This window comes from Oncorhynchus mykiss, chromosome 4, assembly GCF_057628025.1.
Source record: "Oncorhynchus mykiss isolate SJ-2025 chromosome 4, ASM5762802v1, whole genome shotgun sequence".
Taxonomy (NCBI): domain Eukaryota; kingdom Metazoa; phylum Chordata; class Actinopteri; order Salmoniformes; family Salmonidae; genus Oncorhynchus; species Oncorhynchus mykiss.
This window is the reverse complement of record NC_143025.1, coordinates 9,721,205-9,793,293: the sequence shown is the minus strand read 5'-3', so window position 1 is coordinate 9,793,293 and position 72,089 is coordinate 9,721,205. Positions and strand designations below refer to the sequence as shown.

The following is a 72,089-nucleotide window of genomic DNA, read 5'->3' as shown; positions in this document are numbered from 1 at the left end:
GACAACTTCTGGAGGACGTCCTCCAACTTATCAGAGCTCTTGCACCATGAACTGACATGTTGTCCACCCAATCAAAGGATCATAAGCTACAGCTAGCTAGCACTGCAGTGCATAAAATGTGGTGAGTAGTTGACCATAGTTTTGAACAAAATAATTTCTTACAAAATCAGGAGAAGCAGCAGAGTGAGAGACCTGTCTATTTTTTTAGCTAGCTAATGCACCTAGCTAATTTAGCCGACTCAAATACCCGGCTCAAACAGAAAGGAATGCTATTTATGTTAGCTTGCTGGATATGGCTATCCAACACTGGAACTCATCCAAGTCATGGTAAGCTTTCAATTATATGATTTTTTTTCCACCGGTGCCCGCCATTTTAACTGCTAAACTGCTTGCTGTACACTGTATTTCATGATTGTAGCGGCTTTACTAACGTTTTAGTCCTAGTAGCTATGTTGATGATGTAGGCTCTGTGTAGTGGTTAGCTCCGAGACAGGATGGTGTCAAGGCACAGATCTGGGGAAGGGTACATTTCTGTCTCCAAGAACACAGTGGCCTCCATCATTATTAAATGGAAGAAGTTTGGAACCACCAAGACTCTTCCTAGAGCTGGCCGCCCAGCTAAAATCTGAGCAATCGGGGGAGAAGGACCTTGATCAGGGAGGGGACCAAATGTATTTAATCAATTTTAGAATAAATCTATAAAGTAAAAAATTGTGGAAAAAGTCAAAGAGTCTGTATACTTTCCGAAAACACTGTATGTCTTCCTCAACAAGGACTGGCCGCCCAGGTAAAATCTGAGCAATCGGGGGAGAAGGACCTTGGTCAGGGAGGGGACCAAGAACCCCATGGTCACTTCTGACAGAGCTCCAGAGTGCCTCGGTGGACATGTGCAAACCTTCCAGAAGGACAAGCATCTCTGCAGCACTCCACCAACCGGGCCTTTATGGTAGAGTGGCCAGATGGAAGCCACTCCTAAGTTACAGGCACATGACAGCCCGCTTGGAATTTGCCAAAGGCACCTAAAGGACTCTGAGACCATGAAAACATGATTCTCTGGTCTGATGAAACCAATATTGAACTCTTTGGCCTGAATGCCAAGCGTCACGTCTGGAGGAAACCTTGCACCATCCCTACGGTGAAGCATGGTGGTGGCAGCATCATGCTGTGACGATGTTTTTCAGTGGCAGGGACTGGGAAACTAGTCAGGGTTGAGGGAAAGATGAACAGAGCAAAGTACAGAAAGATCCAAAGCGCTCAGGACCTCAGACTGGGGCAAAGGTTCACCTTCCAACAGGACAATGACCCTAAGCACACAGCCAAGAAAACACAGGAGTCGTTTATGAATGTCCTTGAGTGGCCCAGCCAGAGCCTGGACTTGAACCCAATCAAACCTCTCTGGGTCTGAATACTTATGTAAATGTGATATTTCAGTTTTTTATTTTTAATACATTTGCAAAAATGTCATTATGGTGTGTGGTGTGTAAATTGATGAGGGAAAATGTTTTATTTAATACATTTTCGAATAAATCTATAAAAGTAAAATATTGTGGAAAAAGTCAAAGAGTCTGTATACTTTCCGAATACACTGTATGTCTTCCTCAACAAGGACTATCCGGAGGCTGTGTGCCAGAAGAGAAAATAACTTATCCCAGCTATGCAATCTGCCACAGCGCGTGGGGACATTGCTTACGGCCGCTATGACAGGCTCATTTTACACCCTCCCTCCCAAAAGCCTCGAAGGGATGAGAGAGCTAAGCCTATGGGTTCATAGATTCAACCCTGCAGCGCACGCACACACACACACACACACACACACACACACACACACACACACACACACACACACACACACACACACACACACCAATTGATTGATGGACTGCTGAATGTATATTTTTTTTTATCTTGCTTTGTTTGCTCTTTTATATATTATGTCTATATCTGATAAGCTATCCAGGAAAGGGCTGACAATAGCCCATATGTATATATGTAGCCTTAGGAATAAGGTTCATGAAATGAATAACTTGCTAACATCAGATAACATTCATATATTAGCCATTTCTGAGACTCACTTAGATAATTAATTTGATACAGCAGTAGCATCTATAGAAGAGACATGAATTATTATGGGGGAGGTGTTGCTGTATATATCCAGAGCCATATCCCTGTAATGCTTAGAGAAGAGCTTTAGTCAAGTGTTATTGTTGTGGTTGCAGTGTTGTGGTTGCAGGTTCCCTTGGCACATCTAAAGCCTTTTCTTTTGTTGTGTTGCTATAGGCCACCAAGTGCTAACAGTCTGTATCTAAATAATGTGTGAAATGTTTGATAGTGTATGTGATGTAAACAGAGGGGTCTACTTTCTTGGGGACCTGAATATTAATTGGTTTTCATCAAGCTGTCTGCTCAACAGGAAGCTTCTCACTGTAACCAGTGCCTGTAATCCGGTTCAGGTTATTTAAAAAATCCGACCAGGGTGTTTACAAACACTACAGGAACAAGATTGTCCGCATGTATTGGTCACATTTTTACTAATACTGTAGAATTTTGTTCTAAAGCAGTATCCTTACCCATTAGTTGCAGTGACCACAATATAGTGGCCATATCCAGGAAAGCCAAAGTTCCAACAGCTAGGCCTAAAATAGTGTATAAGTGATCATACAAAAGATTTTGCTGTGACTCATGTGATTGTAACGACGTGCGCTGAGAGTCGGGAAGCAAGTTCAGGGAGTGAGTGTTTTAATAAATACACGTAACATAGTACAAAACAAGAAACCACGAACGCACAGACGTGACACCGAAACAATGACGCCTGGGGAAAGAACCAAAGGGAGTGAAATATATAGGGAAGGTAATCAGGGAAGTGATGGAGTCCAGGTGAGTCTGTCGCCACGCAGGCGCGCGTAATGATGGTGACAGGTTTGCTCCAAAATGAGCAGCCTGGTGACCTAGAGGCAGGAGAGGGAGAACACGTGACAGTACTGCTCCAGCCGCAGCACGCCGATCAAAATGACGATCCCCTGCTGATGCGCTGGATGAGAGTCTGACCAACCGGCGGAGGCAGGAAAAAACAGAAAAAAAACACTCCATGATGCTTCCCTTAGGTGAGTGTTTTAATAAATAAACGTAACATAATACAAAACAAGAAACCATGAACAACACACAAACATGACACAGAAACAATGATGTCTGGGGAAAAAACCCAAAGAGAGTGACATATATAGGGAAGGTAATCAGGGAAGTGATGTAGTCCAGGTGAGTCTGACGACACGCAGGTGCGCGTAACGATGGTGACAGGTGTGCGGCATAATGAGTAGCCTGGTGACCTAGAGGCCAGAGAAGGAGCACATGTGATGTTAAAAATATATAAAGAATGATGGGAAAAAAAACTTTGGAGTACTTTAAATGAAATGATGGGCAGAAAGACTAATTCAACTCCATCTTCTGATGACTTATTCATTGCAAAACCATTTAATGATTCCAATTCTTTTAAACGATTATGTAATTTGCGAAGTGGCAAAAGTACGCAGGAAATGCCAACAATGAACAGTGAGCCACCGTACTTATGCATAAAAAACTAATAATGAAAAAAAGGCATTTCAAGTTTGAATTTTTGTAAAGTTAGTGTGGGAGAGGTGGAAAAATGATTGTTAGTAATGACAAGCCTCCTGGCATTGACAACTTAGATGGAAAGCTACTGAGGATGGTAGCTGACTCTATAGCCAGTGCTATCTGTCATATATTTAATTTGAGCCTAGAGGAAAGTCTTTGTCCTTAGGCATGGAGGGAAGCCAAAGTCTTGTCCCTACCCAAGAGTGTTAAAGCAGCCTTTATTGGTTCTAACAGCATACCTATAAGCTTGCTGCTGCCAGCTCTTAGCAAACTGTTAGAAAAAAATTGTGTTGGAACAAATACAATGCTATTTCTCTGTAAACCAATGAACAACAGACTTCCAGCATTCTTATAGAGAAGGACACTCAACATATACTTCACTGACACAAATGTCTGAGGATTGGTTGATAGAAATGTATAATAACAAGATTGTGGGAGCTATACTGTTAGATTTCAGTGCAGCCTTTGACATTATTGATCCTAACCTGTTGTTGAGAAAACGTATGTGTTATGGCTTTTCAAACTCTGCCATATCGTGGATTCAGAGCTATCAATCTAATAGAACTCATAGGGTTTTCTTTAATGGAAGCTTCTCTAATGTCAAAGATCTAAAGTGTGGTGTACCGCAGGGAAGCTCTCTAGGCCTTCTACTATTTTCTATTTGTAAGTCTATGTATGCTGATGATTCAACCATATACGCATCGCAACCACAGCTAATGTAGTCACTGAAAACCTTAAAGAGTTGCAGTCTGTATTGGAATGGGTGGCCAGTAATAAACTGGTCCTGAACATCTCTAAAACTAAGAGCATTGTATTTGGTACAAATCATTCCCGAAGTTCTAGACCTCGGCTGGATCTGGTAATGAATGGTGTGACTGTTGAACAAGTTGGGGAGACTCAATTACTTGGTGTTACCTTAGATTGTAAACTGTCATGGTCAAACATATAGATCCAATGGTTGTAAAGATGGGGAGAGGTCGGGCCGTAATAAAGACACCACACTCTAAGAAGCAACTCCTGCAGGCTCTAGTTTTGTCTTATCTTGATTATTATCCAGTTGTGTGGCCGAGTGCTGCAAGGAAAGACCTAGTTAAGCTTCAGCTGGCCCAGAACAGAGCTGCACGTCTTGCATTATAATCAGAGGGCTGATATAAACACTATTCATGCCAGTTTCTCTTGGCTAAGAGTTGAGGAAAGACTGACTCCGTCACTTCTTATTTTTATAAGAAATGTTAATGTGTTGAAAATCCCAAATTATTCGCATTGTCAACTTACACACACACACGTTTCACAGTCCCCAAATCCAGAACAAATTCAAGAAAGCGTACAGTATTATATAGAGCCATTATTGCATATTATATTGCACACATGAACAGCAAACCTGGTTTTAAAAAACAGATAAAGCAACACCACACGGCACAACGCCTCTCCCCTATTTGACCTAGATAGTTTGTGTGTATGTATTGATATGCAGACTACGTGTGCCATTTTTAAATGTCTGTAGTTCTTCTGTCCTTGAGCTGTTCTTGTCTATTAATGTTCTGTATTATGTCATGTTTCATGTGGACCCCAGGAAGAGTAGCTTTGTTTTTGCAACAGCTAATGGGGATCGTAATATAATTCCAAATACTGGGCTGGCGTGGTGACACGTAGTCTGCGGTTGTGAGGCCGGTTGGACGCACTGACAAATTCTCTAAAACAACATTGGAGGCGGCTTATGGTAGAGAAATAAAGATTCAATTCTCTGGCAACAACTCTGGCGGACATCCCTGCAGTCAGCATGCCAATTGTACCCTCCCTCAAATCTTGACATATGTGGCCTTTCATTGTCCCCAGGACAAGGTGCACCTGTGTAATGATCATGCTGTTTAATCATCTTCTTGATATTTAACACCTGTCAGGTGGATGGGTTATCTTGGCAAAGGAGGAATGCTCACTAACAAGGATGTAAACAAATTTGTCCACAAAATGCTAGAGAAAAAAGCTTTTCATGCAAATGAACAATTTTATTTCAACTCATGAAACATGGGACCAACATTTTACATGTTGCGTTTATATTTTTGTTCAGTATAAATATAATGTGGCTGTCCATGGTCCTGATTTCTGACCATAAGTCCAAATCCCCATCTCCATCCATTGTTTAGGAAAGGGACGATTTAGCAAGCTAGCAAGCTACTACAGGACATCAACACAAGCAGACCAGAAACATACACATTTTTCTGAAAATGATGTTTTTGATTAAGTGTTTTTAAAGGTTTTTTTTTACCCTTATATTACCAGGTAAGTTGACTGAGAACACATTTTCGTTTACAGCCACGACCTGGGGAATAGTTATATGGGAGTGCTGGGGGGATGAATGACCCAATTGATTGGTCTGAAGCCAAAACCTAACTGGCCTCCCTTGGGGGGCATTTTGCTGCACCAGGACAACCCACAGTTGAGCTCAGCTGAATGCTGATTGACCAAATGCTTGCTCTCATCAATCAATCAAATGCTGCGTGGCAGCATGTTATACACTTTTTGTCCAGACAGCATCACATACATGGGCTACACATACAGAGACAGAGGGGCGCTGTTTCCCTCCCTCTGATGATTTCTCCGGAGAGATTCAACCACATGCCAATTGATGGGAAATTATGAAAACACTGAGATAGATGAAAGATACATTATTTTATCATTGGTATTTTTTTTAATTGGTCAAATATTTGCTGAAGACTGGCTTCCCTTGGCATCCATGAATACACTCCACTGCAGACAGCAGATGTGTTGTGCACTGAAGTCCCCAAACGAAAGGAAAAGGTGAGAGGAGGTGCGAGCGTGTAGACACAAGAAGGAATTATACAATGAGCAAAGAGATGATGCTGTTTGTATGTGGCTGAACTTTGTTTTCATTCTGCCGATTCTGTTGAAAACCTTTTCTTAAAACAGAAGCAAACCTAAACTGGGAAAGACCTATCTGAATCTGTCCAATATAAACTCTCGTTTTGATTGTAAAACGCAACTGTTTGGACTAATGATTACATGCCTAGAAGAGATAGATGCAGGTATGAGTGTGCATTGAATGTATTACTTTCGGTCACCTTGGTTACTACAAATTATCTTGACCTATGAACCTACTTTCTAAAGTTTCATAGACTAGGTTGTAGTAGCAACAGACTAGGTTGTAGTAGCAACAGACTAGGTTGTAGTAGCAACAGACTAGGTTGTAGCGACAACAGACTAGGTTGTAGCGACAACAGACTAGGTTGTAGCGACAACAGACTAGGTTGTAGCGACAACAGACTAGGTTGTAGCGACAACAGACTAGGTTGTAGCGACAGACTAGGTTTTGTAGCGACAGACTAGGTTGTAGCGACAGACTAGGTTGTAGCGACAACAGACTAGGTTGTAGCGACAACAGACTAGGTTGTAGCGACAGACTAGGTTTTGTAGCGACAGACTAGGTTTTGTAGCGACAGACTAGGTTTTGTAGCGACAGACTAGGTTGTAGCGACAGACTAGGTTGTAGCGACAACAGACTAGGTTGTAGCGACAGACTAGGTTGTAGCGACAGACTAGGTTGTAGCGACAGACTAGGTTGTGTAGCGACAGACTAGGTTTTGTAGCGACAGACTAGGTTGTAGCGACAGACTAGGTTGTAGCGACAGACTAGGTTGTGTAGCGACAGACTAGGTTGTAGCGACAGACTAGGTTGTAGCGACAGACTAGGTTTTGTAGCGACAGACTAGGTTGTAGCGACAGACTAGGTTGTAGCGACAGACTAGGTTGTAGCGACAGACTAGGTTTTGTAGCGACAGACTAGGTTTTGTAGCGACAGACTAGGTTTTGTAGCGACAGACTAGGTTTTGTAGCGACAGACTAGGTTTTGTAGCGACAGACTAGGTTGTAGTGACAGACTAGGTTTTGTAGCGACAGACTAGGTTTTGTAGCGACAGACTAGGTTGTAGCGACAGACTAGGTTGTAGCGACAGACTAGGTTTTGTAGCGACAGACTAGGTTTTGTAGCGACAGACTAGGTTGTAGCGACAGACTAGGTTTTGTAGCGACAGACTAGGTTTTGTAGCGACAGACTAGGTTGTAGCGACAGACTAGGTTTTGTAGCGACAGACTAGGTTGTAGCGACAGACTAGGTTTTGTAGCGACAGACTAGGTTGTAGCGACAGACTAGGTTTTGTAACGACAGACTAGGTTGTAGCGACAGACTAGGTTTTGTAGCGACAGACTAGGTTTTGTAGCGACAGACTAGGTTGTAGCGACAGACTAGGTTTTGTAGCGACAGACTAGGTTGTAGCGACAGACTAGGTTGTAGCGAAAGACTAGGTTGTAGCGAAAGACTAGGTTGTAGCGACAGACTAGGTTTTGTAGCGACAGACTAGGTTGTAGCGACAGACTAGGTTGTAGCGACAGACTAGGTTGTAGCGACAGACTAGGTTGTAGCGACAGACTAGGTTTTGTAGCGACAGACTAGGTTGTAGCGACAGACTAGGTTTTGTAGCGACAGACTAGGTTGTAGCGACAGACTAGGTTGTAGCGACAGACTAGGTTTTGTAGCGACAGACTAGGTTGTAGCGACAGACTAGGTTTTGTAGCGACAGACTAGGTTGTAGCGACAACAGACTAGGTTGTAGTGACAGACTAGGTTGTAGCGACAGACTAGGTTTTGTAGCGACAGACTAGGTTGTAGCGACAACAGAGTAGGTTGTAGCGACAACAGACTAGGTTGTAGCGACAGACTAGGTTGTAGCGACAGACTAGTTTGTAGCGACAGACTAGGTTTTGTAGCGACAGACTAGGTTTTGTAGCGACAGACTAGGTTGTAGCGACAGACTAGGTTGTAGCGACAGACTAGGTTTTGTAGCGACAGACTAGGTTGTAGCGACAGACTAGGTTTTGTAGCGACAGACTAGGTTGTAGCGACAGACTAGGTTTTGTAGCGACAGACTAGGTTGTAGCAACCCCATGATGAGTACAGGGAACATTAGAGTATCATGCAGTAGACCAAACCTATCCATGTTACATTGAACTGGGGAATGGAATATCATTTATCATCTTAAACTACACCGACCGCCACTGATACTCCGTGTATATCAATGAATTGGGGAGGGCACTAGAACAGTCTGCAGCACCTGGCCTCACCCTACTGGACTTGGAAATCAAATGTCAAATTGCAGATTATCTGGTGCTCCTATACCCAATCAAGAAGGGCCTACAGCAGCACCTCAATCTTCTGCACAGATTCTGTCAGACTTGGGCCTTGACAGTAAATCTCTGTAAGACAAAAATAATGGTTTTCCAATAAAGGTCCAGTGGCCAGGACAACAAATGCAAATTCCATCTAGACACGGTTGCACTAGAGCACACAAAAAACTATATCTACAGTTGAAGTCAGAAGTTTACATACACCTTAGCCAAATACATTTTAACTCAGTTTTTTCACAATTCCTGACATTTAATCCTAGTAAAAGAAATCCCTGTCTTAGGTCAGTTAGGATCACCACTTTATTTTAAGAATGTGAAATGTCAGAATAATAGTAGAGAGAATGATTTATTTCAGTGAATCTCAGTAAGAGGAAAAATAATGGTGTTCCAAAAAAGGTCCAGAAGTGGACCGCCGAACACAGATCTCTTGCTGCCTCAGAGATCCTGCCTTCGTTGTATTTCTACTGGGTCTGTCAGACAAGCTTGGATGAATTCTAAACAAAAATGCAGAGGAAGCCTCTTAAGACATCATTATCAATGTTTAGCAATTTAATTATGTTAAAAGTAAAGACAAGCCTTAGTCATTGCAATAGGACTCCCACAACACTAATTAAATTAATTAGTCAGATAAAAAGTGTGATTTAGTTGCTAGATTTTTATTTAGATGGCTAAAATGTAGTGAAAACTATTTTTTATATTTAATATATAAAGGCACTATTTTAGGGACTTTTGATGTGTCTAAAATTAATTTGTAGCCCATTTCCCATTTGTTCAATGGACTAACCCAGGAATCTGCTACAGTGGAAGAGGATATTAATATGATCAGTGGAAAATGTCAAAGATATCAGTTGCTATTTCCCAATTCAGGCCCGTGCGGTGAGTTCAGTGCATAGACCAGTCTTCAAACTCTCTTTATTCTCTGTGACTGCCTAATTCAGCTTTTCTCCTCGTTGACTTTGACTTTTCTCCCAAATGGCACCCTATTCCCTATATAGTGCACTACTTTTGACCAGGCCACATAGGGAGTAGTGCACTTTGTAGAGAATAGGGTTCTATTTGGGACACTACCCTTGTGCCTGCGGTTCACACATCTAAATATATAGCAGAAGGTGTTCCATCAGAAACCATCACCACAGGACTTGATGATAACCTTTTCTGAAGGTTGATGCAATTGGGTTAAAAGGCTGGAGTTCCAATAGGCTATATTTTAGGTTATTTTGGAGGGAGGGAGGGAGACAGACAGACAGACAGACAGACAGGCAGGCAGGCAGACAGGCATTCATAGATAGTTCAGTTGAATAAATACACAAAGCAGTACATGTACAATATGGGCTGCAGGTTGGGGGAGACTGGGGATGGTTGTAACTTGGGATAGTTGGAATCTTTCAATTCCTCCAACCAGGAGCAAGGTAGAATCATGTAATTCACTTTGCACATGCTCAGTTTAGTCCTCAACCCTCATGTGTAGAAGCAAAACTGTTGAGCAAAATATGATTTTGAGGTAACATATTCTTTATTTTTTTATTTTTGGGAGGGGGAGATGATGGTATCACCTGCTTTGTAGTTAGATTCGCCAAACTTATATCAGGTTTCTAACCAATCTGTGTAGAAATATTTGATGTAATTTATCGATGTTTAAGTTTTAAAATTGAAGCTAGCTAATGGCTGCAAGGGTCAGGGTTAGTTGTAACAAGTCTAAGAAGGTCTAGGTGCAGTGCTGTGAATACCGATGGGCCCACCAAGCCTGTAAACCCAGGTCTACCGTGCCACTGTCACAACTGTGACTCTGGTTGAGCGTACATGTAACACACACACACACACACACACACACACACACACACACACACACACACACACACACACACACACTGTTTAGTTCAAATGTCGTTGAATAGTTGAGAAGGGCCTGTGGATTGAGTTCAACAATAAACAGTGTATAATTTGTAATATCATTTCTGCCACATGGCGATGTGAGTTCTCATGTTCTCAAGTATTTTTAACGTTTAGTTGATAAATCATGATTTTTTTCCCCCAACTGTTACATTTAACCTCAACAAGCAAACTGAGACAGACTATGGGATAAATTGTATTTAAAACAAAACCATGCATTTGCGGTTTGAGTGAGGTATATAATAACTTCACTAATTTGTAGAGGACAGATGTTATTTGTATTAAATTGTGTTACAACCATACCCAGTCTCCTCATATGATCCAAGCACCGAGCGGTGAGTCAGCTCTTCATTTCAGCATGTTCCAGAAACTCCAGCGTGCTGCCCCCTACTGGGGAAAAAAAACATTGACTCTCCTAGTTTAAAAATGAATATTCCCTGTCATTCATATCCCATTCATATCCCTGCAGTGCTGTTTGTTAATAATAAAACAATTAGGATAAGTCAAATCCCAAGTTTTTGTGAGAGCTATCAGCTTAGCTTCTTTATGGTAGGTGTTGCCATGCCAATTATGTAAATGTACAAGTTACTAACTCATGAAGAGCTGGAGTGACCTCTGCTGCTTGACCTCTCTGAACACACGTCCCTTTTCGAAGCATATTTTGTTTCCTTTTCTAAAATGTCACTTTCTCGTTCTGATACCAGTCAACCAACACCTCCAAAACTCTGTACATTCAGAATCTATCTATTTAACAAGATAGGCCTCGACTAGCCTGGTCCCAGATCTGTTTGTGCTGTCTTCCCAAACCCTATGGTGATTGATGGCCATCGATTACCTTATATGTCGACAAGACATGGGTCCAGGCTGACTGGGTCCAGGCCTGGACCCATGTCCAACAGATCTGGGTCCAGGCTATGACTCGAACATCCCACAGTTCCTGCAAAGAAAACCACAACAATCTGTTCCATTGGTTAGCTACATAGTACAACAGGTACAGCCTCCTCCTTGCCTCCCTCCAGTGTTCAAACTCTGACTGCTCCTCGCCTCGTCGACCTCGATTCCTTTGTTCGACTTATAAATAGCTGCCCTGCCGTGTAATGTACCTGTGAAGCGTCAGGAGAATTCCACTGGGTCGCTGTGTCTTACAGCCTGGGATCTGAATGAGTGGTGTGCAGGGTCAGGTGGTTGGCTGGGATGCCGTCTGGCCCATTTGTTGATAGCAGAGGTATGTGAGGAGGAAGAGGAGAGGGAGGAGGATGAAGAGGCGATGGTTGGCTGGGACGCTGTCTGGCCCATTTCATGAAGGTGGAGTAGGAGAGGGGGGAGGAGAAAGAGGAGGCGGAGGAGGCTTGGTTGTTATTCTGGCCTGCACCCTGGAGAGAGGAGAGCATCAGCTGCTGTTCTGTGTGTTCTTTATTGCAAAGTCACTGCAGCATCAGACAGTGTAGTGGTGGAGTGGGTCAAGGGTCAAGGTGGAGGAAATAAAAGGCTACAGTGCATTTCAATATTGGTCCCATTCCAATACTTCAGAATTGCATCCTTCCTTCCTAGTTTCCTAAAAGTAGGCTGCATCTCTAGTCAAAAAGGAGAGCACTTTGTAGGGAATTAGGGTGCCATTATCTCGGTACTGATATGACCGGAGTGGTGAAGGCAATGCAGCAGAAGCCTTGCTCTCACCTGTCCAATTAAAATGTTAGATTAGTGATCACTTCAAGGAAGGAAGAAACGGATTCATTCCCAAACCACACGTATGTTATGTTAACTTATCTTCCTTTAAAAACAACAATTGTATCAATTAAAGCAAACATTTTTTTATTAGAAAAATGCTACAAGTTTTTATAATTTGAATGTCAAAAAGGCCATATAAAATTCTCCACTCCTAAAACAATGCAGGTCAAAGGTTATATTCACACAGATATGAATTAAGAAAACAAAATCTATTTCAATATCAATAGTATTTTTATGATAAGTAACACTGATTTGAGATACATTAAAAAAAAAACTTTAGTAAACCAATAGATCAAATATTACATTCTTCATGATCGATTTGCTTTGTTGATTTTTTGATTTAAGTCTTACATTTAAACCGCCACTTATACAAATGTATACATACATTGCTCCTGTGAATGTGGCAAATCAAAATGATAAAATAGATTGTTTACATCAATCCAGTCACAAATCATTTAAGTACTTGATCTTTTGTCTAATCATTTGTGTTACAGTAAGAAAGACATCTCAAATAAGAGCATATATCTTATTGTTTGACCACTCAGCTCTACTTTGTCCAGCTCTAATTTTGAGTGACAAGCGCTTCCCGACCTGAGTTACCAAAACACTAATCAAAAGCAGAGCAAAGAGCTATTTCTCATTGTTCACATGATGAATCTGTTGGTGGCGTGAGTTTGTCAATCTAAATGATACCATTTTCACACTACTGAGCTGAGCTGAACAGAAGTCTACTGGCCTGGTTATTCATCCAGCATAGTTGCCTGAACCGTGCTGGAAAGGACAATGTGAAGAAAAAAAAAAAGTGTGTGTACAGCACGATTCAGGTCGACACGATAGTATGAACGATGAGCATGTGTCATACATTTTTTTTTTTTTTTTATATATAAAAAAATAGTTCTTTAATAACGGAATTTCTCCCACAATAAAAAAGAGCAAAATGGTTGGTTAACGTAGGAACCAATGGCTACAGCGACAAACTGGAGAGACACTGGTCAAGGCACACGTCAAGGTTTTGGTCAAAAGGTATAGTCCATTCCAAAAGCCAAGTTTACCAGGCAGGGGTATGAAAATGACAAACTTTGGTTCCGGGGTGAACTGTCCCTTTAAGTTGAATAGGACAGCCTATACTGACAATGGGGTGAACTGTCCCTTTAAGTTGAATAGGACAGCCTATACTGACAATGGGGTGAACTGTCCCTTTAAGTTGAATAGGACAGCCTATACTGACAATGGGGTGAACTGTCCCTTTAAGTTGAATAGGACAGCCTATACTGACAATGGGGTGAACTGTCCCTTTAAGTTGAATGGGACAGCCTATACTGACAAACCAACCTGCTGTTAAATATTCAAGCCATTCTTACACAACACCTGTCTCTCATTGCCAAAGCCAATACTCTACACATACAGCAGGACTATGTACAACATGAAGATATTGGAAACAAAGTACCTCATTTTGACGAAAACTATCTGAAAAGGCTAATGAAATGTTGTGGATCTGAAGGTGCGTTAGTTTGAGGTGATTTCTAAGTATAATGGAACATATGCATCTAATAATTACAGTAGCCCTGGTAACTAATAACCTAGGTGATTATCATAGTCTTATGAGACAGAGTACACACTTTAAACGTCATTATATTTTTCATTCAGGTTTCACCCTGCTAAAAGCAACACTCGTGGTCTTCATTTGTACATTGAAATTAAAGGATGCTGAAAAGACACCATTGTTGAGAGACTAAACCAGTGGTTCCTTTACAACAGAGTCTCAACGGGTGGAGAGTGAAGGGGGTATCTGGGGGTTGAGTTAGCCCGGCCTGGGTCTAGTTGTTCCCCTGGAAGGCAGTGGAGGCGGCTGCGGAGGTGGCAGCCGTCTGGAAGGTCTTGTTGGTGAGCACGCCCTGGGAGAACTCCTGCTGGGCCTTCTGGAAGCTGGCCCCGGTACGCCTGTACTGGCTGTGCACCTGGGGGAGGACACCACATCATTAGGGGTTATAGTATAGAATGTATAGCAGGGCTCTCCAACCCTGTCCCTGGAGAGTTACCGTCCTCTAGGTTCTCTCCAACCCTGTCCCTGGAGAGCTACCGTCCTCTAGGTTCTCTCCAACCCTGTCCCTGGAGAGCTACCGTCCTCTAGGTTCTCTCCAACCCTGTCCCTGGAGAGCTACCGTCCTCTAGGTTCTCTCCAACCCTGTCCCTGGAGAGCTACCGTCCTCTAGGTTCTCTCCAACCCTGTCCCTGGAGAGCTACCGTCCTCTAGGTTCTCTCCAACCCTGTCCCTGGAGAGCTACCGTCCTCTAGGTTCTCTCCAACCCTGTCCCTGGAGAGTTACCGTCCTCTAGGTTCTCTCCAACCCTGTCCCTGGAGAGCTACCGTCCTCTAGGTTCTCTCCAACCCTGTCCCTGGAGAGCTACCGTCCTCTAGGTTCTCTCCAACCCTGTCCCTGGAGAGCTACCGTCCTCTAGGTTCTCTCCAACCCTGTCCCTGGAGAGCTACCGTCCTCTAGGTTCTCTCCAACCCTGTCCCTGGAGAGCTACCGTCCTGTAAATTCACTCCAATCCTAATCTAGCACACCTGATTCTAATAATTAGATGGTTGATAAAATTAATCAGGTTAATTATAACTTAGCCGTAAGAAGCATCCTGATCTCACCAGCTTACATTCTGTTTAACTACATGGATACAGTCACTACACCGTGGTTAAATTCCTAAAATCAACTGGATGAGGTCAGAGGTTCCTCCCCTCTGACCTTCTCATCTGATGGGTTTTGATGAGGTGGTGAGGATGCGAGGAATCAAGGAAATGCAATAGAGATTCTCCCAGGGAGTTACGGTAACGCCACGTACCATCCACAGCAGGATGACTGACAGCACAGGCAGTGAAGAAGTAGGCCACCACCATCATGATGGCTCCCACCGCCTTGTTGGAGGCGAAGGCCAACAACGAGGTGATCCAACCACTGGAATCAAGAAGAAATCAATATACGGTAAATTGTTTAATTTAGTCGAACGCGGAAATGCATTTTCCTTTGAAATTGTTATAAAATATACATGTTAGTCACCATTGAACAATTATATGGTTTAAAGTCACAATATTTATAGAATGCACTATATATACAGTGGCAAGATAAAATGTTTGTGAACCCAACAAAGCATCTCAGAGTGCTGATCTAGGATCAGGTCCCTCATTGCCATTATACTCATATTTATTCTGACCTAAAAAGGGAAAACAGATCCTAGATCAGTACTCATAATCTTGGTCTGGTGTATATGGGCCCTGGTTGGACTGGTGAACACACACAGATTGAAGATAAAAAACAACATCAATTTGACATCCATAGCATCCCACTCACTCAGACCTGTTCCTCACACCCACCTGTTTCCCAATTTGGGGAAGCCCACAGACTGGATAATGAACACCACCACTTGGCAGAAGAACACAAAGAAGAAGAAGAAGTAACTGAAGGAGCAGTCCGACCTGCAGAGACCCAGGGTTTAGAGAACACAGAATTAAATAACACCATTTGGCAGTAAATTGGGAAATAAAAGCCTTATTTCTTTTTTTTTTTAAACACTTCACTGTTTCTCTGTGTTTGGACAGGATGCCAACAGTTAGAGCAGTAAAAAGGACATGTTTTGTCATACGGTCTGATATACCACGACTGTCAGCCAAATCAGCATTCAGGGCTCGAACCACCCAGTTTATAATATATAAATAATACTTTTACCTTGCTACAGCAATGTTTCAAATCAGTCCCTCCAGTATCTTGCAATTGCATACTTTTTTTTAGCTAAATCAACAGCTTACAAATGTGACCAATCACCATTAACCAATCAGCACTTTTACCGCATAAAATGGTTAAATCAAGCCACACTTAAACAAACCTTTCATCCCGGCAGTGCATTTTTTTGTATTTTTTTATTATTATTTAAAAAAAAATGTTTTACCCCTTTTTCTCCCCAATTTCGTGGTATCCAATTGTTTTAGTAGCTACTATCTTGTCTCATCGCTACAACTCCCATACGGGCTCGGGAGAGACGAAGGTCGAAAGTCATGCGTCCTCCGATACACAACCCAACCAAGCCGCACTGCTTCTTAACACAGCGCACAGCCAACCCGGAAGCCAGCCGCACCAATGTGTCGGAGGAAACACCGTGCACCTGGCAACCTTGGTTAGCGCGCACTGCGCCCAGCCCGCCACAGGAGTTGCTGGTGCGCGATGACACAAGGATATTCCTACCGACCAACCCCTCCCTAACCCGGACGACGCTAGGCCAATTGTGCGTCGCCCCACGGACCTCCCGGTCGCGGCCGGTTACGACAGAGCCTGGGCGCGAACCCAGAGTCTCTGATGGCACAGCTGGCGCTGCAGTACAGCGCCCTTAACCACTGCGCCACCCGGGAGGCCCTGTCAGTGCATTTGTGACAAATTTGAAAATGAACTATTCTGCATGCAAATATCACACACAAAACACACTGAAATCCTGGGATGGACTTTAAAATGCTCTTTGTGATCCACCAGATAAACAAGGCCTTGTTGTCAGCCGAAGCACAGTGGCATGCAAACCAATTGGATGCACAAATTAGCTATATGCAAACATGAAAGATTATAGAATCTCTTATTAATTAAATAACTTCTTGTGAAGATCAGTAGGTCCTGGTAAACTCAGTAGGTCCTGGTAAACTCAGTAGGTCCTGGTAAACTCAGTAGGTCCTGGTAAACTCAGTAGGTCCTGGTAAACTCAGTAGGTCCTGGTAAACTCACTAGGTCCTGGTAAACTCACTAGGTCCTGGTAAACTCACTAGGTCCTGGTAAACTCACTAGGTCCTGGTAAACTCACTAGGTCCTGGTAAACTCACTAGGTCCTGGTAAACTCACTAGGTCCTGGTAAACTCACTAGGTCCTGGTAAACTCACTAGGTCCTGGTAAACTCAGTAGTTCCTGGTAAACTCACTAGGTCCTGGTAAACTCAGTAGTTCCTGGTAAACTCACTAGGTCCTGGTAAACTCAGTAGGTCCTGGTAAACTCACTAGGTCCTGGTAAACTCAGTAGTTCCTGGTAAACTCAGTAGGTCCTGGTAAACTCAGTAGGTCCTGGTAGGTCCTGGTAAACTCAGTAGGTCCTGGTAGGTCCTGGTAAACTCAGTAGGTCCTGGTAAACTCAGTAGGTCCTGGTAGGTCCTGGTAAACTCAGTAGGTCCTGGTAAACTCGGTACGTCCTGGTAAACTCAGTAGGTCCTGGTAAACTCAGTAGGTCCTGGTAGGTCCTGGTAAACTCAGTAGGTCCTGGTAAACTCGGTAGGTCCTGGTAAACTCGGTACGTCCTGGTAAACTCAGTAGGTCCTGGTAAACTCAGTAGGTCCTGGTAAACTCGGTAGGTCCTGGTAAACTCGGTACGTCCTGGTAAACTCAGTAGGTCCTGGTAAACTCAGTAGGTCCTGGTAAACTTGTAGCGGTATTTATTAGAGAGGGGTAAAGAAAGCTTTTGTTCGGGCGCCAGGCAGGTATTAACCATGCCGAAAGGAAAAGAGTAGAATAGAAAGAACCACTACCAGACCCACACACATCAGCAGAAGAGACTGCCTAGAGTGTAGCCTGTTTACCAGATAGCCAGTGGAGAGAAAAGAGAATACACACCATATAAAACCCACATCACAGCACAGGGGTAACCCAAACAAGAATACCTCATACAATAATACTAATACTAATAATGGCAGAGCAATTCAACAGCAACTTCATACAAGAACGAACCCAGTCATCAACATAGGATTTGCAATAATCTGTATTATTTTCTAGTAGATGAGTGCAGAGGGTATGAATGTGGGGGGTGTTCATCGACACAACAAAGGCCTTAAAAATGTCCAGTCTTCTCAGCCACATGTCATTAGTACATCTCAATACAGTTCACATAACAATACACAATTGGCAAGCAACCTCCCTTTTAACTAAAATGTCCAAATACTTCAGGCAGGGCAATAATAGTCCAGCTCTAATGCACTTCAATGGGAAGTGCATTGGAAAAATAGAGAGTCTGTTTCAGGGTAAAGCACTGGAACGATAGAGGGAAGAGAAAAAGAGAAAGAGAACAAGAGAGGTCTTAGCTGTGGTCTTCAGGCGTGCAGGTGTACTGTCTGACTGTCCGATGGTTTGTATGTTAACGCTTCGCAACAATGTTGCTACTAATCCATGCGATCCATAACGGGCGTGGTCCCAAACAAAAACAACCACGACCTAGAGCGATTACACCGATGATTGAGTTAAATAATCTATAAACTACACACGCTGAAAACAAACAAAACTTCTGCAGCACAGCACACACAATCAAACTGTCGCGCCACCAAAGAGCCCCTCCCCAAAGAGCTGAACGAGCTCTCTTTATATTCTTCTTCCTTACTGCTCATGCGCTCTTAAAGTGGCAGTGCACGGTGAAGGCTCTGTGCAGATTTCGCCACACTCCTCCCCCCATGAAAAAACAATGCCTGTAGAAACAGAGAGGATGCAGGCTTTGACAGGTTCATGTTCCTGCTACACAAAACCAGGGAAGTCCTCCTCATCAGAGTCCTCCACGAAGAGGTCCTGCAGGTGTTGCTTTTGCCTGCGATCCAGCTCTTCTGCCGTAGGGTAGCAGGGCTTTAGGTCAACAACATGCACTGTCCTGACATCTTCCCCAGTGTCCTCCAAACAGACCAAGTAGTTCACTGGTCCCAACTGCTGCACTACACGGTATGGACCTTTCCATCTCGAAGCTAGCTTGGCAGTGAACTTCTTAGATGCCTTTGACAGATGATGTGAACGTACCCAGACACGAGACTGGGGTGGAAAACACACGTCTCGTCTATGTTTGTCATAGTTTCTCAGCTGTCGTTGTTTGGCTTTGGTTTTGCTGGCCTCCACTCTGGCTAGCAAGGTGTGGTGGTGTTGTACGGCATCAAACGCTGGGCAGTCAGGTGAAACATTCGAACTTTGCAAGACCCTGTCCATCGGTCCTTTTAGTGGTCTTCCCAGGTGGAGTTCGGCGGGAGTGACCCCAGAAGTCTCCTGCACGGCAGAGTTCAGTGCAAAGCGAAATTCTGGAAGATGCTGATCCCACCTTGTGTGCTGATCCCCCACGAATGAAGCAATCATCCCCTTCAGGGTTCGGTTTACCCTCTCGGTCAGGTTGGTCTGAGGATGGTAGGCTGTGGTCAGCTTGGCAATTACACCCCAGTAGGTACAGAGCTCTTTGTATATTCCTGATATGAACTGCGGACCTCGGTCAGAGAGGATTTGGTCCGGAATTCCGAATCTGGTAAAAACCTCCCTTCGCAGAATTAGAGCAATGGCTGATGCAGTGGCTTTGCGGAGGGGAAACAACTCCACCCAGTGTGTGTAGTAGTCCACTACCACCAATAAAAATTCATTCCGTGTCCCCCGGCTGGGAGGAAAAGGTCCCATGAGGTCAATTCCCAACATTTCATTTGGATGGTTCACCACGGTCTGCTGCATTTTCCCGGCAGGTCTGCCAATGTCTGGTTTGTATTTCTGGCAGACTTCACACTGCTGTACAAACTTCCGGGTATCAACCCACATGCCTGGCCAGTAAACCACATCTTGTAGTCTTCGATAAGTTTTAAAAACTCCAAGATGGCCACTCATGGGATTGGCATGATAAGCTTGGATTATCTGGTCACACAATGTAGAGGGAATGAAGACGCGATAATGGGTGCTGTGTATTCCATCCCCTCTTGGAGTTTTCCGATACACTTTATCCTGAATTATGCTATACTTATCATTGAAGCGACTCTTGGAGTCTTCTTCAGACAGACTCTTGTGGATCGCCATGATGGCAGCATCCTTCTGCTGTGCTCTCCATACACTCTCATCATCCAGAGGAAAGGAATCATCCAGACATTTAGCGGTAGTATAGGTACTGCACAAGGGAGGACAAACATTGGCAGTCTCTGTAATCCGAGAAAGGGCATCTGGTACAACGTTCAGTTTTCCTTTGCGATACTCAATGATGAAGTCAAACTTCTGCAGTCTGATAGACCAGCGAATAAGACGGCTGTTGGTCTTGCCTGATGCCAGAACCCACTGCAGAGCAGCGTGGTCTGTGACAACGGTGAAGATCTTTGCCTCCAAGTAGTAGCTCCATTTCTCCAAAGCCCAGACCACAGCGAGGCATTCCCTTTCAGTCGTTGAATAATTCCTCTCGGCTGAATTAAGGGTGCGACTTGCATAGGCAAGAACTTCTTCTGTTCCAAGTCCTGTTTGTTGAGCCAAGACTGCTCCAAGTCCTGTTTGACTTGCATCCGTGTACACAATGAAATGAGCATTCAGGTTAGGATGTCCAAGCACTGGAGGAGTAATTAGACTGTTTTTGAGTGCTTCAAATGCACCTTGGCATGCAGGGGTCCATTGGAATTTCACACCTTTCTTCTTAAGGTGATTGAGGGGTTCGGCTACCTTTGAAAAGTCAGGCACAAACCTGTGGTACCATCCAGCCATACCCAGAAACCGCTGAACAGCCTTGATGGATGTGGGAATTGGGAATTCCTGCACGGCTGCAACTTTGGCTGGATCTGCATGGATACCTTCAGCATTAACCACATGACCAAGGAACTTGAGTTCTGGCAGACAGAAACGACACTTCTTCAAGTTCAAGGTCAAACCTGCAGCCTTTAGTCTGTCGAAGACGGACTGAATGTCTTGCAGATGATCCGCAACAGAGGAGGAGTAGATTATGATGTCATCCAGATACACAAGACAATTTCTACCCCTCAGATCTCCCAGGACAGTCTCCATCAATCTTTGGAAGGTTGCTGGAGCATTCTTCAAACCAAAAGGCATGACTTTGAAGGAGTACAAACCAGCAGGGGTGACAAAGGCAGTCTTGTCCTGACTAGCGGGATCCATTGACACCTGCCAATAGCCACTGTTCAGATCCAGATTACTAAAGATGGATGCTCCTGCCAGAGATTCCAGTATGTCATTTATGTTTGGTAGAGGGTAGGCATCACTTTCTGTTATGGCATTCGGCTTCCTGTAGTCCACACAGAATCGATATCCACCATCTTTCTTAGGAATCAGGACAACCGGAGAAGCCCATCCGGAAAAAGAAGGTTCCACAATTCCATTCTCCAACATGCTTTTGAGCTGTTCATTGAGAATGGCCAGTTTGGCGGGGGACAGCCTGTAGGGACGCTGCTTAATAGGGACCTCATGCCGGGTATAGATTTTATGTTTGAAGACGGTTGTACGGCCGAGTGTAAGAGTACAGACCTCACTGTTCACGTCCAACATCTGGGATAGCTGCCACCTTTCATCATCCGACACACATGCCTGTTCCACCGCTTGTTTGATGTAGAAATCAGCATCAGGTTTGCTTTTGCTCTCGGATAGAAGGGGGGGTACGGCGGTAATCAGGGTGATAGTTGGGTTCTCAGACTTCACTGGTGGAACATGTTTTTGTCTTTGTCTCTTTATATTTTCTCTGTCTCTGACTTGACCTTGTCCGGACTCTGCATAATGTAGCAGGCTCCAACCTGAAATCAGTGCATTACCAGGTTGAAATGGATGAGGCTGAGAATAGTCAGAGTGCAGCCGATAGGAGGGTTCGGACATCGAGATGGTCAGTCCACTGAAGAACAGGAAGTCTAGGCCAAGGACTACAGCAAATGCAAGGCTTGAATCTGCAAGAATTGCCACAGGAAGGTTAATAGTCTCACCATGCAGTTGTATTATTATACTAATCCAGCCCAAGGGAGTGGTAGGTTCTCCATTGGCCAAGTACAATGGTCCCTCCTCCCATGTTCGTAGCTCCTCATGAGGTAATGCCATGTTCTGCCACAGGGCCTCTTGCATCAGGGTGTAAGATGCCCCTGTGTCGATTATGGCCTTCCCTCTCCAGTTCCTAACAGTCAGAGGAACCAATAGTTGTTGCGGAATAGGAATAAGACCGCTAGCTGTGCTGTCTAAAGGCTTCACGGTGGGCATTAAGGCTGACCCAATTGTATGCAAGCCACCACGCCTGTCTAGACTTTCAGTCTTCGGTCCTTTCCGACCTTTTCCTGAATCCTGACGCTGGACATAGAGCGGGCAAGAATCTGGAGGATGTTGGACTTTACACCTCCAACACATAACTGGACTTTTGTCCTGGATCTTGGGTACAAATATCTGAGACGGTTTAGCCCCAGGAGAGTTATTGGTATACTGGGATGAGGGAACCGGGTTTTTAGTTTGGAGGTGGCGCTTCCAGTCCTTCTCAAACTGAGTCCCAAGCCGCACCAGATCATCCACATTTTGCACACGTTCTCGAAGTTGACTAGCAAGGCGGGGAACCATGTTCTTAAGAAGGAGTTTGACCATCTCCTGCTCAGTAATGTCAGCCTTCCATCTTCTACATAGAACTCGATAGGAGAAGGCAAAGTCCCGTATTGGCTCTGCTTCACCCTGGACTCTGTTACGAACACGTTCCGCCAGTTCATCCCCATAGTCCTCTGAGAGGAAGGCTAAGAGGAATATTTTTTGAAACTCCTCCCAGGTTGACACATGTTCACGGGCTATCTCCCACCAGTCTCTTGCTGTACCATGGAGAACACTGCGGAGGGTGGCCAGAACCTCCAAGTCAGTAAGGGGCCGGATAGAAAGAAAATCATTACACTTAGATAAGAAAAACAGTGGATCAACATCATCTTCTGGGCTGCCAAAAGTGGGGAAAAGTAGTTTGATAGGGAGGGAGCGCTCTAGAGGAGGCATGACAGTGGCAGCGGGAGTTCTGTTGTTTAACAGTATCTTCAGAGGGGTTTTTGTAGTACTACCTGTTCCTATTACCTTACTGGCCAAGCCAGTGGCAGAGGTAAAACCTGAGGGCGGTGCAGAAGATTTGTCCAGAAGGGAAAAGCACTGCATTACCTCCTGGTGCAGCCCTTCCAGTTGAAGGTCTGTGGCCTTCTGTGCTTTTTCCATCTCATTAACGGTGTCCTTTTGAGTCTGTTCAATCAAAAATCGTAGTTCCCCTGTGAGAGAGTTCTTCATGTCCTCCATAACTTCCTTCAGATAAGAACACACTCCCTTCACAACAGAGGCTGACTCCTCTGCTCTCCGTTTTTGTTCGTCCTCAAGAAAGAGTATGACTTGATGATGGTTAGTTTCCATTTGTGTTTTGAACCGGTGCAGTTTTCCTTGAATATCCTGCTTCAGAGAATCTTGTAAATATTTCTGTCTCTGAACAATTTGTTGTTGGTTTTCCTCCATTTGACAGGGAAGGTAATCCAACCTCCTCTGCATATCTGTCTGATGAGCCTCCACACATTCACTGAGTTTGCGAATGGCATTCTCCTGCATTGTCAAACTATGATTGGTGTGTGTCCATTGATGTTCCAGTTGTCCAGGGATCACAGAGACACCTCTCCCAGTCTCTCTGGACAGGGTAACCGGAAGGGTTTGAGGGGAGGGTAATGGTGGAGATGTTATAGGTGAGCCAGAAACCTGGGGATTAGGGTCAGTGCTATCCAACTCCATTAGTTCATTAAGTCCTTCCACAATGAAAGAATCCCGAACATGATTACCATCAGGTGTGTCCACATTGACACAGTATGGGGTTCCAACAAAAGACATGATTCAACCTTGTGTGGATGGTGTCATGGGTGTTTCTCTTCAAGTCCCTGTTCGGGCGCCAATTCTGTAGCGGTATTTATTAGAGAGGGGTAAAGAAAGCTTTTGTTCGGGCGCCAGGCAGGTATTAACCATGCCGAAAGGAAAAGAGTAGAATAGAAAGAACCACTACCAGACCCACACACATCAGCAGAAGAGACTGCCTAGAGTGTAGCCTGTTTACCAGATAGCCAGTGGAGAGAAAAGAGAATACACACCATATAAAACCCACATCACAGCACAGGGGTAACCCAAACAAGAATACCTCATACAATAATACTAATACTAATAATGGCAGAGCAATTCAACAGCAACTTCATACAAGAACGAACCCAGTCATCAACATAGGATTTGCAATAATCTGTATTATTTTCTAGTAGATGAGTGCAGAGGGTATGAATGTGGGGGGTGTTCATCGACACAACAAAGGCCTTAAAAATGTCCAGTCTTCTCAGCCACATGTCATTAGTACATCTCAATACAGTTCACATAACAATACACAATTGGCAAGCAACCTCCCTTTTAACTAAAATGTCCAAATACTTCAGGCAGGGCAATAATAGTCCAGCTCTAATGCACTTCAATGGGAAGTGCATTGGAAAAATAGAGAGTCTGTTTCAGGGTAAAGCACTGGAACGATAGAGGGAAGAGAAAAAGAGAAAGAGAACAAGAGAGGTCTTAGCTGTGGTCTTCAGGCGTGCAGGTGTACTGTCTGACTGTCCGATGGTTTGTATGTTAACGCTTCGCAACAATGTTGCTACTAATCCATGCGATCCATAACGGGCGTGGTCCCAAACAAAAACAACCACGACCTAGAGCGATTACACCGATGATTGAGTTAAATAATCTATAAACTACACACGCTGAAAACAAACAAAACTTCTGCAGCACAGCACACACAATCAAACTGTCGCGCCACCAAAGAGCCCCTCCCCAAAGAGCTGAACGAGCTCTCTTTATATTCTTCTTCCTTACTGCTCATGCGCTCTTAAAGTGGCAGTGCACGGTGAAGGCTCTGTGCAGATTTCGCCACAAACTCAGTAGGTCCTGGTAAACTCACTAGGTCCTGGTAAACTCACTAGGTCCTGGTAAACTCAGTAGGTCCTGGTAAACTCAGTAGGTCCTGGTAAACTCAGTAGGTCCTGGTAAACTCAGTAGGTCCTGGTAAACTCACTAGGTCCTGGTAAACTCAGTAGGTCCTGGTAAACTCAGTAGGTCCTGGTAAACTCAGTAGGTCCTGGTAAACTCACTAGGTCCTGGTAAACTCAGTAGGTCCTGGTAAACTCAGTAGGTCCTGGTAAACTCACTAGGTCCTGGTAAACTCAGTAGGTCCTGGTAAACTCACTAGGTCCTGGTAAACTCACTAGGTCCTGGTAAACTCACTAGGTCCTGGTAAACTCGGTAGGTCCTGGTAGGTCCTGGTAAACTCAGTAGGTCCTGGTAAACTCAGTAGGTCCTGGTAAACTCAGTAGGTCCTGGTAAACTCAGTAGGTCCTGGTAAACTCACTAGGTCCTGGTAAACTCACTAGGTCCTGGTAAACTCACTAGGTCCTGGTAAACTCGGTAGGTCCTGGTAAACTCGGTACGTCCTGGTAAACTCAGTAGGTCCTGGTAAACTCAGTAGGTCCTGGTAAACTCAGTAGGTCCTGGTAAACTCGGTAGGTCCTGGTAAACTCACTAGGTCCTGGTAAACTCGGTACGTCCTGGTAAACTCGGTAGGTCCTGGTAAACTCAGTAGGTCCTGGTAAACTCAGTAGGTCCTGGTAAACTCACTAGGTCCTGGTAAACTCAGTAGGTCCTGGTAAACTCACTAGGTCCTGGTAAACTCACTTGAAGGCCTTGTAGGCAGGTCTGTACCAACAGAGGAAGGAGCAGGGGGCAAACAGGATGAGCCAAAGAATGGACAGGCCAAAGTTCACACCAAAGGACGTTTCCACGGTGAAGTAGAGCAGACAGGCCAGCAGGTTGAGGAACAGAGTCACACAGTGGACTGGAGGGAGGGAGAAAAGGGGGGGGGGGGGGGGGGGTTGTGTTCATTAGGTACCAAACGGAAGAAAACTGACTGGAACAGGGTTAAGGCAACCTGGACTCATTTTTGTTTCACGTTGCAAAATGCTTTCAATGTGAACACGCCCTTAATGAATGCACCCCTAATGATACAATGGTTATGAGGTTATAGTGACAGACTGTAAGCTTTCATTTAAGGGTATTTTCATCCATATCAGGTGAACCATTTTTAAATCACAGCACTTTTTGTACATACTCCCATTTTAGGGGACCAAAAGTATTGGGGCAAATTCACTTATGTGTATTAAAGTTGTCAAAAGTTTAGTCTTTGGTCCCATATTCCCAGCACAGAATGATAACATCAAGCTTGTGACTCTAACTTGTTGTATGCATTTGCTGTTTGTTTTGGTTGCGTTTCAGATTATTTTGTGCCCAATAGAAATGAATAGTAAATAATGTAGTGTAATTTTGGAGTCACTTTTGCTGTAAATAAGAATATAATATGATTCTAAACACTTCTACATTAATGAGGACGCTACCATGATTAGACAGTCCTGAATGAATCGTGAATAATGATGAGTGAGAAAGTTACAGACGCACAAATATCATGCACACAAGACAGTTTGCACTGTTCTGTGAAGGGAGGAGTACACAGCGTTGTACGAGATCTTCAGTTTCTTGGCAATTTCTCATATGGAATAGCCTTCATTCATTTCTCAGAACAAGAATAAACTGACGAGTTTCAGAAGAAAGACTGTTTCTGGCCATTTTGTAATCGAACCCACAAATGCTGCTCCAGGTACTCCACTAATCTAAAGAAAGACAGTTTTATTGCTTCTTTAGCTGTGCTAACATAGCTGTAAAAGGGTTTTCTAATGATCAATTAGCCTTTTAAAATGATAAACTTGGATTAGCTAACACAACGTGCCATTGGAACACAGGAGTGATGGTTGCTGATAATGGGCCTCTGTATGCCTATGTAGATATTCCATTAAAAATCAGCCGTTTCCAGCTACAATAGTTATTTACAACATTAACAATGTCTGCACTGTATTTCTGATCAATTTGATGTTATTTTAAAAGGACAAAAAAAATAGCTTTCCTTTCAAAAACCTGGACATTTCTAAGTGACCCCAAACTTTTGAACGGTAGTGTATATAGAGAGGCATAGATAGGTATAGATATAGATAGATGGGTACAGGTACAGATATAGATGGGTATAGGTATAGATGGTACAAGTACAAATATAGATGGGTACAGATATAGATGGGGACAGATATAGATGGGGACAGATACAGATATAGATGGGTACAGATATAGATGGATACAGATATAGATGGATACAGATATAGATGGGTACAGATACAGATATAGATGGGGACAGATGATGTTTCCACCCCCATGCTTCACAGTAGGTATGGTGTTCTTTGGATGCAACTCAGCATTCTTTGTCCTCCAAACACGACGAGTTGAGTTTTTACCAAAAAGTTATATTTTGGTTTCATCTGACCATATGACATTCTCCCAATCTTCTTCTGGATCATCCAAATGCTCTCTAGCAAACTTCAGACGGGCCTGGACATGTACTGGCTTAAGCAGGGGGACACGTCTGGCACTGCAGGATTTGAGTCCCTGGCGTCGTAGTGTGTTACTGATGGTAGGCTTTGTTACTTTCGTCCCAGCTCTCTGCAGGTCATTCACTAGGTCCCCCCGTGTGGTTCTGGGATTTTTGCTCACCGGGATTTTTGCTCATGACTTGTTGTCATTGCGTGGAGCCCCAGATCGAGGGAGATTATCAGTGGTCTTGTATGTCTTCCATTTCCTAATAAATGCTCCCACAGTTGATTTCTTCAAACCAAGCTGCTTACCTATTGCAGATTCAGTCTTCCCAGCCTGGTGCAGGTCTACAATTTTGTTTCTGGTGTCCTTTGACAGCTCTTTGGTCTTGGCCATAGTGGAGTTTGGAGTGTGACTGTTTGAGGTTGTGGACAGGTGTCTTTTATACTGATAACAAGTTCAAACAGGTTCCATTAATACAGGTAACGAGTGGAGGACAGAAGAGCTTCTTAAAGAAGAAGATACAGGTCTGTGAGAGCCAGAAATCTTGCTTGTTTGTAGCTAACCAAATACTTATTTTCCACCATAATTTGCAAATAAATTCATAAAAAATCCTACAATGTGATTTTCTGGATTTTTTTTCTCATTTTGTCTGTCATAGTTGAAGTGTACCTATGATGAAAATTACAGGCCTCTCATCTTTTTAAGTGGGAGAACTTGCACAATTGGTGGCTGACTAAATACTTTTTTGCCCCACTGTATGTACAGATGTACAGGTGTAGATATAGGTGTTACAGGTATAAATGTGTACAGATATAGATGGGTACAGATATAGATGTGTACAGATATAGATGGGGACAGATGCAGATATAGATGGGGACAGATATAGATGGGGACAGATGCAGATATAGATGGGGACAGATATAGATGGGGACAGATATACATACCTGTATAGATGGTACAGGTATAGATATCGATGGGTACATGTATAGATGGTACATGTATAGATAGGTATGTATGTATGTATAGATATAGATGGTACATGTATAGATAGGTACGTATGTATAGATATAGATGGTACATGTATAGATACGTATGTATGTATGCATGTATGTATATATATATATATATATATATATATATATATTTATATATATATACATACATACATACACATATATATATATATATATATCTATATATACACAGTGCCTTGCGAAAGTATTCGGCCCCTTTGAACTTTGCGACCTTTTGCCACATTTCAGGCTTCAAACATAAAGATATAAAACTGTATTTTTTTGTGAAGAATCAACAACAAGTGGGACACAATCATGAAGTGGAACGACATTTATTGGATATTTCAAACTTTTTTAACAAATCAAAAACTGAAAAATTGTGCGTGCAAAATTATTCAGCCCCCTTAAGTTAATACTTTGTAGCGCCACCTTTTGCTGCGATTACAGCTGTAAGTCGCTTGGGGTATGTCTCTATCAGTTTTGCACATCGAGAGACTGAATTTTTTTCCCATTCCTCCTTGCAAAACAGCTCGAGCTCAGTGAGGTTGGATGGAGAGCATTTGTGAACAGCAGTTTTCAGTTCTTTCCACAGATTCTCGATTGGATTCAGGTCTGGACTTTGACTTGGCCATTCTAACACCTGGATATGTTTATTTTTGAACCATTCCATTGTAGATTTTGCTTTATGTTTTGGATCATTGTCTTGTTGGAAGACAAATCTCCGTCCCAGTCTCAGGTCTTTTGCAGACTCCATCAGGTTTTCTTCCAGAATGGTCCTGTATTTGGCTCCATCCATCTTCCCATCAATTTTAACCATCTTCCCTGTCCCTGCTGAAGAAAAGCAGGCCCAAACCATGATGCTGCCACCACCATGTTTGACAGTGGGGATGGTGTGTTCAGGGTGATGAGCTGTGTTGCTTTTACGCCAAACATAACGTTTTGCATTGTTGCCAAAAAGTTCAATTTTGGTTTCATCTGACCAGAGCACCTTCTTCCACATGTTTGGTGTGTCTCCCAGGTGGCTTGTGGCAAACTTTAACCAACACTTTTTATGGATATCTTTAAGAAATGGCTTTCTTCTTGCCACTCTTCCATAAAGGCCAGATTTGTGCAATATACGACTGATTGTTTTCCTATGGACAGAGTCTCCCACCTCAGCTGTAGATCTCTGCAGTTCATCCAGAGTGATCATGAGCCTCTTGGCTGCATCTCTGATCAGTCTTCTCCTTGTATGAGCTGAAAGTTTAGAGGGACGGCCAGGTCTTGGTAGATTTGCAGTGGTCTGATACTCCTTCCATTTCAATATTATCGCTTGCACAGTGCTCCTTGGGATGTTTAAAGCTTGGGAAATCTTTTTGTATCCAAATCCGGCTTTAAACTTCTTCACAACAGTATCTCGGACCTGCCTGGTGTGTTCCTTGTTCTTCATGATGCTCTCTGCGCTTTTAACGGACCTCTGAGACTATCACAGTGCAGGTGCATTTATACAGAGACTTGATTACACACAGGTGGATTGTATTTATCATCATTAGTCATTTAGGTCAACATTGGATCATTCAGAGATCCTCACTGAACTTCTGGAGAGAGTTTGCTGCACTGAAAGTAAAGGGGCTGAATAATTTTGCACTGCCAATTTTTCAGTTTTTGATTTGTTTAAAAAGTTTGAAATATCCAATAAATGTTGTTCCACTTCATGATTGTGTCCCACTTGTTGTTGATTCTTCACAAAAAAATACAATTTTATATCTTTATGTTTGAAGCCTGAAATGTGGCAAAAGGTTGCAAAGTTCAAGGGGGCCGAATACTTTCGCAAGGCACTGTAGATGGTACATGTATAGATAGGTACGTATGTATGTATAGATGGCACATGTATAGGGATGTACAACAATTAGCCCTGTTCTCCTGCCATGCAGACAGAGCAGTGCCTGACATTACAATATACCGTGAGGTAACATCTTTGCTGTATTTAACAAAAGCAACTAACCAGTCTAACCAGTAGTGCCACACACACACACACACACAGTGTACTTACGCATCCACAGATAGTACAACATCTGGCAGACCCTCCGGTGCTCCATGGGAATCTCCACCGAGAAGTCCTGGTAGAAGCAAGGATTTATGGGAAAAGCCTTGGGAAAAGGTGGCCAGTTGTTGTCCTTGCCTAATTGAAATAAAAATGGATTGATTAATATGTCATCATTCACTTTTTTCCCCAACAGCTCTATTGTAAGAATCATCTTTTTCCCCTTATCCGTGCTAGATTACGGAGACGTAATTTATAGATCGGCAGGTAAGGGTGCTCTCAAGCGGCTAGATGTTCTTTACCATTCGGCCATCAGATTTTCCACCAATGCTCCTTATAGGACACATCACTGCACTCTATACTCCTCTGTAAACTGGTCATCTCTGCATACCCGTCGCAAGACCCACTGGTTGATGCTCATTTATAAAACCCTCTTAGGCCTCACTCCCCCCTATCTGAGATATCTACTGTAGCCCTCATCCTCCACTTACAACACCTGTTCTGCCAGTCACATTCTGTTAAAGGTCCAAAAAGCACACACATCCTTGGGTCGCTTGTCTTTTCAGTTCGCTGCAGCTAGCGACTGGAACAAACTGCAACAAACACTCAAACTGGACAATTTGATCTCCATCTCTTCATTCAAAGACTCAATCATGGACACTGACAGTTATGTTTGCTTTGTGTGACGTATTGTTGTCTCTACCTTCTTGCCCTTTGCGCTGTTGTATGTGCCCAATAATGTTTGTACCATGTTTTGTGCTGCTACCATGTTGTTGCTATGTTGTGTTACTACCATGCTGTGTTGTCATGTGTTGCTGCCTTGCTATGTTGTCGTCTTAAGTCTCTCTTTATGTAGTGTTGTCCCTCACCGTGATGTGTGTTTTGTCACACACACACACTCTTTTTTTCTGCCTTTTGGTAAATTCCTCATAGGAATTTCAGTTTACTTCCTGATTTGAATTGATACGGGTTGATCCAAACCTACTAAGAGGCTACTGTGAGGAGAAGGAGAGGGTAGGATATGTTCAGAGGTCTATGGTGTGGGGAGAAGGAGAGGGTAGGATATGTTCAGAGGTACAGTTGAAGTTTGAAGTTTGCATGCACTTAGGTTGTAGTCATTAAAACTTGTTTTTCAACCACTCCACAAGTTTCTTGTTAACAAACTATAGTTTTGGCAAGTCGGTTAGGACATCTACTTTGTGCATGACAAGTAATTTTTCCAACAATTGTTTACAGACAGATTATTTCACTTATAATTCACTGCATCATAATTCCAGTGGGTCAGAAGTTTACATACACAAAGTTGACTGTGCCTTTAAACAGCTTGGAGAATTCCAGAAAATGATGCCATGGCTTTAGAAGCTTCTGATAGGCTAATTAACATCATTTGAGTTAATTGGAGGTGTACCTGTGGATGTATTTCAAGGCCTACCTTCAAACTCAGTGCCTCTTTGCTTGACATCATGGGAAAATCAAGAGAAATCAGCCAAGACCTCACAAAAAAAACTGGAGACCTCCACAAGTCTGGTTGTGTCTTGGGATTTTCAATTTCCAAATGCCTGAAGGTACCACGTTCATCTGTACAAATAATAGTACGCAAGTATAAACACCATGGGATCATGCAGCCGTCATACTGCTCAGGAAGGAGACGCGTTCTGTCTCCTAGAGATTAACGTACTTGGGTGCGAAAAGTGCAAATCAATCCCAGAACAACAGCAAAGGGCCTTGTGAAGATGCTGGAGGAAACAGGTACAAAAGTATCTATATCCACAGTAAAACGAGTCGTATATCGACATAACCTGAAAGGCCATTCAGTAAGGAAGAAGCCACTGCTCCAAAACCACCATAAAAAAGACAGACTACGGTTTGCAACTGCACATGGGGACAAAGATCATACTTTTTGGAGGAATGTCCTCTGGTCTGATGAAACAAAAATAGAACTGTTTGGCCATAATGACCATCATTATGTTTGGAGGAAAAAGGGGGAGGATTGCAGGCCCGAAGAACACCATCCCAACCGTGAAGCACGGGGGTGGCAGCATCATGTCGTGGGGGTGCTTTGCTGCAGGAGGGACTGGTGCACTTCACAAAATAGATGGAATCATGAGGCAGGAAAATTATGTGGACATATTTTAGCAACATCTAAAGACATCAGTCAAGGAGTTAAAGCTTGGTCGCAAATGGGTCTTCCAAATGGACAATGACCCCAAGCATACTTCCAAAGTTGTAGCAAAATGGCTTAAGGAGAACAAAGTCAAGGTATTGGAGTGGCCATCACAAAGCCCTGACCTCAATCCTATAGAAAATGTGTGGGCAGAACTGAAAAAGCGTGTGAGGCTAAGGTAGGATATGTTCAGAGGTATATGGTGTGAGGAGAGGAGAGGAAGGATCGAGGTATATGGTGTGGGGAGAGGAAGGATAGAGGTATATGGTGTGGGGAGAGGAAGGATAGAGGTATATGGTGTGGGGAGAGGAAGGATAGAGGTATATGGTGTGGGGAGAGGAAGGATAGAGGTATATGGTGTGGGGAGAGGAGAGGAAGGATAGAGGTATATGGTGTGGGGAGAGGAGAGGAAGGATAGAGGTATATGGTGTGAGGAGAGGAAGGATAGAGGTATATGGTGTGAGGAGAGGAAGGAGAGAGGTATATGGTGTGGGGAGAGGAAGGATAGAGGTATATGGTGTGGGGAGAGGAAGGATAGAGGTATATGGTGTGAGGAGAGGAAGGATAGAGGTATATGGTGTGGGGAGAGGAAGGATAGAGGTATATGGTGTGGGGAGAGGAGAGGAGAGGAAGGATAGAGGTGTATGGTGTGGGGAGAGGAAGGATAGAGGTATATAGTGTGGGGAGAGGAGAGGAAGGGTAGAGGTATATGGTGTGGGGAGAGGAGAGGAAGGATAGAGGTATATGGTGTGGGGAGAGGAAGGATAGAGGTATATGGTGTGAGGAGAGGAGAGGAAGGATAGAGGTATATGGTGTGAGGAGAGGAGAGGAAGGATAGAGGTATATGGTGTGAGGAGAGGAGAGGAAGGATAGAGGTATATGGTGTGGGGAGAGGAAGGATAGAGGTATATGGTGTGGGGAGAGGAAGGATAGAGGTATATGGTGTGGGGAGAGGAAGGATAGAGGTATATGGTGTGGGGAGAGGAGAGGAAGGATAGAGGTATATGGTGTGGGGAGAGGAGAGGAAGGATAGAGGTATATGGTGTGAGGAGAGGAAGGATAGAGGTATATGGTGTGAGGAGAGGAAGGAGAGAGGTATATGGTGTGGGGAGAGGAAGGATAGAGGTATATGGTGTGGGGAGAGGAAGGATAGAGGTATATGGTGTGAGGAGAGGAAGGATAGAGGTATATGGTGTGGGGAGAGGAAGGATAGAGGTATATGGTGTGGGGAGAGGAGAGGAGAGGAAGGATAGAGGTGTATGGTGTGGGGAGAGGAAGGATAGAGGTATATAGTGTGGGGAGAGGAGAGGAAGGATAGAGGTATATGGTGTGGGGAGAGGAGAGGAAGGATAGAGGTATATGGTGTGGGGAGAGGAAGGATAGAGGTATATGGTGTGAGGAGAGGAGAGGAAGGATAGAGGTATATGGTGTGAGGAGAGGAGAGGAAGGATAGAGGTATATGGTGTGAGGAGAGGAGAGGAAGGATAGAGGTATATGGTGTGAGGAGAAGGGAGTGAGTGACCTGTTGAGGTTCCCCTGTTCTGCAACTCCTTCTCACTGTGCTCCAGGTCTGCAGCCTTCCGCTCCAGCTCCTCCTGCTGCCTCAGCAGGCTAGCCTGGCGTGCAGCCTCCGTCACCTGGAGGGACAGGAAGAGAGAGAGGACAGGTGTCATTTTGGCTTGAATGTTGGCTGTATTGTTCACATACATACGTGATATAACATTAGGCTATTCCATTTCTCATCACATGTAACCACATAAATAGTTTGAGGTAAACAATATATACTTTTGCTCATGGGTGTGGAGAGGTGTGTCCCTTTCTGGCCAATCAGCTCGTTTATGGACCATATATTGGTCCATTTTAAAAGGGAGCTTGATTTGGCGAACCCTAACCCCCAGAAGCAAAATCTTCCATATATCTTCTTTAAAATCAGTATTGGACAAGTAGACAGTCAAATATGGAAAAGGAAAAAGTTCATATTTTCATTCTTATGTGAAGACATTGATGGCTTATGGTTCCATTGTAAACTAGTGACCAGCATCATCCGGCGTCATCACTGACCTGTGGGCCGGGCTCTGTTGACGGCTGCAGCACGGCAGGCTGGGAAGGGATCCTGGAGGCCGGCATGGTGGGCCCTGATAGGCTAACCTGAAACAGGAAATACACATGGCAGACTGAGAAAAAGCAGGGCAAAAAAACACACAATACAGTAATCTGTGATCAAATGGGGCATCAGTCTATTCAATGTCAGTTCCTGTAGTTTTGATCAGTGTGTGTGTGTGCGCGCATGCAGGGGTAAAAAGCAAGTGATCTTACCGTCTGATGGTCTGGGAAAGGGTTAAATTGATCAATGTGGTCTACGTCAGAGTTGGTCACTTGTGTAACCGAGGGATCCTGAAACAAAACAACACGTTTCCTCTTCAGTATATGCAACAATCAGCTCATTCTCATTAGCATTACGTTCAACGTAATTATAGTCTCATTTAATAGGCCTATCAATCCATTGCAGAAAGAAGGTGTGATGCAACAATGGCGGCCTTCACATGTGACGTTCGTAGCCTTCAATAACAGAACTCATATAAAAAGAGATTGCTTATGAATTATTGTGATATTTCGGAGGCCGAATAGCTCAAGAAGCTTATTTTCCTGAAGTAAAAAAAAGTGTATGGAACGTCAGTCACGGACAACCGCACTCAACCCAGAGTCCAGTTGATATGTCAACCCAGAGTCCAGTTGATATGTCAACCCAGAGTCCAGTTGATATGTCAACCCAGAGTCCAGTTGATATGTCAACCCAGAGTCCAGTTGATATGTCAACCCAGAGTCCAGTTGATATGTCAACCCAGAGTCCAGTTGATATGTCAACCCAGAGTCCAGTTGATATGTCAACCCAGAGCCCAGTTGATATGTCAACCCAGAGTCCAGTTGATATGTCAACCCAGAGTCCAGTTTGTCTTGATATGTCAACCCAGAGTCCAGTTGATATGTCAACCCAGAGTCCAGTTTGTCTTGATATGTCAACCCAGAGTCCAGTTTGTCTTGATATGTCAACCCAGAGTCCAGTTGATATGTCAACCCAGAGTCCAGTTTGTCTTGATATGTCAACCCAGAGTCCAGTTGATATGTCAACCCAGAGTCCAGTTTGTCTTGCTATGTCAACCCAGAGTCCAGTTTGTCTTGATATGTCAACCCAGAGTCCAGTCTGTCTTGATATGTCAACCCAGAGTCCAGTTTGTCTTGATATGTCAACCCAGAGTCCAGTTGATATGTCAACCCAGAGTCCAGTTGATATGTCAACACAGAGTCCAGTTTGTCTTGATATGTCAACCCAGAGTCCAGTTTGTCTTGATATGTCAACCCAGAGTCCAGTTGATATGTCAACCCAGAGTCCAGTTGATATGTCAACCCAGAGTCCAGTTGATATGTCAACCCAGAGTCCAGTTGATATGTCAACCCAGAGTCCAGTTGATATGTCAACCCAGAGTCCAGTTGATATGTCAACCCAGAGCCCAGTTGATATGTCAACCCAGAGTCCAGTTGATATGTCAACCCAGAGTCCAGTTTGTCTTGATATGTCAACCCAGAGTCAAGTTGATATGTCAACCCAGAGTCCAGTTTGTCTTGATATGTCAACCCAGAGTCCAGTTTGTCTTGATATGTCAACCCAGAGTCCAGTTGATATGTCAACCCAGAGTCCAGTTTGTCTTGATATGTCAACCCAGAGTCCAGTTGATATGTCAACCCAGAGTCCAGTTTGTCTTGATATGTCAACCCAGAGTCCAGTTGATATGTCAACCCAGAGTCCAGTTTGTCTTGATATGTCAACCCAGAGTCCAGTTGATATGTCAACCCAGAGTCCAGTTTGTCTTGCTATGTCAACCCAGAGTCCAGTTTGTCTTGATATGTCAACCCAGAGTCCAGTCTGTCTTGATATGTCAACCCAGAGTCCAGTTTGTCTTGATATGTCAACCCAGAGTCCAGTTTGTCTTGATATGTCAACCCAGAGTCCAGTTGATATGTCAACCCAGAGTCCAGTTTGTCTTGATATGTCAACCCAGAGTCCAGTTTGTCTTGATATGTCAACCCAGAGTCCAGTCTGTCTTGATATGTCAACCCAGAGTCCAGTTTGTCTTGATATGTCAACCCAGAGTCCAGTTGATATGTCAACCCAGAGTCCAATTTGTCTTGATATGCCAACCCAGAGTCCAGTTTGTCTTGATATGTCAACCCAGAGTCCAGTTTGTCTTGATATGTCAACCCAGAGTCCAGTTTGTCTTGATATGTCAACCCAGAGTCCAGTTTGTCTTGATATGTCAACCCAGAGTCCAGTTTGTCTTGACGTGTCAACCCAGAGTCCAGTTTGTCTTGATATGTCAACCCAGAGTCCAGTTTGTCTTGACGTGTCAACCCAGAGTCCAGTTCGACTTGATGTGTCAACCCAGAGTCCAGTTGATATGTCAACCCAGAGTCCAGTTTGACTTGATATTTCAACCCAGAGTCGTTTGACTTGATATGTCAACCCGGAGTCGTTTGACTTGATATGTCAACCCAGAGTCCAGTTGATATGTCAACCCAGAGTCCAGTTTGACTTTATGTCAACCCAGATTCCAGTTTAACTTGATATGTCAACCCAGAGTCCAGTTGATATGTCAACCCAGAGTCCAGTTGATATGTCAACCCAGAGTCCAGTTTGACTTGATATGTCAACCCAGAGTCCAGTTGATATGTCAACCCAGAGTCCAGTTGATATGTCAACCCAGAGTCCAGTTGATATGTCAACCTAGAGTCCAGTTGATATTTCAACACAGAGTCCAGTTTGTCTTGATATGTCAACCCAGAGTCCAGTTGATATGTCAACCCAGAGTCCAGTTTGTCTTGATATGTCAACCCAGAGTCCAGTTGATATGTCAACCCAGAGTCCAGTTTGTCTTGATATGTCAACCCAGAGTCCAGTTGATATGTCAACTCATAGTCCAGTTTGTCTTGACGTGTCAACCCAGAGTCCAGTTCGACTTGATGTGTCAACCCAGAGTCCAGTTGATATGTCAACCCAGAGTCCAGTTTGACTTGATATTTCAACCCAGAGTCGTTTGACTTGATATGTCAACCCGGAGTCGTTTGACTTGATATGTCAACCCAGAGTCCAGTTGATATGTCAACCCAGAGTCCAGTTTGACTTGATATGTCAACCCAGAGTCCAGTTGATATGTCAACCCAGAGTCCAGTTGATATGTCAACCCAGAGTCCAGTTTGACTTGATATGTCAACCCAGAGTCCAGTTGATATGTCAACCCAGAGTCCAGTTGATCTTGATATATCAACCCAGCGTCCAGTTGATACGTCAACCCAGAGTCCAGTTTGTCTTGATATGTCAACCCAGAGTCCAGTTGATATGTCAACCCAGAGTCCAGTTGATATGTCAACCCAGAGTCCAGTTGATCTTGATATATCAACCCAGAGTCCAGTTGATATGTCAACCCAGAGTCCAGTTTGTCTTGATATGTCAACCCAGAGTCCAGTTGATATGTCAACCCAGAGTCCAGTTGATATGTCAACCCAGAGGCCAGTTTGTCTTGATATGTCAACCCAGAGTCCAGTTTGTCTTGATATGTCAACCCAGAGTCCAGTTTGTCTTAACGTGTCAACCCAGAGTCCAGTTTGTCTTGACGTGTCAACCCAGAGTCCAGTTTGTCTTGACGTGTCAACCCAGAGTCCAGTTCGACTTGATATGTCAACCCAGAGTCCAGTTGATATGTCAACCCAGAGTCCAGTTTGACTTGATATGTCAACCCAGAGTCCAGTTTATATGTCAACCCAGAGTCCAGTTTGTCTTGATATGTCAACCCAGAGTCCAGTTTGTCTTGATATGTCAACCCAGAGTCCAGTTTGTCTTGATATGTCAACCCAGAGTCCAGTTTGTCTTGATATGTCAACCCAGAGTCCAGTTTGTCTTGATATGTCAACCCAGAGTCCAGTTTGTCTTGATATGTCAACCCAGAGTCCAGTTTGTCTTGATATGTCAACCCAGGGTCCAGTTTGACTTGATATGTCAACCCAGAGTCCAGTTTGACTTGATATGTCAACCCAGAGTCCAGTTGATATGTCAACCCAGAGTCCAGTTGATCTTGATATGTCAACCCAGAGTCCAGTTGATATGTCAACCCAGAGTCCAGTTGATATGTCAACCCAGAGTCCAGTTGATATGTCAACCAAGAGTCCAGTTGATATGTCAACCAAGAGTCCAGTTGATATGTCAACCCAGAGTCCAGTTGATATGTCAACCCAGAGTCCAGTTGATATGTCAACCCAGAGTCCAGTTGATATGTCAACCCAGAGTCCAGTTTGTCTTGATATGTCAACCCAGAGTCCAGTTTGTCTTGATATGTCAACCCAGAGTCCAGTTTGTCTTGATATGTCAACCCAGAGTCCAGTTTGTCTTGATATCCTCTCAAGCTGTCAGGTTGGGTGGGGAGTGTGGCAGCACAGCTATTTTCAGGTCTCTCCAGAGATGGCTCGATCAGGTTCAAGTCTGGCCTCTGACTGAGCCACTCAAGGACATTTAGAGACTTGTCCCGAAGCCACTCCTGTGTTGTCTTGGCTGTGCGCTTAGGGTTGTTGTCCTGTTGGAAGGTGAGCCTTCACCCCAGTCTGAGGTCCTGAGCGCTCTGGAGCAGATTTTCATCAAGGATCTCTGTACTTTGCTCCGTTCAGCTTTGCCTTGATCCTGACTAGTCTCCCAGTCCCTGCTTCTGAAAAACATCCCCAAATCATGATGTTGCCACCACCACGCTTTTTACCATAAGGATGGCGCCAGGTTTTCTCCAGACGTGACTCTTGGCATTCAAGCCAAAGAGTTCAATCTTGTTTTTTTCATGGTCTGAGAGTCCTCTAGGTGCCCTTTGGCAAACTCCAAGCGGGCTGTCATGTGCCTTTTACTGAGGAGTGGCTTCCGTCTGGCCACTCTATCATAAAGGCCTGATTGGTGGAGTGCTGCAGAGATGCTTGTCCTTCTGGAAGGTTCTCCAATCTCCAGAGGAATTCTGGAGCTCTGTCATAGTGGCCATTGGCTTCTTGGTCACCTCCCTGATCAAGGCCCTTCTCTCCCGATTGCTCAGTTTGACCGGGAGGCCAGCTCAAGGAAGAGTCTTGGTGGTTCCAAACTTCTTCCATTTAAGAATTATGGAGGCGACTGTGTTCTTGGGGACCTTCAATGCTGCAGATTTTTTTTGGTATCCTTCACCAGATCTGTGCCTCGACACAATCCTGTCTCGGAGCTCTACAGACAATTTGGTCGACCTCATGGCTTGGTTTTTGCTCTGATATGCACTTTCAACTGTGGGACCTAATATAGACAGGTGTGTGACTTTCCAAATCATGTCCAATCAATTGAATTTACCACAGGTGGACTCTAATCAAGTTGTGGAAACATCTCAAGGATGACCAATGGAAACAGGATGCATCCGAGCTCAATTTTGAGGATCTGAATATTTATGTAAAGAAGGTATTTCTGTTTTTTTTATTTTGAATAAATTAGAAAAAATGTCTAAACCTGTTTTTGCTTTGCTATTATGGGGTATTGTGTGTAGATTGATGAGGGGAAAAAAATAAATAATGTTTAACCCATTTTAGAATAAGGCTGTAACATAACAAAATGTGGAAAATGTCAAAGGGTCTGAATACTTTCCAAAGGCACTATAGGCCTATAGGCCTATCCAAATTTGACGTGGTTACACCAAAGGCACTGTATCTCATACAGGCCAGGCCTATAGGCCTATAGGCCTATCCAGATTTGACTTGGTTACAGCAGTAACAATACCGTTTCACTGTACAAGTAGCAAACAGTCCTGTGTGTTGTCTGTAAGTTTTAATTGAAACAGATGTTGAATTCTGTCAACAAAAGTACTGAAAATTGGTAAATTATTGTTTCATACTAATGGAGCTGTGTCGCTAGTCAATAAAGCAGTATGCGCTAAAGTATTCACAGGAAACATTTCCCAGTTTGAAACTGCCAAGAAGCCATACATTCTGAGTGAGAGTCACGCAGAGTGTAACAGTTTAACTTTTGTCCGTTCTACAAGCTCGCCCCGACCGGGCTCGAACCAGGGACGTAGTTACAAAGAGTTGATGATGTGTGCAGAGTGTTATGCTCATGTAATCATGAGCATAACACTCTGCACACATCATCAACAACTGACACCCACGAAGCATCGTTACCCATCGCGCCACAGAAGCCGCAGCCCTTACAGAGCAAGGGGAACTACGTCTAGGTCTCAGAGCGAGTGACGTCACCGATCGAACCGCTATTTGCGTGCACCACCGCTAACTAGCTAGCCATTTCACATCGGTTACATGAGCATAACACTGATAATTGATATTCATGTCTATCCCGTGTATACCATCTTTACTGATGTGCAATAAAGTTTGTCCAGACTCTCTCTCTCACACTTCCTAGATGGCCAGTGTGGCCCCAGGCTTTATCCCTATCTCTGCTTGGTAGTTTTATTCCTCAGATAAATCAGACACATGGTTAGAGGCTACGCTTTTGTTCCGTTACATTTCACACCCACATTCTGTGTTTGGAGTGAAGTGACTTTGTAGCCTTAATTGGTGTTTTGAGATTCCATTTTGCTGAGTTCTATTGGGAGATATTGTAAAAGGTGCAACTGAACGGTAGTAGGCGTCCTGGAGGCTGTGACGTTTGTTCACATCTAAAGCTAAACCGCATTGTGTAGGTTCATGGGGAAAAAAAGATGCATTCACTGACAGTGCGCTCATAACGTAGCCTATAGGGCCTACTTTGTAACTATTTAGCATTCTTTGCTGAGAAAGCGTAGTAGACTAACGGTCTTATTTATCAGTTTGTACGCTATTTCCTTTATCAAATGTACACCGTTACTTTTGCAACTTCTTGTATCTGAGGGAGATGGGGAAAACCCAACCTGAACTGGAGACAAATGAGTGGCTAAACCCTTGTCAATCATGCTACACACCCAGATACACCCAACACGTTTCCTGTGTGTTACTTTGAAGCAAGACTTGGTGAAAAGTTAGCGCCAACTTTGTATCAACACTTGTTAAAAAAAAAATTATAATAAAAGCGTATTACCTGAAAAGGGTTGATGTCGTACGATTCTGCAAATGGGTTATCTTCAAATTCCGACATTTTAATAGCGTTTTTATAATATCTTCTCAAAGTAGAAACAATAGAGTCCTCCTATCGCTTGATCAGCTCCTCTTTCTTTCATTGGTTACTTCCTGAAATTGAGTTTAGTGCGCAGAGGTAGGCTACATACGAGAATGACAGTTACGTTTTTTGGATAGTCAAGTACAGTGCGCCATTTGTAGATAAAAAAACAAACATGTATTGAACCTTTATTTATCTAAAAATATATGTTTTGGGACACAGACGTCTCAGATTTATTTAATACATATATACATGTTTTCAATACCAAATTGAGGACACAATTCAATGTGTATTAATGGCACTAGCTAGGCCAATAATTAAAAGCACAATCATTTGGAAACATTCCCTAAACTAATGTAGACTAGGTCAAAGTTTGATTAGAAAAAACTATTTTCATTTGAAAGTGATGGTTTGTAAGTGATAAGATTGAGCCCATAGAATGACATCAGAACTACTGTGAACGCTGACGTTCCAGCGATGGAGGAAGTAAGAGATGAGACATATTTATCCCATTTTGTCTCTCCCCTGATCATTGTTACTGTTTCTTTTTTTCTCCTTTCTGGATGTTGGGCAGGTAGCCTAGCGGTTAGAGTATTTTGCTGGTAACCAAAAGGTTGCTTGTTCGAATCCCCGAGACGACAAGGTGTAAAATATGCCTGTGATGTGACCCCACTCTGAAGGTGGAATGAGATATGCAATAAGTAGTGGTTTTCTCCAGACAATGTATTATTCCTGTCCTGCAGATTGGTTTTCACGGATTGGTCCCTTCAGGACTTTGGCTGAGCGGCCGTAGCGGTCTAAGGCATGGCAGTGCTAGAGGCGTCACTACATACAACCGGCATTGATCGGTAGTCCCATAGGGCGGCACACATTTGGCCAAGTGTAGTCCGGGTTAGGGGAGAGTTTGGCCGGAGTGGGCCGTCATTATAAATAAGAATTTGTTCTTAACCGACTTGCCTAGTTACTTAACTAAAGGTTAAATAAACAAATAAAGCTCCTTCAATGCCTGTCATTTTCACAAGTCATTATTTATTTAGCTACAGCGTCCTAAAGGTCAATAGTTTGGGAGTGGTGACATTTTATCAGTGGGAAACACAAAGTCCAACGCAGTGGTGAATGGGCAGATTTTATTTTCACATTTTATTTCCTTTCCCCATTGGTCCACACATCAGGAGTTGCCTGGATGGCTCCATGCCCAGTTTCCAGAGCATTACCATGACAACAACCACAAGCCTGAGATGGCCATCGCACTTACTCAATTTGAAGGCCTCTGTGGCTTCAGACCCGTGGAAGAGATCATTGGCTTTCTCAAATGTGAGTGGCATACATGGCATGAAAATGAACATTCGTCGAATGCGGGTAGCTTTAGTTATTGGCGGGTAAGAATATCTGTTTCACCAGTCACGTTGTCGGGTGGTCAATTTGCAATGATCTACAGTGCGGAGCGTCACATTCACAAATAGTCAAAAGTAAAGTATGAGTACATGTCGACTTGAGATTTATAGAAGACAAATGCAGCAGTAGCTGTTTTGTTTTGTTTCTTAACCGCTAATCGCACAAAGAAATAGGAATCCTATATCCCACCCCGGGCAAACACACTGCCTGGTGGGGAGCTGAATGAGTGAAGTGCTGATAGTTTCATTGTTGGTCTTATTTACTCTAAAGACGACAAAGTGAGACTTTGTCAGCGTGTTTTTTTTTTTTTTGGGGGGGGGGGCTATTTACATTGGTTTTGTTCACAAGCTCTGTTGTTTTTCCAACGTTAGTTTGAGTCTGCTGCTGCAATTTATAGCGAAAAAGACACCCTAGTCAGATTACAAATCTCACAGACACACCTGACACAACTGGAGTGGCCCCGTTGCCACGGTAACCTCCCACAGCTGAACATTTTGTCTTCTCAACTGATATTTTGGTTTAAAGACTCCGGTCACAAAAAATGAAATGAAATTGAGCAATATACCACATTACTTCTTACTAATACATTTCTTGTTTTGGAAACATTACAAAACATGGTCATTTGTTATTTTTGTGTTTTTTTTTTTATGTAATTATGGCGTAAAAAATATTTTGGCTGATAAGAAATCTAGTATATCTTTCAGATTGTCCATTATCATTGTTTTATATTCCATGTTTTAAAATGTATTCAACCTCTCAGTTCAGTGATTTCCTTCACTTCAAGATAAATAAAGTGGAGATCAATGATACTCGTTAATGGCCTTTAAAGGATACATGTGTGTTACTATTGTCTGTCTGTGTGTCCATCCCAGCTATCCCAGAGTTTCACACCCTTGTCGGAAAGGAGGCGGCGGAGGAACGGCAGAGCAGTATCGGGGAGGATCTCCGCATCTCGCTGGCCCTCAAGAAGTGCTTCGCCTGCATGATGAACTGTGAGAAAAAGGTGTTTGTGGACCAACTCGACATGCTGGTGAAAAGAGTCACTGAGGATGGTGAGAGCATTATACAACAAGTATTTTATTTTTGTGACACCTTTACACTTCCTCATATAGCTAGACCCCAACTAGCCTGGTCCCAGATCTGTTTGTGCTGTATAGCCGCCAAATATGTCATGTTTGGCATGACAACGACCATAGCAGAAAAGCACAAACAGATCTAGGATCAAGCTAGGCCTGTCCGTTGAAGTTCACAAAGGATACTGTATGGCTCAAACAGTCATGCAACAATTTCAACGGTTTTACTGAGTTACAGTTCACATAAGGAAATCAGTCAATTTAAACAAATTCATTAGGCCCTAATCTATGGATGTCACATGACTGGGAATACATATATGCATCTGTTGGTCACAGATACCTCCTTAAGGATCGGACCCTTTAAAAAAAATCTTGCCTAAATTGACATACCCAAATCTAACTGCCTGTAGCTCTGGACCTGAAGCAAGGATATACATATTCTTGATACCATTTGAAACCAAACACTTTGAAGTTTGTGGAAATGTAAAAGTAATGTAACACATTCAATAATGTTTTATCTTCTTAGAAATGCAGGAGAAAGGCCACAATGTATTATTGCAGTTTAGGAGCAATTTAGATTTTGGCCACTAGATGGAAGCAGTGTGTTTGCAATGTTTTATACTGATCCAATGAACCATTGCATTACTGGTCCAAATGTTGTATCAAGTCTGCCCAAATGTTCCTAATTGGTTTTAGTTACATTTTCAAGTACATAACTGTGCACTGTCAAACAATAGCATGGTATTATGTCAATGTAATAGCTACTGTAAATTGGACAGTGCAGTTAGAGTAACAAGAATTTAAACTTTCTGCCCATATAAGACATCTCTATGTCCGGGGAATTTGTCTTGTTCCTTACAATGTCATGCTAACCAAATTAGCGCACGTTAGCTCAAAAGTCCCACAGGGGGGACACCAATCCCGTAGAGGTAAATAAAAAGGTAGGGGCGTGGATCAGAAAATCAGTCAGTATTTGGTGTGATCACCATTTGCTTCATACAGTGCCATCCTTTGCATTAAGTTGATCAGGCTGTTGATTGTGGTCTGTGGAATGTTCTCCCACTCCCCTTCAATGGCTGTGCGAAGTTGCTCGATATTGGTGGGAACGCGCACACGCTGTAGTCCACATTGATCCAGAGCATCCCAAACATGCTCAATGAGTGACATGTCTTGTGAGTATGTAGGCCATGGAAGTACTGGGACATTTTCAGCTTCCATGAATTGTGTATAGTTTATTATACACTGCTCAGAAAAATAAAGGGAACACTAAAATAACACATCCTAGATCTGAATGAATGAAATATTCTTATTAAATACTTTTTTCTTTACATAGTTGAATGTGCTGACAACAAAATCACACAAAAATGATCAACGGAAATCAAATGTATCAACCCATGGAGCTCTGGATTTGGAGTCACACTCAAAATTAAAGTGGAAAACCACACTACAGGCTGATCCAACTTTGATGTAATGTCCTTAAAAAAACAAGTCAAAATTAGGCTCAGTAGTGTGTGTGGCCTCCACGTGCCTGTATGACCTCCCTACAACGCCTGGGCATGCTCCTGATGAGGTGGCGGATGGTCTCCTGAGGGATCTCCTCCCAGACCTGGACTAAAGCATCCGCCAACTCCTGGATAGTCTGTGGTGCAACGTGACGTTGGTGGATGGAGCGAGACATGATGTCCCAGATGTGCTCAATTGGATTCAGGTCTGGGGAACGGGCGGGCCAGTCCATAGCATCAATGCTTTCCTCTTGCAGGAACTGCTGACACACTCCAGCCACATGAGGTCTAGCATTGTCTTGCATTAGGAGGAACCCAGGGCCAACCGCACCAGCATATGGTCTCACAAGGGGTCTGAGGATCTCATCTCGGTACCTAATGGCAGTCAGGCTACGTCTGGCAAGCACATGGAGGGCTGTGCGGCCCCCCCAAAGAAATGCCACCCCACACCATGACTGACCCACCACCAAACCGGTCATGCTGGAGGATGTTGCAGGCAGCAGAACGTTCTCCACGGCGTCTCTAGACTGTCACATGTGCTCAGTGTGAACCTGCTTTCATCTGTGAAGAGCACAGGGCGCCAGTGGTGAATTTGCCAATCTTGGTGTTCTCTGGAAAATGACAAATGTCCTGCACGGTGTTGGGCTGTAAGCACAACCCCCACCTGTGGACGTCGGGCCCTCATACCACCCTCATGGAGTCTGTTTCTGACCGTTTGAGCAGACACATGCACATTTGTGGCCTGCTGGAGGTCATTTTGCAGGGCTCTGGCAGTGCTCTTCCTGCTCCTCCTTGCACATAGGCGGCGGTAGCGGTCCTGCTGCTGGGTTGTTGCCCTCCTATGGCCTCCTCCACGTCTCCTGATGTACTGGTCTGTCTCCTGGTAGCGCCTCCATGCTCTGGACACTACGCTGACAGACACAGCAAACGTTCTTTCCACATCTCGCATTGATGTGCCATCCTGGATGAGCTGCACTACCTGAGCCACTTGTGTGGGTTGTAGACTCCGTCTCATGCTACCACTAGAGTGAAAGCACCGCCAGCATTCAAAAGTGACCAAAACATCAGCCAGGAAGCATAGGCACTGAGAAGTGGTCTGTGGTCCCCACCTGCAGAACCACTCCTTTATTGGGGGTGTCTTGCTAAATGCCTATAATTTCCACCTGTTGTCTATTCCATTTGCACAACAGCATGTGAAATGTATTGTCAATCAGTGTTGCTTTCTAAGTGGACAGTTTGATTTCACAGAAGTGTGATTGACTTGGAGTTACATTGTGTTGTTTAATGTTCCCTTTATTTTTTTGAGCAGTGTCGTTGTGCATAGCATATGTCTGTACATGCCATAACCCGACCATGGGTCACTCTGTTTAAAACTTTGACATCAGCAAACCGCTCGCCCACACAACGCCATACATGCTGTCTGCCATATGCCTGGTACAGTTGAAACCGGGATTAATCCGTGAAGAGCACACTTATCCAGGGTGCCAGTGGGCACTGATGGTGAGCATTTGCCCACTGGTTACGGCGTTGAACTGCAGTCAGGTCAAGACCCTGGTGAGGACAACCAGCACGCAGATTATCTTCCCTGAGACAGTTTGTGTGGAAATTCTTTGGTTGTGCAAACCCACAGTTTAATCAGCTGTCCGGGTGGCTGATCTCAGACGATCCTGCAGGTGAAGAAGCCGGATGTGAAGGTCCTGGGCTGGCGTGGTTACACGTGGTCTGCAGTTGTGAGGCCGGTTGGGCGTACTACCAAATTCTCTAAAACAATGTTGGGGGCGGCTTATGGTAGAGAAATTAACATTCAATTATCTGACAACAGCTCTGATGGACATTTCTGCAGTCAGCATGCCAATTGCACGCTCCCTCAAAACTTGAGACATCTGTGACATTGTGTTGCGTGACAAAACTGCACATTTTAGAGTGGCCTTTTATTGTCTCCAGCACAAAGTACACCTGTGTAATGATCACGCTTCTTGATATGTCACACCTGTCAGGTGGATGGATTATCCTGGAAAAATAAGAAATGTTCACTAACAGGGATGTAAATAAAATTGTGCACCAAATTTTGAGAGAAATAAGCTTTTTGTGAGTATGGAAAATTACTGGATCTTTTATTTTAGCTCATGAAACATGCGACCAACACTTTACATGTTGCGTTTCTATTTTTGTTCAGTGTAGTTATAGTGCCCTCAGGCCTGGAGGGAAGCAACACTCATTCCGTAAAGCACCCTTCAATGGCTCCAACATTGATCATAGCAAACGTAGGTGTTATGGATTAACATCCTCTGATTTATCATGGATTGAGAGTTACCTGTCTAATAGAACACAGAGGGTTTTCTTTAAAGGAACATTCTCTGATGCAAATTCGGTTGAGTGTGGTGTACCACAGGGCAGCTGGCTAGGTCCATTATTGTTTTTGGTTTTTACAAATAAACTTCCAATGACCTTGAATAAAGCCCGTGTGTCTATGCATGCTGATTACTCAACAGTATACACGTCGGCTACAACAGTAAAATAAATAAAACACCCTTAACATAGAGCTACAGTCAGTTTTATAATGAGTAACTAGCAATAGACTGGTGCGAAATACCTAAAAAACTAAAAGCATTTTTGTATTTTTATAATGTGGCTATTGAGCAAGTTGAGGAGATTAAACCGCTGGGTGTTACCCTAGATAGCATGCTGTCATGGTGAAAATATAGACTCAGTGGTTGTATCCCCCTTTCCCTTTCTTAAATTGGGAAGAGGTCTGTCCATGATAAGACTGATTTCTTGACTTCTCAGTCAACCAGACACGTCCTACAGGCCCTAGTTGTCAGGTGCGGCAAAGAAAGACATTGGCAAATTGCAGTTGGTCCAGAACAGAGCAGCACATATGGCACTTAGATGTGAACGTCAGTGACGTGTATGTCAATCTCCACTGGTTCAATGTTAAGGAGAGATTGACTGCGTCACTATTGGTCTTTGTGCAAAGTGTTGATGTGACCGAGCTGTCTGTTCAAGCAGTTGGTACACAGTTCAGACACTCATCTGTACAACACAAGACATGCAACCTGAGGTTTCTTTACAGTACCCAGGTCCAGAACAGCGGCTGGGAAACGCACAGTATTAAATATAGCCATGACTACATGACTCTGTCACCCAGGTAACTCAAGCTAGCATTAAAACCAGATAAAAAACGGATAAAAGAACACCATACGGCATTACAGGGACTGTGAAGACAAACACAGACATTTTTATTTACAGTGCCTTGCGAAAGTATTCGGCCCCCTTGAACTTTGCGACCTTTTGCCACATTTCAGGCTTCAAACATAAAGATATAAAACTGTATTTTTTTGTGAAGAATCAACAACAAGTGGGACACAATCATGAAGTGGAACGACATTTATTGGATATTTCAAACTTTTTTAACAAATCAAAAACTGAAAAATTGGGCGTGCAAAATTATTCAGCCCCTTTACTTTCAGTGCAGCAAACTCTCTCCAGAAGTTCAGTGAGGATCTCTGAATGATCCATTGACCTAAATGACTAATGTTGATAAATACAATCCACCTGTGTGTAATCAAGTCTCTGTATAAATGCACCTGCACTGTGATAGTCTCAGAGGTCCGTTAAAAGTGCAGAGAGCATCATGAAGAACAAGGAACACACCAGGCAGGTCCGAGATACTGTTGTGAAGAAGTTTAAAGCCGGATTTGGATACAAAAAGATTTCCCAAGCTTTAAACATCCCAAGGAGCACTGTGCAAGCGATAATATTGAAATGGAAGGAGTATCAGACCACTGCAAATCTACCAAGACCTGGCCGTCCCTCTAAACTTTCAGCTCATACAAGGAGAAGACTGATCAGAGATGCAGCCAAGAGGCCCATGATCACTCTGGATGAACTGCAGAGATCTACAGCTGACGTGGGAGACTCTGTCCATAGGACAACAATCAGTCGTATATTGCACAAATCTGGCCTTTATGGAAGAGTGGCATGAAGAAAGCCATTTCTTAAAGATATCCATAAAAAATGTTGTTTAAAGTTTGTCACAAGCCACCTGGGAGACACACCAAACATGTGGAAGAAGGTGCTCTGGTCAGATGAAACCAAAATTTAACTTTTTGGCAACAATGCAAAACGTTATGTTTGGCGTAAAAGCAACACAGCTCATCAGCCTGAACACACCATCCCCAATGTCAAACATGGTGGTGGCAGCATCATGGTTTGGGCCTGCTTTTCTTCAGCAGGGACAGGGAAGATGGTTAAAATTGATGGGAAGATGGATGGAGCCAAATACAGGACCATTCTGGAAGAAAACCTGATGGCGTCTGCAAAAGACCTGAGACTGGGACGGAGATTTGTCTTCCAACAAGACAATGATCCAAAACATAAAGCAAAATCTACAATGGAATGGTTCAATAATAAACATATCCAGGTGTTAGAATGGCCAAGTCAAAGTCCAGACCTGAATCCAATCGAGAATCTGTGGAAAGAACTGAAAACTGCTGTTCACAAATGCTCTCCATCCAACCTCACTGAGCTCGAGCTGTTTTGCAAGGAGGAATGGGAAAAAATTTCAGTATCTCGATGTGCAAAACTGATCGAGACATACCCCAAGCGACTTACAGCTGTAATCGCAGCAAAAGGTGGCGCTACAAAGTATTAACTTAAGGGGGCTGAATAATTTTGCACGCCCAATTTTTCAGTTTTTGATTTGTTAAAAAAGTTTGAAATGAAATATCTAATAAATGTTGTTCCACTTCATGATTGTGTCCCACTTGTTGTTGATTCTTCACAAAAAAATACAGTTTTATATCTTTATGTTTGAAGCCTGAAATGTGGCAAAAGGTCGCAAAGTTCAAGGGGGCCGAATACTTTCGCAAGGCACTGTATTTTGCATTGGATTATGTATGTGATACAAGGTTCGGATACGACTGTGGTATGTGGTTGTCTCGCATGGCTATCTTAAGATGAATGCACTAGCTGCAAGTCTCTCTGGATGGGAGCATCTGCTAAATGATTAAATTGTAATGTAAATGTAGTGCTTTGTATATATTGATGTATTTTATTTGTGTTTCCTGTTTGGACCCCAGGAAGAGTAGCCACCGTCTCGCCAGCAGCTTATTGGGCAACCTAATAAATAGTAGATCAAATGTATGTTTTTTCTCCTGTACGAGTGAGCTGGTGACTCTTAAAATTATGCTGGACGCTGAAATTCTTCCCACACTGGGAGCAGTGATATGGCTTCTTTCCTGTGTGAGTATGTTAGTGTCTCTTTAAGGCACCAGAGGGCGTGTAATTATTCCCACACTGGGAGCAGTGATATGGCTTCTCTCCTGTGTGAGTATGTTAGTGTCTCTTTAAGGCACCAGAGGGCGTGTAATTATTCCCACATTGGGAGCAGTGATATGGCTTCTCCCCTGTGTGAGTATGTTAGTGTCTCTTTAAATATGTGAAATAACAAGGGTGGTGCACTTCCCCCTACTGCCACAGTGGGATAGGTTCCAGAAGGTCACAGGTTCTAATCTTGCCAATCCCCTTTTCTCAAAAGAAGATACATTTCTAGCCTACTACACACCTTTTGAATGTACTTTTATCCCTCAACAAATGTAACAAGCCCATAACTTTATTGGTAAAGTAGAATTTGGAAAGGAGAGCATCTCAGAGTAGGGATGCTGATCTAGGATTAGGTCCCATCTCCATGTAATATTATTCATAGGGATTTAAGAAGGCAAACCTGATCATAAAATCAGCACTCCCTATTCTAAGACGTTTGATAGATATCTCAGTGTAAATGCTATGGCTAACACTTACCCTGGGAGGGTAGCAGGTAACTGTTCTAGCCCATCTCCGGTTGAATTCCCCTAACAGGTTGAAGTGTTTTAAAAAACAAAATAACAGCTTTATTTTCTGAAAACATATTGAATTTAAAAACAATTACACAAACACATTACAATCCATCACAAAGTCAGAACCTTAAATGATTTAACTGAGCGTCTGTAATTATATTTATAATCTCCACAACGTGATAATGCCCATTTAGTTTCATTTACAACCATTATCCATTATAAGAGTTGCATCACCCTGGCCTGTGGTGCCCCCTTTGGGTCCCTCTGTGACCTTCACTTCCTGTTTAAAGTTCTTCCACAGGGGCCACTGACCTGTTGCCCTACATGACCCCTTGGCCTTGGCTGCAGGGGGCTGCTTGGGTGCTGGCTCTGCCATGGTGTCCAGGGTGAAGCTCTGCCTGAGGACCTGCTCTGGCGTGGGCCTGAGGGCACCATAGAGCCTCTGCAGTGCCCGCACATCCTCCAAGGCATCATGCGCCTCGTAGGAGATGCCAACCACTATCCGAACAAGGTTTTCCTGACGAAAACTCTGGAGTCCGCGTCCCTTCAGAATCTCTCGCGCCAACGGGAGCGTGTCCAAGCAACCAGAAACTGCGAACTGGAACTCAGCTTTAAGGTCAAACTCATCAAGCCCTCTAGCTAGCACAGGGCAGTCGAAGCGACGGATATTGTGACCAACGACAATTGGGCGGTCCAGCATGCGCAAGAAGGCTATGAAGGAGACTAGGACTTCTTTGAGGGAGTTGGTCAGGACAGGGCAGCGATGGTGGTAGAGCCTGTGCCTCCAGACTCTGAAGCCTGTGACCTTGGCGGCTCCACGCTGCATCCGACATCGAGGGACAGTGTAGAGGTTCAGGGAGTGACGCCCACTTACTGCAGCCAGCTGAACGATTTCACAGCTCTGACCTGTTGGAATGACAAGCATTACAAACACTCAATCAGTTTTCAAGACCACGATAGCCCGTATAGAAATGATTAAGACGTTCACATAACATTAGGTTAGAAATGTTCAGTCCCGGTCCTGGAGACCCACAGGGGTTGAGGGTTTTCTTCCACTACAGATCTACACACCTGATTCAAGGTGAATTCAAATCAGTGATATTCTTTGATTCTATCTGTGTTAGTTCTGGGCTGCCTGAGACAAAAGCCTGTTGCAGACCTGCCAACCTTGTCCAACTTTTTAGAGTACTAGATGCGCGGCAAATTGGAGATTCAACTCGCAGGCATAGCACGTGCCGAATAGGGGTTCTCCCCCCCCCCCCCCCCGCACACACGCTGTTTGTGAGTCTGATTGCAATTATAGAATTGTACCAAATCAAGTCTATACAAGGTTGGAATACCTTGACAGCATTCTATTTACACATACGGTAAAACGTCACTAACATGATGTCATTGGAAAGAACACACAAAGGGCCTTTATTCTTGGAGTTTTATTTTATTTCATTAAAACAAATAATAAGTTATTTGTTTAGGTACAAAATGTCTAAGCCACGATATTTATTTTTAAACTCTGATATGATAAGAACAAATGTTTGAGCAGAGCATCAGTATCAAATCAGCATGCTATCCATAATAAAAAGGAAAAGGCTACGACAGGAAACGGTGGGTGAGAACAAATCTTCCATTTCCTAGACAGATTTGCCTGGTAGCTAGCAGATTTAGCCTTACGCAGCATAGCATCAGGGTAGACTTCTCTATGGCAAACAGTTCCTCTGGCAATCATTGAAACCTTCTTCACAGTCTGCGTTGCTGTGGAATATGACCAATATCCCCAGCATCACAGCCGAAAGGTGGGAGTAGACCAGGCTGGCCCCCCCCTTCTCATTGGGCCGATTTCTCTCCAGGCCTGATCCGTGCCATGAAAAAGGTTGAGGGATGAGAACTTGGCAGTCTGCCTCTTGGCAATGTCAGCAACCGCTGCATGCTGGAGGAGCACATCTACAAATGGACATTTCAGCAACATGTAGTCTACTGCAGAAGAAAATATGTTTCTGACATCTGCCTAGAAGGCTTCCTATGTAGGTGCGGGTGTCCTGGCCAATGGACAGCTCGTCAGGAAGCTGGTTTTGGGCTCTCCAGGTAGTGTGTAGACTTGACACCACTACTCGTTTCTGCCATCATAAGGGTAGTGACAGTGTCTGGCTTGTATAGAAGGACAACATTAGTTTCTGCAGTTGCATCTCTAAAATTGACAGTCAAATTTGAACACACGGCTCCTCTCGTTGCAGAATCAGATTTCCGACATAAAAAAATTGATATGGCTCTCTGTAAAAAAAGTATGCATAGATTTTTGATACCGGATCTGTGAGAGATTTTAGGACTTTCTCAGGATTTGTAAGATCTTTTGGTCCTTTTTCATTCTTCTCTGCCTTTTGGGTTGCCACTTTGACCCCAATATCCCTTTGCTTGAACAGATACTGAGAGTCAGGTCGAAGGTTTTGTCAGTAGGTCCACATTTGATGGAGGATGGCATGACTTTGCTTCCAGAGGAGCCAGGTGAGGGCTCGGGAGAGCCTGGTGAGGGCTCGGGGGAGCCATGTGAGGGCTCGGGGGAGCCCGGTGGGGGCTCGGAGGAGCCAGGTGAGGGCTCGGGGAGCCAGGTGAGGGCTCGGGGGAGCCAGGTGAGGGATCCGGGCTCGGGGGAGCCCGGTGGGGGCTCGGGGGAGCCAGGTGGGGGCTCAGGGGAGCAGGGTGGGGGCTCGGGGGAGGAGGATGGCATGACTTTGCTTCCAGAGGAGCCCGGTGGGGGCTCGGGGGAGCCAGGTGAGGGATCTAGGGGCTCGGGGGAGCCAGGTGGAGGCTCGGGGGAGCCCGGTGGAGTAGAGTCAGCTGGGGGCTTCGTAGAGTCAGCTGGGGGCTTGAGCCGTGGCATTGGCAATGTGGTGGTGGAGGAGGAGGAAAAACTCTTGGGCTGCCTAGCAGAGGGCTCAAGTGAGGACGAGGATGTGGCTGTTGTGGTGAAGCTCGGGGGCACAGTGGTCTTTCTCCGATACCTCATCAGCAAAGAACACAGAGGATCCCATTGCTGCAGAAGGCAGTGGATACACTGGCCAAGGGACAACCATCTTGTAGATACCAGCTTCAAAATCTTCCTGACATCAGTGTCAAACAGAGAAGCCTTCCTCTTGCTACTCTTGTCGAGATAGTAAAAGATGGTTAAGAGAAAGTCTTCAGTATTAACACGGAGTTGCCTCGACGCCCTCTCTGCAGCTATGTGTAGCAAATGGCAGGCACAACCAACCAAGTACACATTCTCATTTCAGGTCGCCACCCCTTTTCCCAGACCTTGTAAGACAGCAGCATTATCCACTAAAAAAAACCTCACAATTGCACCACGGAATGCTCCTCTTCTTCATTTCAGTGTCAATTACAGCTCTTCCTGTAGACTCTCTCTCGATTCACATAACACGACTTCCTTGCCCATACTTGCATCGAAGAGCCGTAAATACAATCAGTTACATTTTGACATGCTCCGTGTCGGTATCGGCCATCGGTAGCCAGGCTGAAAGGACACCTCTTCATTGCCTCTGTGAATCCTTGCTCATTATCAAGGGCCAGTGTTTTGATGTTTGCGGTCTTCGTCCTGACACAGCCATACTGCTTTGTGATGTCACTGTTGGGAAACATCTTCTGAAAACGGGGCCCTGCATGGTCTGCCACACAACAGCAGGTTGTGTGCAACAATATATGCCGTAAAGAGAGTTTCAGCCCAGATTTTTATTTTATTTAACTAGGCAGAACGACAGATTTTTACCTTGTCAGCTTGAGGATTCGATGGGGCGGGTAGCCTAGTGGTTAGAGCGTTGGGCCAGTAACCGAAAGGTTGCTAGATCGAATCCCTTTGCTGACAAGGTAAAAATCTGTTGTTCTGCCCCTGAACAAGGCAGTTAACCCACTGTTCCTAGGCCATCGTTGTAAATAAGAATTTGTTCTTAACTGGCTTGCCTAGTTAAATAAAGGTTCAATACAAATTAAATAAATAAAAATCACTGGCTTCAAAGGTTTCTATAGCTGGGGTTGATGCTGTAGCTGCCAGTAGCTTCTGATGCCTTTTCCCATCCACATGATGTTGATGCTGTAGATGCCTTTCCCCATCCACATGATGTTGATGCTGTAGCTGCCAGTAGCTTCTGATGCCTTTTCCCCATCCACATGATGTTGATGCTGTAGCTGCCAGTAGCTTCTGATGCCTTTTCCCATCCACATGATGTTGATGCTGTAGCTTCTGATGCCTTTTCACCATCCAAATGATGTTGATGCTGTAGCTTCTGATGCCTTTTCACCATCCACATGATGTTGATGCTGTAGCTGCCAGTAGCTTCTGATGCCCTTTCCCCATCCACATGATGTTGATGCTGTAGCTGCCAGTAGCTTCTGATGCCCTTTCCCATCCACATGATGTCTACAATCTAAAAATGACATAGGGACATTGTACAATAAATTGAGTGGGAAAATAACATGGCCATGGCTGTATTCATTTTATATGACCCATTTATTCAAATCACTAAGTAATATGGGCAACAGTAATATTATCCAATATTTCTTAGGATCAAATCATTTAGCATCCTTATACGTAAGCACTTACCTGAGGTTCCTTGATGACTGATGTCATCATACTTGCACAAAGTATAAAATGCATGATACGATAGCTTGGATTGCGTCAAGCATGACCACTTCTGGTATCGAGGAAGGAACTTCTCAGGCGCGTGTATTCTGCTTTTTTGGAGTTTCGGGGTTACTGCTCTGCCTGTTTCCTCACTCTCGTCGTCTGACATAGCTTTACTGACTGGCTGCAATAACAACGAGGGGCAGACAGACACTGGGTAGCTACGTCGAATAATTATGTATTCATCTCCATGTCCGTTGACAAAACTACGCACATGTCTGTGTGTTGCAGCTCGAGAATCGGGATGTTAGATTTACTCCGTGTATTTATTTATTAAAATGTTTTAAAAAATATATAGAAAATACTTGGGTCTCGTACCTGCGTACATGGACAGAGAACTGCGTAGTTGGTACACAAAATGCGTGCATGTTGGCAGGTCTTGTTGGTCCCCAGAACCAAGACAGACTGATCTCACTACTATGGGAAATGAATATCACCTGCCCTACATGATTATATCGAATGATTATGAAAAAACGTAAACGTTGTCTTTGATTGAAAGTGTATAAACATCGCGCCAACCTTGGTTCTTCATACACTGTTGCAAGAGCAAAAGTAGGGACCCCAAACAAACTGCTACAATATATCAACAACACGACAGGCTGCAGTAATGTAGCAAGAATATCGAGTGACTGACCAAGTCCTGTTGTCTCCAAGTCAAAGAACACCAAACTTCGGCCAGGGCTGGTGGCCACAACGAGGCGATTGTTCTCATTTTCCATTAGTTCTCATCACGTCTATAAATCAAACGAGAAAAATGTTGTGAAAATGCAGAGCTCAAACTGACGATTTACTATAAATGCGCCGTGAATTAAGTTATGAGAGCAAACAATTCGCTAGAGACAAGACAATGAAACCACAAATATTACTAGACCAAATCAATTCTCTAATTTGCTTGGATTCTTTCTATTCTATTTGGGGCTATTCAACTAGTGTCGGAAATCCCAAACCTTGGGCAACAGCACAAACACTAGTACAATGAGGGAGGAAACTCTAGAAAGACGACAATATCAAAGATGTGTATGACAAACCATTGTTCTTACTGTGACCGACGTCTTCTTCTGCTTCTTCTTCTTGTGCGTTTCATGGCGAACTACATCCCCCAAAAAGGTGTATTGCCGCCACCAACTGGAAGGGGTTGTAAAAACAAGGTAAAAATAAAATACAATTTTATTCGTCACATGCTTTGTAGACAAAAGGTGTGGACTAACAGTGAAACGCATCCTTACAGCCCTTCCCAACAATGCAGGGAGAAATAAATGAGAGAAATAACAGAAAAGTAAAACAAGTAATATAAGAAAGTATTAATAATTACACAATGAGTAAAATGATAACTTGGCTAAATAGGTATGAGTACCGCGTTGATACAAGTGGTACTAGGTAATTGAGGTAAATATGTACATATAACTAGGGAAAAAACGACTGATAGTAAACAGTAGCAGCAGTGTATGTGATGAGTCAATGCAGATAATCTGGGTTGCCATTTGGTTAACTATTTCACTAACTATTTAGCAGTCTAATGGCTTGGGGGTAGAATATGTTCAGGGTCATGTTGGTTCCAGACTTGGTGCACCTTTACCACTTGCCGTGCTGTAGCAAAGAGAACAGTCTATGGCTTGGGTGGCAATTTATAGGGCCTTTCTCTGACACCGCCTGCTATAGAGGTCCTGGATGGCAGGGAGCCCTAGTCGGACATGCCAAAATGGTTCCAACCACAATTGCAACACTTCACATTCTTTTCACTTTTACAACACATGAGATAATCTCTTCCCCAACACAATTAATAAAATGGCCACCGGACAATTTACATTCACCCCTTTTGTACACTGCTGCTACTCGCTGTTTATTATCTATGAATAGTCACTTCACCCCCACCTACATGTACAAATGACCTCAACTAACCTGTACCCCTGTACACTGACTCGGTACCGGTTCCCCCTGTATATAACCTCGTTATTCTTATTGTGTTACTTTTAATTATTACTTTTTATTTTAGTCTATTTGGTAATTATTTTCTTAACTCTTCTTGAACTGCACTGTTGGTCAAGGGTTTGTAAGTAAACATTTCACGGTAAAGTCTAGACTTGTATTCGGCGCATGTGACAAATAAAGTTTGATTTGATTTGACATGGACATCTAGGCTTATCCCTTCTGCAGACACCTTTCAATTCAAGGGGCTTTATCGGCATGGGAAACATGTGTTTACATTGGCGAAGCAAGTGAAGTAGATAAACAAAAGTGAAATAAACAATAAAAAGTTAACAGTACATATTACACTCACAGAAGTTCCAAAATAATAAAGACTTTTCAAATGTCATCTTATATACAGTGTTGTAATGATGTGCAAATAGTTAAAGTAAAAAAGGGAAAATAAATAAACATAAATATGAATTATTTGTGGATCTGTGTAATCTGAGGGAAATATGTGTCTCTAACATGGTCATCATACATTTGGCAAGAGGTAAGGAAGTGCAGCTCAGTTTCCACCTCATTTTGTGGGCAGTGTGCACATAGCCTGTCTTCTCTTGAGAGCCAGGTCTGCCTACGGCGACTTTTCTCAATAGCAAGGCTATGCTCACTGAGTCTGTTCATAGTTAAAGCTTTCCTTAAGTTTGGGTCAGTCACAGTGGTCAGGTATTCTGCCACTGTGTACTCTCTGTTTAGGGCCAAATAGCATTCTAGTTTGCTCTGTTTTTTTGCAAATTCTTTCCAATGTGTCAAGTAAATTATCTTTTTGTTTTCTCAGGATTTGGTTGGGTCTAATTGTGTTTCTGCCCTGGGGATCTGTGGGGTGTGTTTGTGAACAGAGCTCCAGGACCAGCTTGCTTAGGGGACTCTTCTCTGGGATGATGGAAGGTTTCTACTTTCTCAAGTGACCACTCTAACAATGGAAATACATGCCCTCAAAGATGGAAGGCATGCGGGAGGAAGCGATAATCAGGTGGGACCATTCTAGCCAATGAATGGAAGATATAAGTGTGTGAACAACAGACCATAGAGATAGAGGACTCCCTTTTGTATCTGTGCCATTATATTGTCTGTGACAGCATGGGAAGCGCCATTGAGGCTATCTCCATTTTAAAGTTGTACATTTTCTTCTTCATTGGCTTATTGCTCCCAAGTCATAGGATTCTACACCAGTTGACTACTTTAACATGGTGTAGTCCCTCAATGGCAATGTCCATGCTAAAACAGGTTATATCCAGGCACAACTACGGTATATATATTTTCAATTATTTTTATTTAACCTTTATTTAACAATATAAGTTGGTGTTTTTATCAAAGTTGCCGAAATGCCACTTACACCCACTTATATCAGTGCATTCATAACAACCTAACCATTACGAAATTACTTTTTAAATAAAAAAAATAATTCCCCCAAACCAGTTACACATACGAACAACAATTTACAGACAGACTTACAAATAATGACTCCATCTCATCTGCCCAGACTCGCATGCTCACACCTCCATCCCCAGTGTCTGGCCACACCCCCATCCCCAGTGTCTGGCCACACTCCCATCCACAGTGCCTGGCCACACCTCCATCCACAGTGTCTGGCCACACCCCCATCCACAGTGCCTGGCCACACCCCCATCCACAGTGCCTGGCCACACCCCCATCCACAGTGCCTGGCCACACCCCCATCCACAGTGCCTGGCCACACCCCCATCCACAGTGCCTGGCCACACCTCCATCCACAGTGCCTGGCCACACCCCCATCCACAGTGCCTGGCCACATCCTCCTCCCCAGTGTCTGGCCACACCTCCATCCACAGTGCCTGGCCACACCCCCATCCACAGTACCTGGCCACACCCCCATCCACAGTGTCTGGCCACACCTCCATCCACAGTGCCTGGCCACACCCCCATCCACAGTGCCTGGCCACACCCCCATCCACAGTGCCTGCATTATTGTTTGCCACATGGCCTTAAATTGTACCAATTTGTTTTTCTTGGTCACACATGCTATTACAATATTTCAATAACAAATCATTTTATTTTTCCATTGTGTTAATGGCGTCGGAGTGATTTACTCCCACGTTTTTAGTATGTTTATTTTTCAAGATGAGTGATGAGAAGAGAATCGTCCAGTCCATTGGGTATCTCACTACAACCCCATATGCCATGTCTTGAAATATGCAGACAGACGGATTAAAAGTAGGTTTTACATTCTAATACTTCTGACAGCCAACTTTCTAGCTCCGCCCATCACTTTTGGACACCATAGCATTCCCAGAAAGCATGGCTCATTGGGAATGAGTCATTGTCATTGGTGAATTTTGTCTTGTGTATAATAAATTCTATACATTAGTTTATACTGGATTAAGCATACATTTTCGTTGACTGTAATTTCGTTAGTTATGCTTCAACATTCCCTCCAACTTGTGCCAACATACGTTATTTTAAAGTATTGGTTCCAATAGTTTATATTTTGTTTCTAAGAGATTGTCAGTTGGATTGGCTCTCTGCAAGGTTTTGTATATCTTACCTGTCATATGATCATCCTTTTCTGACTCAAATAAGATTCCCTCAAGGTTTCTCTGATGTCCAAAAGATTTCGAATTTATGTGATATGAAACTTTAAAATTGCATATGTATCAATCCAAAATTGCTTTTTAATTCTGTCATTGAAATAAATGTATTTCCTGTTACCAAGTCATTTACAGTTTCTATGCCTTTATAGTTTTCCATGTAGACCAATTTATCTGTGAATTCTGAAAAGCTATCCTAGGTTTGTTCCATAAAGTTGTGTTTTTAGGGAGTGATATTGGTCCATGGCAAATACGTTTCATTTTCTTCCTTATTCCTTGTTGTTAATGTTCTCAGCTTTTCCCTTGAAAATATACACATAAGAAGATTTTGGGGATGAGCGTATCTTCAATATGTACCCATTGTTCCTCTTCAGTGTATTTAACTATATGTTGCAAGTAAACGCCTTGGCTGGTGAGTTGATACAATTCCAAAGGAAGGTTAAAACCAGCCTCAGATTTAGGAAGATGTTCTAACTTTCCTTTTTATTCTATGAGTTTTATTTGCCCATATAAAGTCTTATGACAAAGTATACTTTTTTAAAAGAAAGTCTTTGTTTGGGTAATTGATATTACCGAAAATAAATACAATTACGAAACTTCTAGGCATCACATACAGTAGCAAATTAGCAATTGCATTTTTTGTTGATCAAAATTCAACACTCTCTCATTGACCTCCATACAAAAATTCCTTATTTTAGTGGACCTAGTAAAACCCCTCTCTTCGTCTCTTCCTCTCTGCTACTACAGCATGTATCCGAAGTTTGACGTCATCTCTAAGAGCAGTCATCCCTCAGGGTGTCTATGCTTCCACTTACTGATAGGTCGTCTCTCAGTGCATCTCTCAGGAAACGCAGGGGTGTCGAACGGAGTCGGCGTTTCGAAAGGAACCATAAAAAGGACAAGTGGGGGTTTCTAAAGGAACCATAGAAGGAGAAGTGGGGGTTTCTAAAGGAACCATATAAGGAAACGTGGGGTTTTCTAAAGGAACCATAGAAGGAGAAGTGGGGGGTTTCTAAAGGAACCATAGAAGGAGAAGTGGGGGTTTCTAAAGGAACCATATAAGGAGAAGTGGGGGTTTCTAAAGGAACCATAGAAGGGGAAGTGGGGGTTTCTAACGGAACCATAGAAGGAGAAGTGGGGGTTTCTAAAGGAACCATAAAAAGGACAAGTGGGGGTTTCTAAAGGAACCATAGAAGGAGAAGTGGGGGTTTCTAAAGGAACCATAGAAGGAGAAGTGGGGGTTTCTAAAGGAACCATAGAAGGGGAAGTGGGGGTTTCTAAAGGAACCATAGAAGGGGAAGTGGGGGTTTCTAAAGGAACAATAGAAGGAGAAGTGGGGGTTTCTAAAGGAACCATAGAAGGAGAAGTGGGGGTTTCTAAAGGAACGACCACTCCTTTCGAAACACACATTTTTCCTGACAGATCCACTGAGATGATAGTGCAGCTGGACCCTGAAAAGCGCAGTCCACTAATGAGTTGACCCCTCTCGACCTGAAATTAGTTGTCCAACCAAAACGTTTCCCTGAGTTTCTCATATAGCATTATTAATGTTATTGAGAAGCACAGAATCCATTAGGTTTGACAGATTTGTTTAGATTTTATCCCCAGTTCCTGTCCAACTTAATAGTCAGTAGTTTCTCCAAGGTAGGCCCATTTCTTCATATATGTTTACATTGCAACCAAGAAGACAACAACAATCCTAAACCTGTTTCAGACTTTAATTAATAACCATTTTCAAATAACAATTTTATAAAGCATGTTTAAAAACGTTTTTAATTTTTTTTTTTTACACACGCTACCACATGATTATTGTTTGCTAAAATTGTGCATGACAATACTTACAGTTACATTTTCTTATTTTTATATTGTGGACAAGATCATCCACAAAAGTTCTATATGCACAGGAAAGACCAGGGCACGCAAATAACCTGAGTGTGTAATAAAATATTATTATATGTTTATTTTTTTTTACAGATGCTTCCCTCGATCAGAAACAAGTAACTGTGGAAATACAGTGTGAAAACACTGAAAAAACCTGCATGTGTAATAAAATATTATTTTATATATATATATATATATATATATATATATATATATATATATATATCTTTTTTTTTTTTTTACAGATGCTTCCCTCTATCATAAAACCCTTCTAGTGTATGGGTTAGAGGCATGTTACAGGGGGAAGGTATGACGGCGCACCAGTTCCTGCCTGGGACTCCATTTTTGATAGAGCTCCTGCAGGGCCTTGACATCCTCCAAGGCGTTGTGAGCATCGTACGTCTTATTGAGGAACACCTTCACCATGTACTCCTGAGAGTACTTGGCCAGTTTGGATGGAAACATCTCCTTACTAATCCTGAAAGTATCTAGGAAACCAGACACTACTTCCTGGAACTCGTCCGTCAGGGAGCATTCCCTCAGAGCCCTGGCCAGCACGGGGCAGTCGAAGCGCCGGGCATTGTGGGCCGCCAGCAGGGGCTTGTGGAAGGTTCGGAGGAAGGAGATGAAGGAGGTGAGGACCTCCCTGAGGGGGATGGTGTCCACCCGTCGACCGTGTAGGAGCAGGGTCCGGTGGTCCCTGACGGTGAACCCTGTGATCCTGGAGGCCTCGTCCGTCATGGTGCAACGAGGAACAGCGTACACGTTGAATGCCCTCTCCCCGCTGATGGCCGACAGCTGGATGATGTCACACATGGATGTGTCTATGGAGGTAGATGGAGATTCCGTCACATTTAAAGGACAGTACCGTTTACCCTTATGCCCTGTTAAACTCTATTCACAGTTGGGTTAAGGTTAGGAGGGGTTAGGGTTATTGGTAAGTAGGTTTAATACTTGCCAGTATTGTGGCAAGGCTGGATTCACATGTAAAATATGAACAAAGGTGCTAATTAAAACAATGTGTGCCTCGGCTGTCCCTGTAGAAGACGTTTTGGTTCTGTGTAAAAAACATTTATGAGTAATGCAGCACCTGGGGGGGGGGGTTTGACCTGAGTTAAATTGCAGGGTAATGGAACATCATTCCTTTTTATGCACTTTTTTCCCTACACTTATTTCTGACCTTGAACTTTAAGCATGAGATAATGCTATTCACCCGCTATTCGTTTGGCGTGCAGGTCAAATAAATGAAGGTCGTGGAGGAGGAGTGTCCACAGATACACCGTAATCTGACCTTGACTTGAATACTTCATTAGTCCACTATCTTTACGCACGATGAATAAAGTCGAGAAACCTGTCTGTTCCAAGTGGAAGAACATCTACTTTCCTTTTCCAGCATTGTCCATGCACTGTAATTTACTAATTGATAAGAGCCATTGATAAGAGCTAGGTGAATTATTAAGCCGTTTGGATAAGGGGATTGTAAATATAGCCAGCCGTATGATCGCTGGAAACAAATGTGGAGACAAATGTGAAACCAGTCATATGGCAGCAAACAGAAGCATATCAACATATCGCCTTTTCCACAGTGACGTTTATGAAATTCTGGCCTCATAACTTGCAGGGATAAAATGTGGAGATCCACGCTATCGGCTTCTGTAGCCATGACAGTACAGCGCCAAACCTACAGAGTTGTTTTGTGATTTCTAGAATGTTTTACACGGAAACAAAAATATAAACACAACGATTTTACTGAATTACAGTTCATAAGGAAATCGGTCCATTGAAATACATTCATTAGGCCCTAATCTATGGATTCCACATGACTGGGAATACAGATATATGCATCTGTTGGTCACAGATACCTAACAAAAAAGTAGGGGTGTTGATCAGAAAACCAGTCAGTATCTGGTGTGACCATTTGCCTCATGCAGCGCGACACATCTCCTTCACATAGAGTTGATCAGGCTGTTGATTGTGGCCTGTGGAATGTTGTCCCACTCCACTTCAATGGCTGGAACTGGAACACGCTGTCGTACACGTCGATCCTGAGCATCTCAAACATGCCGGTGAGTATGCAGGTCATGGAAGAACTGGGACATTTTTAGCTTCCAGGAATTGTGTACAGGGCCTTGCAACACTTTACATGTTGACATGTTGCATTCATATTTTGGTTCAGTATAATTGTCTGGACTTTTCCCAGTATGTTTTTTCTTCAATTTGTATCATGCTAAATATTAGCCACTATACATACCGTACATTTATAACTGTCACTAGTGTTAGTTTCCATACATTTATAACTGTCTCTTTAGTGTTAGTTTCCTTACATTTATAACTGTCACTAGTGTTAGTTTCCTTACATTTATAACTGTCACTAGTGTTAGTTTCCTTACATTTATAACTGTCACTAGTGTTAGTTTCCTTACATTTATAACTGTCTCTTTAGTGTTAGTTTCCTTACATTTATAACTGTCACTAGTGTTAGTTTCCTTACATTTATAACTGTCTCTTTAGTGTTAGTTTCCTTACATTTATAACTGTCTCTTTAGTGTTAGTTTCCTTACATTTATAACTGTCACTAGTGTTAGTTTCCTTACATTTATAACTGTCTCTTTAGTGTTAGTTTCCTTACATTTATAACTGTCACTAGTGTTAGTTTCCTTCCATTTATAACTGTCTCTTTAGTGTTAGTTTCCTTACATTTATAACTGTCACTAGTGTTAGTTTCCTTACATTTATAACTGTCACTAGTGTTAGTTTCCTTACATTTATAACTGTCTCTTTAGTGTTAGTTTCCTTACATTTATAACTGTCACTAGTGTTAGTTTCCTTCCATTTATAACTGTCTCTTTAGTGTTAGTTTCCTTACATTTATAACTGTCTCTTTAGTGTTAGTTTCCTTCCATTTATAACTGTCTCTTTAGTGTTAGTTTCCTTCCATTTATAACTGTCTCTTTAGTGTTAGTTTCCTTACATTTATAACTGTCTCTTTAGTGTTAGTTTCCTTACATTTATAACTGTCTCTTTAGTGTTAGTTTCCATACATTTATAACTGTCTCTTTAGTGTTAGTTTCCTTACATTTATAACTGTCTCTTTAGTGTTAGTTTCCTTCCATTTATAACTGTCTCTTTAGTGTTAGTTTCCTTACATTTATAACTGTCACTAGTGTTAGTTTCCTTCCATTTATAACTGTCTCTTTAGTGTTAGTTTCCTTACATTTATAACTGTCACTAGTGTTAGTTTCCTTACATTTATAACTGTCTCTTTAGTGTTAGTTTCCTTACATTTATAACTGTCACTAGTGTTAGTTTCCTTACATTTATAACTGTCACTAGTGTTAGTTTCCTTACATTTATAACTGTCTCTTTAGTGTTAGTTTCCTTACATTTATAACTGTCTCTTTAGTGTTAGTTCCCATACATTTATAACTGTCTCTTTAGTGTTAGTTTCCTTACATTTATAACTGTCACTAGTGTTAGTTTCCTTACATTTATAACTGTCACTAGTGTTAGTTTCCTTACATTTATAACTGTCACTAGTGTTAGTTTCCTTACATTTATAACTGTCACTAGTGTTAGTTTCCTTACATTTATAACTGTCACTAGTGTTAGTTTCCTTACATTTATAACTGTCACTAGTGTTAGTTTCCTTCCATTTATAACTGTCTCTTTAGTGTTAGTTTCCTTACATTTATAACTGTCTCTTTAGTGTTAGTTTCCTTACATTTATAACTGTCACTAGTGTTAGTTTCCTTCCATTTATAACTGACGACTGCACAGGACCGTTATCCTCACAGTTCCATGGTTAGGGAGGAATGAGTATTATTTGGGTAGATTTACTGTTCAACCTCTATTGTACACTTTTCTCACCTTCCAATATTTCAAGAGTTGAATAATTGAATATGGCAACTTTCAGGATGAATCAAACCACTATTTTTGATTCACCATTATATTTAGTTCGTAAAAGCTTTCCAAATCTTTTTTAAAATTTGTATTATTCATGAATACTTTCCGAACCCTAAATACAAGATCCTAGTTTTTATTTTATTTTCAAATCTCCCAATTGGTGCTGTCAAAAAGTCGAATATGCGTGTCTTTACGTGTCTTTATTGAATCCAGGCTGTATCACAACCGGCCGTTATTGGGAGTCCCATAGGGCAGCGCACAATTGGCTCAGCATCATCCGGGTTTGGCCGGGGTAGGCCGTCATTGTAAATATGAATGTGTTCTCAAATGACTTGCCTAGTTAAATAAAGGTAAAATAAAAAAAATAAAAATAAAAATAAATATTCGGAACTATTCCATATATTATAGTATATGTCGATAGAATTTCTAATTAAAGGTACACCAAATTTAAAGGGATGGCTTTAGATAAATAAACCCTACTGAATAAAAACTCCACATGAAAATCTGATGGCCAGCAAGTGGGAGGGTTGTCAGCGGTTGAATTACATTTATTCAGCGCACGCAAGGGAACCACGCCTGAAACCCCATTACGCACCTACATAAGTTAAGTCTGAATACCGGCTACTGAGAAGTGCATAGGAAAGGCGTACATTTTCTAAGTCTGAATCGGGCCCATAGTGTGCAGTTCATAATAATACCTTATCATAATAGCAGCACAGGCTCATGTGTCGTGTTGCTCTATTTCCAATGACTTGTTAAGGCTACGTTGATTTTTTTTATATTGTGAATGGCTCATAAATAATATGGTTTATTGATGATAAATATGAGAACATATCTATCCTGGACCATCAAGTGAGCCAGTAGATATTGCACAACATCAGGAACTCGTTTTCGCACATCACTTTCGTGATGGCATCAAATTGTCAAGCAGGCATCAAATTGTCTCTCTATAAACTCCCACGCACATCTTTGTCACAAATATACTGGAAATACATATTGCTTTAAAAGTAGTCCAAAAAGAGTCCCTGAATTGTATACAGGGTTTCTTAGCTCTAACATTTACAATACCTTGTGTGTATAGTCTACTACTAAAAGGGGAAATGCAACAACAACAAAGCAGTTATTACCAGTGGTGTAAAGTACTTAAATAATAAATACTTTAAAGTACTACTTAAGTTGTCTTTTGGAGTATCTGCACTTTACTTTGCTATTTATATATATTTTTTACAACTTTTACTCCACTACCTTCCTAAAGAAAACAATGTACTTTTTAACTCCATACAATTTCTCTGACACCCCAAATTACTCATCAGGACTGAAAAATGGTCCAATTCACACACTTATCTAGAGAACATCCCTGGTCATCTCTACTGCCTCTGATCTGACCAACTCACTAAACACAAATGCTTTATTTGTAAATTATGTCTCGAGTGTTGGAGTGTGTCCCTGGCTATCCGTAAAACATCTATATTTTTTTAAATCACGGAAATTGTACCGTCTGGTTTGCGGAAGGAATTGTTTTATTATTTATACTTCTACTTTTGATACTTAGCTATACATTCAGCAATTACATTTACTTTTGATACTTAAGTATACTGTATTTAAAACCCAAATACTTTATAAAGATTTTTACTCAAGTGTTATTTTACTGGGCAACTTTAATTTTAGTCGTGGATTATTTGAGTATCTTTACTTTTACTCAAGTATGACGACAATTGGGTACTTTTCCAACCAATGGATATTGCCCTCAGTCTACTGTCAGTCTACTACATAAATGTTTTATTATAGAAGTTTTTAGCATAAAACAGTAGAGCACTCTATCAACCTAACAATATTTAAAAACAAGGGTATATATTTAGTACAATACCTAATCCGGTAGTCTCCAAATCAAAGAATACTACGGTATCACCAGACACTGCTCCCATACCCTGGATAAGCAAAGTACAGTCAGTCAAATCAGTACCATGAATCAATGTATGATATCTTCATTATGAATGAATGACTTGATAATACTCTCCGAAACCGTTTTTTAAACAATCCTTTGTCAATGATATAAAATCAACAACTGATCAATGGAATATGATCTTACCAAAGATGACTGCATAACGATGTCGAAGCTGTCAAAATCCTAAATAGGTTCTCAAATCATCCTGTCTGCCGTCGAATGAAGTACCCTTTTATATTATAGTGACTCGTAAATAATAGTTTATTCAGGTGGTCATAAGGGATGGGCCACAACGGATGGGCAGGTGGTAAGAGCGAATCGATACTTATATAAACTTACTTTCGTTTCAGGCATTGCTTACTCAACATTAAACCATTTAAAATAAATGCGTTTCGTTAATGAATCATCGTGACATTGGTATAGAAAAGGGCTAGAGGGAAGTGAAGAATAACGACCGCGTGACTATCGATGAGCCTTTTTAGAAGGATTTCGTCAACACAACGAACAAATGTAGAATATTCCACACACCATTCGCCTGGTTTCATTCTTTCTTTGTCACATATCAGTTTGCAAACAATGTAAAATATATCATTGAGTTAATAAAGCCGCATACACACATGGCCTCTTTTTTGTTTTCTTGGGTAAGGCAGCTCCAAAATGCAGGTGTTTCAAGAGTGTACAAAGCTTCATGGGGTAGTCATCTGGAATGCATTTCAATTAACAGGTGTGCCTTGTTATTAAGTTAATTTGTGGAATTTCTTTCCTTCTTAATGCGTTTGAGCCAATAGGTTGTCTTGTGACAAGGTAGCCCTATTTGGTAAAAGACCAAGTCCATATTATGGCAAGAACAGCTCAATTAAGCAAAGAGAAACGACAGTCCATCATTACTTTAAGACATGAAGATCAGTCAATCAGGAACATTTCTAGAACTTTTAACATTTCTTCAAGTGCAGTTGCAAAAACCATCAAGGGCTATGATGAAACTGGCTCTCATGAGGACCGCTACAGGAAAGGAAGACCCAGAGTTACCTCTGCTGCAGAGGATACGGTTATTAGAGTTAACTGCTCCTCAGATTGCAGCGCAAATAAATGCTTCACAGAGTTCAAGTAAGAGACACATCTCAACATCAACTGTTCAGAGGACACTGTGTGAATCAGGCCGAATGGTCGAATTGCTGCAAAGAAACCACTACTAAAGAACACCAATAATAAGAGACTTGCTTGGGTCAAGGAACACGAACAGTGGAAATTAGACCGGTGGAAATCTGTCCCTTGGTCTGATAAGTCCAAATTTGAGATTTTTGGTTCCAACCGCCGTGTCTTTGCGAGACGCAGAGTGGGTGAACGGATGATCTCTGCATGTGTAGTTCCTGACTTGAAGCATGGAGGAAGAGATGTGATAGTGCTTTGCTGGTGACACTGTCAGTGATTTATTTAGAATTCAAGGCACACTTAACCAGCATGGATACCACAGCACTCTGCAGAGATATGCCATCCCATCTGTTTTGCGCTTAGTGGGTCTATCATTTGTTTTTCAACAGGACAATGACCCAAAACACACATCCAAGCTGTGTAAGGGGTATTTGACCAAGGAGAGTAATGGAGAGCTGCATCAGATGACCTGGCCTCCACAATCACCCGACCTCAACCCAATTGAGATCATTTGGGATGCTTTGGCCCGCAGAGTGAAGGAAAAGCAGCCAACAAGTGCTCAGCATATGTGGGAACTCCTTCAAAACGGTTGGAAAAGCATTCCAGGTGAAGTTGGTTGAGAGAATGGCAAGCATGGGCAAAGCTGTCATTAAGGCAAAGGGTGGATATTTTGAAGAATCTCAAAATGTAAATATATATTGATTTGATTAACACATTTTTGCTTACTACATGATTCCATATGTGTTATTTCATAGTTTTGATGTCTTCACTATTACTCTACAATGTAGAAAATAGTAAAAATAAAGAAAAATCCTTGAATGAATAGGTGTGTCCAAACTTTTGACTGGTACTGTTTTTATATCTTGAAATTGAACAATAAATATGACAATAACTGCCCTAGTAACGACACAACTGTGTCCAGAGTAGAGCACACACACACACACACACACACACACACACACACACACTCACACACACACCACACACACACAGAACATTTCTCAAGTCTTTTTTGTTGCCTGTAAAAACAACTGAACATGATTAATATTATATAAGTAGTCATACACAGGATAATATATCATTTTTATAACAGGCATTTACACAATGTACACTCATAAGCATGATCATAAATACAACATACATACTGTGTATAAAAAGAACACAAGAAGACAACAACAAAAGCAGAGAACTGCCTTCCAGTGATAGGTGCATTCACTTTAGCAGGACACCATTGGCCAATGTTAGCCTTATAGGGTATACAAACACCGTCTTAGTTTAGCTTGTTGATGTTGTTGACCAGTAGGAATAATTATTTTTCTCCCACCACACTGCTCAAAAACCCACAGTACATCTGTCTCAAACTGAACTTCCGAGTGCCGTTTCTGACAACCAGGGTGGTATTCATTAGGGCACACCATAGCAAAAATGCTTTGCAACGTAGAAACGAAAACAAGCAGTTGGTAGTCAATTCAGGTAGTCCCTGTCTGTTTCAGGATGTTTTCTTCAGTTTGATGCCTAATGCATATGACTCCTGTTTGGTTGTGACTGGTTGAGGTGCCCGCTCACTAAAATACCACTATGATTTGCAATTTCCGTCGCTCCACCCTAATAGTAGACCACAAGCAGCAAGTCCCGTTTACCTGTTTCGGACAGAGTGGGAAATCTGGATGGTACAGTTTAAGAAGAGACAAGCTTGTGACAAACACATAGGCAACCACACATTCCCTATTCATTATGATGACTATTCTGTAATCAAGTCCTACCACTTGCCCATGACAAGACTGTGATTGTGTTGTTTCAAATAGGTGCTTGTTGTAAAGCATGGGATGGCAAGTACAGTACAGTAACGGCAAGATATTAGAAGACTAATTTAACCCCGGGTTAATCACTGGTGAGAAGAGACAGACAGACTCTATAAGACACACAGGATATTGCACGGTATAGAGAGTGACAGAGAGACTGTAGAAGTATTTGTCAGAGTAGCAGAGATAGTCGTCTGTCTGTTTAATCACACTGGACGGTTGAAACTGATGGCCTTTTCTGTGTGAGGTGTTTAAATGCACATTGAGCTCAGAGTAAATGCATGGAAAGGTTCACTCATATTTGAACCAATGTAAACACCTAGGAAGGAAGAGTCAGAGGTGAAGGACTTGGCTGGCACCAAGGATGTATGGGACACATACAGAGCATTCAGAAAG

The 72,089-nt window shown here is 42.9% G+C and overlaps 3 protein-coding genes and 1 long non-coding RNA gene across 9 annotated transcripts; 1 reads left to right on the top strand and 3 right to left on the bottom strand.

The window, feature by feature from the left end:
• Positions 1 to 12,493: 12,493 nt before the first annotated feature.
• LOC110522720 (secretory carrier-associated membrane protein 2) lies at positions 12,494 to 42,104 on the bottom strand. The gene is given in 10 exon segments (XM_036968616.2): positions 12,494 to 14,384; positions 15,267 to 15,294; positions 15,296 to 15,379; positions 15,796 to 15,897; positions 25,885 to 26,044; positions 30,667 to 30,795; positions 34,344 to 34,458; positions 34,883 to 34,969; positions 35,138 to 35,215; positions 41,928 to 42,104. Coding segments are annotated over 10 exon segments (981 nt in total). The 5' UTR covers positions 41,985 to 42,104; the 3' UTR covers positions 12,494 to 14,243.
• A 912-nt stretch (positions 42,105 to 43,016) lies between these two features.
• plex9.2 (PML-like exon 9.2) lies at positions 43,017 to 57,605 on the bottom strand. Of its 6 annotated transcripts, none has more exons than XM_090231069.1 (5): positions 57,507 to 57,605; positions 57,113 to 57,212; positions 52,125 to 52,718; positions 51,778 to 51,827; positions 43,017 to 44,390 (listed from the first exon to the last, which is right to left on the bottom strand). In XM_090231069.1, exons 2-5 carry the CDS (start codon positions 57,195 to 57,197, stop codon positions 44,286 to 44,288), a joined length of 834 nt encoding a protein of 277 aa, XP_090087195.1. In that variant the 5' UTR covers positions 57,198 to 57,212; positions 57,507 to 57,605; the 3' UTR covers positions 43,017 to 44,285. The 6 variants fall into 6 exon arrangements, with proteins under 6 accessions (XP_090087195.1, XP_090087196.1, XP_090087197.1 ...); XM_090231070.1 differs by having other exon boundaries at positions 44,015 to 44,390; positions 57,519 to 57,596; XM_090231071.1 differs by lacking the exon at positions 57,507 to 57,605 and adding an exon at positions 57,426 to 57,502 and having other exon boundaries at positions 44,015 to 44,390.
• On the top strand, positions 44,273 to 61,135 carry LOC118945775 (uncharacterized). The gene is made up of 2 exons (XR_016495074.1): positions 44,273 to 44,452; positions 59,283 to 61,135. It is a non-coding gene; the product is annotated as an uncharacterized LOC118945775 (long non-coding RNA).
• Positions 61,136 to 62,713: 1,578 nt separating this feature from the next.
• plex9.1 (PML-like exon 9.1) lies at positions 62,714 to 69,290 on the bottom strand. Its single transcript, XM_021598681.3, has 3 exons — positions 68,884 to 69,290; positions 68,662 to 68,722; positions 62,714 to 63,715 (listed from the first exon to the last, which is right to left on the bottom strand). The coding sequence occupies exons 1-3, from the start codon at positions 68,896 to 68,898 to the stop codon at positions 63,186 to 63,188; spliced, it is 606 nt and encodes a 201-aa protein (XP_021454356.2). The 5' UTR covers positions 68,899 to 69,290; the 3' UTR covers positions 62,714 to 63,185.
• Between the last annotated feature and the right edge of the window lie 2,799 nt (positions 69,291 to 72,089).

Excerpts from the sequence above, each read along its gene's own strand:
- plex9.1 (XM_021598681.3), bottom strand. Across the intron at positions 63,716-68,661 it reads TTTGGAGACTACCGGATTAG|ACACATCCATGTGTGACATC; the intron begins GTATTGTACTAA and ends CTACCTCCATAG.
- plex9.2 (XM_090231069.1), bottom strand. The coding sequence starts at position 57,197 with ATGGAAAATGAGAACAATCGCCTCGTTGTGGCCACCAGCCCTGGCCGA. Across the intron at positions 52,719-57,112 it reads CTTGGAGACAACAGGACTTG|GTCAGAGCTGTGAAATCGTT; the intron begins GTCAGTCACTCG and ends TCATTCCAACAG. Across the intron at positions 44,391-51,777 it reads TTACCTGCTACCCTCCCAGG|TTCATCATGCAGGCGAAGCA; the intron begins GTAAGTGTTAGC and ends TTTTTCTCACAG.